This window comes from Lolium perenne, chromosome 1, assembly GCF_019359855.2.
Source record: "Lolium perenne isolate Kyuss_39 chromosome 1, Kyuss_2.0, whole genome shotgun sequence".
NCBI classification, from domain to species: Eukaryota; Viridiplantae; Streptophyta; class Magnoliopsida; order Poales; family Poaceae; genus Lolium; species Lolium perenne.
In genome coordinates, this window is record NC_067244.2 from 73,565,066 (window position 1) to 73,634,503 (window position 69,438).

Consider the following 69,438-nt stretch of genomic DNA (forward strand, 5'->3'; position numbering starts at 1 on the left):
GTTGTACCTATAGGGACAATACCTAGTGCAGCACAAAAAATTTCCAACTTCATAGTAATAGGTTTACCATAGATCTTGAATGAAACTGCCGGGTGAAAGTGCTTATTGTTGAACTTGAAGCTCTCCACAAAGATTTTAGTGAGCGTGTAGTATTGCTCACTCTCATCTCCCACATAGGTGGTTAAACCCGCCTTACCGACAAGGGTCAAGAAATCATCCAACAACCCTGCATTTCTCAAAAAGTCATAACATGGGAAGGATGAAGCATTAGGGGCTCCATTGTCCTCTTCGGGTGCGAAGCTTGGTGCGATGAGGTCCTCATTATAGGATTGCCTGAATCGGGTGGATGACCTCGAGGGCCTCCCCGTGCTTGTTGTCTCCCCTTGGAACACTTCTCCAAAGTTATAATTATCCATCTTCCTTTTCTGAAATTTTTCAACAATCATTATAAAATTTGATTTGGTGTCATATAATTGAGGAAAACTACCATAGGAACTTGCTAGAGTACTAAACATGCATCAAAACGAATTTCTACCACTTAGAACAAGCATGCAAGCTCACTAAACATGTTACCTACAGCAGCAAAATATTCAAGATATACTCCACCAAACAAAATTCTACTTGGATAATCGGAGGAGTCACATACCGGAGAGCAAATGTGCCAAATTTCAGACAGAAATCTGGGCTGAGCAAAGAGATCGAGAAATCTGGAGCTCTTGAGCAAAAACGCGAGTGAGAGGAACCTGGTGCGAGTTTTTTCGGGAGAGAGAAGAGAATGGGAGGAAGAGATGCTGAAATGGGGCAAAGGGGGACCCACACACCAGGGTGGCGCGCCCCCCTTGCTGGCCGCGCCGGCCTGTGGAGTGCCACCCTGGGGTGCCCCACTGGTCATCCCCAGGTGCTCCCAGGTGCCTCGTCGAAAAATAGGACCAACGGTATAATTTTTTTGAAATTTTGAAAACTTTGAAAAATGCACATTTCTGGGTATTAAGTTTATTATTACTGGCGAGGAAATTTTTTGAAATCTCTAATTAACTAAGGAACTTTGCAAAACAAAAGTACTACAGCAAGTAGAACAAGTGGAGGAAGAAAGAGATGTTGTTTACCTCCTCTATGCATATAAAAAGTATTTGTTAACAAGGTTGATCAAGTCTTGCCACCAAATAAATTTTACATAGCATAAGAAGAAATAAACCTCAAATCAATCATGTTACCTTGAATTGTATTGATATGGATCCAATCACAAGAGTTTGATATTCTTCTTTAGGCTCATATATAGGACAATCAATGGTTCCAACTTTGATAGTTCTCACATTAGAAATAGTATTAACTCCACATGCTTTCTCAATCCTCTTGGGAAAATAAACGGTATGCTCCTTGTCATCAATATTGAAAGTAACTTTTCCCTTATTGCAATCAATAACAGCCCCTGCGGTGTTAAGAAAAGGTCTCCCAAGAATAATAGACATATTATCATCTTCAGGCATTTCCAACACAACAAAATCAGTTAATATCAAGCAGTTATTAGTAACTTGAACAGGAACATCCTCACATATACCAACAGGAATAGCATTAGATTTATCAGCCATTTGCAAAGATATATCAGTCGGTATCAACTTATCTAAGTAAAGTCTCTTATAAAGAGAAAAAGGCATAACACTAACACCGGCTCCCAAGTCACATAGAGCAGTTCTAACATAATTATTCTTAATTGAACAAGGAATAGTTGGAATACCTGGGTCGCCAAGCTTCTTTGGAACCTTACCATTAAAAGAGTAATTAGCAAGCATAGTGGAAATCTCCTCATTAGGAATTTTCCTTTTGTTAGACACAATATCTTTCATATACTTTGAATAAGGAGGCAATTTAATAGCATCAGTCAAAGGGATTTGCAAAAATAAAGGTTTCATCCAATCACAAAATTTATTATAGTGTTCTTCTTCCTTTGATTTTAATTTCTTAGCAGGAAAAGGCATTTGCTTTTGAACCCAAGGTTCTCTTTCATTACCATGTTTCTCAGCAATAAAATCTTCTTTAGTGTACTTTTTATTTTTAGCATGCTTTTCAGGTTCTTCTTCAACCTCTTCTTTATCAGGAGTATCATTCTTATCATTATCTTTATCATGTTCATTACCACTTTCAGTTTCAGCATCAGAAATAGAAATACTATTAGGATCATTAACAGGTTCAGAGGATTCTACAACATTCTTATGTTTCTTTTTCTTTTTCTTAGATGGAGCACTAGTTTTAGTTCGTTGAGAATCTTGTTCAACTCTTTTGGGATGCCCCTCAGGATATAGAGGATCCTGGGTAGAAACACCACCTCTAGTTGTTACTTCATAAGCATGTTTTTCTTTAGAATTATTTCCCAACAAGTCATTTTGCACTTTAGTGAGTTGATCAATTTGAGTTTGAACCATATGAAAATGTTTAACAAGCATCTTAACATCATTGGAGGTTCTCTCTACAATACCATGCAATTCACTAATAGCTCGAGAATTTTCCATTAAATGATTCTCTACTCTCATATTAAAATTTTCTTGCTTAACAATATAATTATCAAACTCATCTAAGCATTGTGCAGGAGGTTTCGAATACGGAATATCTTCCCTAGTAAAGCGTTGAAGGGAGTTTACCTCAATCATGGATGAAGGGGGAATTATCTCACATAAATCTTCTATAGGAGGTAAATTCTTCACATCCTCAGGTTTAATACCCTTCTCCTTGAGAGACTTCTTGGCTTCCCTCATATCTTCATCATTTAATTTAATCATACCCCTCTTCTTCAGTATCGGTGTCGGGGTTGGTTCAGGTGTAGACCAATCATCATGATTTCAGCCTATTCTAGCCAATAATTCTTCAGCGTCGTCTGGAGTTCTTTTCCTGAAAACACAACCAGCACAACTATCCAGGTATGCCCTAGACTCAATGGTTAGTCCACTATAAAATATATCAAGTAAATCATGGTTTTCCAAATCATGATCAGGCCGAGCTCTAATAAGAGAGCAAAATCTCGCCCAAGCCTCAGGCAATTTCTCTCCATCTTCCTGGTCAAAATTATAAATTCTCTGCAAAGCAATATGTTGAGCACTAGCAGGAAAGTATTTACGGAAGAAAACATCAAGCAATTCTTTTGGACTTTTAATAGAATCAGGTGGCAAACTATTATACCAAGTTTTAGCGTCATCCTTTAATGAGAATGGAAAGATTTTAGCAACAAAGTAAGTATGCTTCTTAACATCATCAGAAAACAAGCTACTTAGAGTAGATAACTCAATCATGTGTTCAGCAACACTTTCTTTTTCAGTACCACAAAAGGGTGTTTTCTCAACAATAGCTATATGAGATAGATCAAGAGAAAAATCATAATCTTTATCCTTAATGTGTATAGGAGATGTGGCAAATTTAAGACCAGGAGACAGTTTATATCTAACAGCATGTTCTGCAAGCAACTTTTTAATTTTTCTTGCATCAGTAGTAGCATTGCATTTTTCAATAAAATCATCATCAAGCTCCACATAATCTTCATCAGGGTCATCACTAGAATAATCAAGTTCAGGTGAATTAACAGGTGTAGTAGCATTAGGAGTTTCAGTATTTTCAATTTGTCTAGACCTAGCAATCGTAGCATCTAGAAAAGATCCCAATGAACCACTATCATCAAGCACAGCAGAAGCATCATCAATATTATAAGAATTTTCAGATTCAGCAGAAGTACCAGCATGTGAAGCATGTGGCGGTGAAACAAGTTTATCAATCACATATGGTGAATCAAGAGCAGCAGAGGTACTCAGAGTTGTACCTTTTCTTGTAGTGGATGGTAATATGGCAACCTTAGTATCGCGAGGTTTACCCATGATGGAGAATTTGCAGCGAACAATATCAATCCAAGTGAACTTCCAAATAAAGCTATGCTCCCCGGCAACGGCGCCAGAAAACAGTCTTGATGACCCACAAGTATAGGGGATCGCAGCAGTCTTCGCGGGTAGTAAAACCCAATTTATTGATTCGACACAAGGGGAGACAAAGAATACTTGAAAGCCTTAACAACAGAGTTGTCAATTCAGTTGCACCTGGAAACAGACTTGCTCGCAAGAGTTTATCAGTAGTAACAGTTTTATAGCAACGATAGAGATAGTGAAATAACAGCAAAAGAGTAACAAAGACAGCAGTAGTGATTATAGTAAACAGCAGGATTAAAATACTGTAGGCACGGGGACGGATGAACGGGCGTTGCATGGATGAGAGAAACTCATGTAACAATCAAGCAGGGCATTTGCAGATAATAATAAAACGGTGTCTAAGTACAAAGCAATCAATAGGCATGTGTTCCAATTATAGTCGTACGTGCTCGCAATGAGAAACTTGCACAACATCTTTTGTCCTACCAGCCGGTGGCAGCCGGGCCTCAAGGGAATCTACTGGATATTAAGGTACTCCTTTTAATAGAGTACCGGAGCAAAGCATTAACACTCCGTGAACACATGTGATCCTCACATCACTACCATCCCCTCCGGTTGTCCCGATTTCTGTCACTTCGGGGCCATTGGTTCCGGACAGCGACATGTGTATACAACTTGCAGGTAAGACCATAAACAATGAATATCATGATGAAATAATAACATGTTCAGATCTGAGATCATGGCACTCGGGCCCTAGTGACAAGCATTAAGCATAACAAGTTGCAACAATATCATCAAAGTACCAATTACGGACACTAGGCACTATGCCCTAACAATCTTATGACTATTACATGACCAATCTCATCCAATCCCTACCATCCCCTTCAGCCTACAGCGGGGGAATTACTCACACATGGATGGGGGAAACATGGCTGGTCGATGGAGAGGCGTCGGTGGTGATGATGGCGATGATCTCCTCCAATTCCCCGTCCCGGCGGAGTGCCAGAACGGAGCCTTCTGGCTCCTGAGATGGAGTTTCGCGATGTGGCGGTGTTCTGGAGGGTTTCTGGCGACTTCGACTTCCTCCCGTGCGTTTTTAGGTCAAAGGCAATAAGTAGTCCGAAAGAGGGCATCGGGGGCCAGCCGAGGCCGCCACACACTAGGGCCGCGCGGGCCCCTCCTGGGCCGCGCCGGCCTAGTGTGTGGGGCCCTCGTGCCCCCACCTGGCTTGCCCTTCTGGCTCCGCCAATATTCTGGGAAAATAGGACCTTCTGCATAAATTCCGAGGATTTTCCTGAAAGTTGGATTTCTACACAAAAACGAGACACCAGAACAGTTCTGCTGAAAACAGCGTTAGTCCGTGTTAGTTGCATCCAAAATACACAAATTAGAGGCAAAACAATAGCAAAAGTGTTCGGGAAAGTAGATACGTTTTGGACGTATCATGCCACTGCTGAAAAGATCCAGTGACAGAAGCAGCAACCGCAGGAGAACTGGCAGACGAAGTGTCAGCAGAAGGAACGTGAAGCTAGTCTAACTCCCAGAGCCCCGGTGACATAGGCATACCCAATGGGCCTGCCGAAAGTGGTACCCGGGGTTTAATGAAGGCCCACGACCCAAAGAATAAGAAGATTCGGAAGCCCAAGATATTATGAAGGAAAGTTAGAGTTGTAATATAAGTCATCGTTTGTAATCTTGCGGGATGGGTTAGAAACCCTCCCGGACTCTGTAAACTTGTGTATCATGAATCCCTCGGCTCCGCCTCCTATATAAGGAGGAGTCGAGGGACAAAGAAAGGATCGAATCATTGTTTTACAAACCCTAGTTTTTATATCGTCGAGTACTTTTCGGCTGAAACCTTCGAGATCTACTTGCCCTCTACATCCAACGAAACCCTAGTCTACAATCTGTAGGCATTGACAAGTTAATCCCTTGTCAATTGGCGCCGTCTGTGGGATTTAGAGGTTGCAAGGAGCTGATCTCGATGGCACGTCCAGAATCGTCAACTTCGTCGGTAGCAAGCAATGCGATGGATCGAGGTAAACGAAATGTTCTTTCGGCGTTCCTGCGGGAGAACTTCTTGGGTTCCTAGTCTCAGCAAGAGGGATTGAAGCAAATCCCGAAAAAATCCAGGCTATCGTAACAATGAGGAAGCCAACAAAGTTGAAAGAAATACAGCAACTAACTGGGCGAGTCGCAGCTTTAAGCAGATTCGTCGCCAGGCTAGGGGAAAAGGCGCTACCGTTCTACGCCTTAATCAAGCAAGGAGAAAAGTTCCAGTGGAACGAAGAGGCAGACAGGGCTTTCGAGAATCTTAAACGAACAATTTCGACACCACCAATCTTGGTGGCGCCAAAAGAGAAGGAACCTCTCTTGCTATACATTGCGGCTACACCCCAAGTGGTCAGCACAGCGCTAGTTGTCGAAAGAGAAGAAGAAGGAAAACTCCACAGAGTGCAAAGACCGGTATACTTCATCAGTGAAGTTTTATCGCCTTCAAAACAGCGGTACCCGCAGTACCAGAAGCTCGCCTACGGAGTGTTTACAACCGCAAGAAAATTGCGGCACTATTTTTCGGCGCATCCGATAATAGTGGTTAACGAGGCTCCCCTATCCAATATACTAAACAATCCAGAAGCTACAGGCCGTGTCTCCCTTTGGGGAATAGAACTTTCCCCTCGGGACATCACGTACGAAAAAAGAAAGGCAATAAAGTCGCAAATCTTGCTAGATTTCATCGCAGAGTGGATGGAGTTGCAAAATACAGGACCTCCGGATTTATCGAGAACTTGGACCATGAACTTCGATGGATCCAAGAGATTAGAGGGAGCCGGAGCAGGCGTGATTCTCATATCACCTGAAGGCGAAAAATTAAAATACGTCTTACGGATGACATTCCCAAACGTGTCCAATAATGAGGCAGAGTACGAAGCTCTTATACATGGAATGAAGATGGCGAAAGCTTGCGGTGCAACCCGACTGAAAATCTTTGGCGACTCACAGTTGGTGGCCCAACAAGTCATGAATCAATGTGATGCAGTCAACGAGAGTATGATAGCATACAAGGAGATGTATAATGAGCTAGAAAAGCTGTTTGATGGATGCGAGGTAAATCATATCAGCAGATTGAGCAATGATGAAGCCGATGTTCTTGCAAATATCGGGTCGCAATGCCTGGCGATTCCTCCAGGTGTGTTTTGGGAAGAAATAAGCGAGAGATCCACCAAGCCGATAAAATCAAAAAAGAAGGAGAAGGATGCAAAACCTTCGGATGCTGCAAAAGAATCACTAGACGAAGAAGAAGAGGAACAGGAGCTAGTCATGATGGTGCAAATTCCATGGATGCAAGCATACATATCATATATCCTAAGGAAAACAATACCCGACGATCCAGTTGAAGCAAGGCGGATAATTAGACGTTCTAAAGCTTTTACTGTGGTCAAAGGGGAGTTGTATAAGCGAAGTATTTCAGGTGTGCTACAGAGGTGCGTGACACCCGAAGAAGGAAGAGTAATTCTGAAGGAAGTACACGAAGGAGTATGCGGTCATCACGCAAGTAGCCGAGCTATTGCGGCCAAGGTTTTTTGAGCTGGATTTTACTGGTTAACGGCAATTGAGGATGCGAAGGAAATAGTGCGAACCTGTGATGCGTGCCAGAGATTTGCCGCAAAACCTCACTCTCCGGCAGCGGAGTTAATGCCAATACCCTTATCTTGGCCCTTTGCTCAATGGGGTCTCGACATGGTAGGAAAGTTACACAAAGCTTCGCCAGGAGGATACGAGTATATGCTCGTCGCTGTCGACAAATTCACCAAGTGGATAGAAGCGAAGCCGATAAATTCACCAGATGCAGCATCAGCAATAAAATTCATAAAGAGCATTGTTTTTCGGTTTGGGGTACCTCATAGCATCGTCACGGACAATGGCAGTAACTTCACATCCAAGGAATTCAAGGCATATTGTGCAGAAGTAGGTATCAAATTGCATTTCGCGTCAGTTGCGCATCCTCAAACTAATGGTCAAGTCGAGAAAGCCAACGGTATCATCTGCAATGGCATCAAGAAGCATCTGTTAGGGCCACTGGAAAAAGCTCGACACACTTGGCCAGAAGAGTTGCCGAGCGTGTTATGGAGCATCCGAACAACGCCAAATACAGCGACACAGGAGACACCATTTTTTCTGGTCCATGGGGCAGAGGCAGTACTGCCGATAGAAATAGAGCACGACTCCCCGAGAGTCACGGAATACAATGAAGAAACTTCTGGGAGAGCAATGGAAGACGATGTCGACGCACTTGACGAAGCTCGAGACGAAGTACTATCAAGAGTCACTAAATATCAGCAAGACCTCAAAAATTACCACAGTCGACGTTTGCGACCAAGGTCCTTTCAAGTTGGAGACTTAGTTCTGCGACTCAATCAAGATCGTACGGAAAAACTTGAGTCACCATGGCTCGGCCCTTACATCGTCACAGAAGTCATCGAAGGAGGAGCATACAGGATCAAGGATAAGAAGACAGGGGTTCCCGAGAAAAACCCCTGGAACGTAGCGCAGCTAAGGCGTTTCTACGCCTAGTATCAAAATATAGCTCTCCTTGTAAAAATACAATGTACTGAAACGCCCGCGAGTTTTCAGACGCACTCTTTTCCTTTTTCGGGGCACCGAGTGGGGCCGGGAAAGGTTTTTAATGAGGCGGACTCGCGGTGCTGCAATATAATGAAGATAGTGGAATCATATATCTTTTTCGACTGGCTCGGGGGCTTGTACCCAGAAGATACAATATATATATCCGTGATATCAACGAGTACAACTTACAAAATATCTCGCCCTAGTGCAAAAGCACTTCGCAAAAAATAGCAGTGCAAAAATTGATCGACAAAAAAGCTTGGGGGCTAATGCCTGCAAATATAGTACTCAAAATAAATTATTTTGCCTTGGGACAACCTCGCATTATAAAAATCATCGCCAACAAAACGGCCGAGGGCTTGGCAAAGACAAAACAGTAACTTTACAAATATAGCCTATGTTTACAGCGTATGGGATACAAATCCTTTGGGAAGCAAATCTTCAATTATTGCCCAGAATATTATCTATGGTCAATCGTTCATTGTTTACAGGGCGAGCGCTATGTTCAGCATAACTACCCTTCACGAAGAACTCGGCGTCCAGTCGAAGAAGTTCATCCATCATATCCACAGCAACAGGGGTGACAATGTCATCGTACTTGCCGAAGTTCCTTTTCCTCTTCGCCATCTTCGCGAGGCATTTCGGAACAATTTGACCCATGTCTAATTTCGGGCAGCAGATTTTTATCATGATCATGGCAAACCTTGCGCCATCAGCTAATTGGGCTCGCACAAAGCCATGGATCCGAGGAGCATCTCGAAATTTTTCCATCAAAGCAGGAAGGGTCTCTGGCATCTTATTACGAGGGAACATGGACCCATAAACTAAAGACAAAGTCCTCGTACAAAAGTCGAGAAAGTCGCGGACCTGAAGCGCACGATCTTGAAATCGGACGATCTGGCGGGTACGTTCAGGGTGCCCCAAAAGTTAGACCCATGCTCCTGTGCAAGTCTGAGAAGTGCATTGGATCGAGCTTCAACACGCTCATCTTCGGTAGCAGCGTTCACAAAAGAACCTATTTGGAAAGAGTCATCAGGAAAAGAGGAGGCAAGAAAAAGGAAAAAGTGCGATGATGCGTGTAGTTGACACGTCTGTTGGGAACCCCAAGAGGAAGGTGTGATGCGCACAGCGGCAATTTCCCTCAGTAAGAAACCAAGGTTTAATCGAACCAGTAGGAGTCAAGAAGCACGTTGAAGGTTGATGGCGGCGGGATGTAGTGCGGCGCAACACCAGAGATTCCGGTGCCAATGTGGAACCTGCACAACACAACCAAAGTACTTTGCCCCAACGAAACAGTGAGGTTGTCAATCTCACCGGCTTGCTGTAACAAAGGATTAACCGTATTGTGTGGAAGATGATTGTTTGCAGAAAACAGTAAAACAAGTATTGCAGTAGATTGTATGCGATGTAAAGAATAGGACCGGGGTCCACAGTTCACTAGAGGTGTCTCTCCCATAAGATAAAAGCATGTTGGGTGAACAAATTACAGTCGGGCAATTGACAAATAGAGAGGGCATAACAATGCACATACATGTCATGATAAATATAGTGAGATTTAATTGGGCATTACGACAAAGTACATAGACCGCTATCCAGCATGCATCTATGCCTAAAAAGTCCACCTTCAGGTTATCATCCGAACCCCTTCCAGTATTAAGTTGCAAAACAACATACAATTGCATTAAGTATGGTGCGTAATGTAATCAATAACTACATCCTTAGACATAGTATCAATGTTTTATCCCTAGTAGCAACAGCACATCCACAACCTTAGAACTTTCTGTCACTGTCCCAGATTCAATGGAGGCATGAACCCACTATCGAGTATAAATACTCCCTCTTGGAGTTAAGAGCAAAAACTTGGCCAGAGCCTCTACTAATAACGGAGAGCATGCAAGATCATAAACAACACATAGGTAATAACTTGATAATTAACATAACATAGTATTCTCTATCCATCGGATCCCGACAAACACAACATATAGTATTACAGATAGATGATCTTGATCATGTTAGGCAGCTCACAAGATCTAACAATGAAGCACAATGAGGAGAAGACAACCATCTAGCTACTGCTATGGACCCATAGTCCAGGGGTGAACTACTCACTCATCACTCCGGAGACGACCATGGCGGTGAAGAGTCCTCCGGGAGATGAATCTGATGGCGTGTAACTCACACGTTCGTTGGGAACCCCAAGAGGAAGGTATGATGCGCACAGCAGCAAGTTTTCCCTCAGAAAGAAACCAAGGTTTATCGAACCAGGAGGAGCCAAGAAGCACGTTGAAGGTTGATGGCGGCGGGATGTAGTGCGGCGCAACACCAGGGATTCCGGCGCCAACGTGGAACCTGCACAACACAACCAAAGTACTTTGCCCCAACGAAACAGTGAGGTTGTCAATCTCACCGGCTTGCTGTAACAAAGGATTAACCGTATTTGTGGAAGATGATTGTTTGCAGAAAACAGTAAAACAGTATTGCAGTAGATTGTATTTCAGTATAGAGAATTGGACCGGGGTCCACAGTTCACTAGAGGTGTCTCTCCCATAAGACAAACAGCATGTTGGGTGAACAAATTACAGTTGGGCAATTGACAAATAAAGAGGGCATGACCATGCACATACATATCATGATGAGTATAGTGAGATTTAATTGGGCATTACGACAAAGTACATAGACCGCCATCCAGCATGCATCTATGCCTAAAAAGTCCACCTTCAGGTTATCATCCGAACCCCCTCCAGTATTAAGTTGCTAACAACAGACAATTGCATTAAGTATTGCATGTAATGTAACTAGTGACTACATCCTTGAACATAGCACCAATGTTTTATCCCTAGTGGCAACAACACATCCATAACCTTAGAGGTTCTTGTCACCCCTCCAGATTCACGGAGACATGAACCCACTATCGAGCATAAATACTCCCTCTTGGAGTTACTAGCATCAACTTGGCCAGAGCATCTACTAATAACGGAGAGCATGCAAGATCATAAACAACACATAGACATAGCTTTGATAATCAACATAACAAGTATTCTCTATTCATCGGATCCCAACAAACGCAACATATAGAATTACAGATAGATGATCTTGATCATGTTAGGCAGCTCACAAGATCCGACAATGATAGCACAATGGGGAGAAGACAACCATCTAGCTACTGCTATGGACCCATAGTCCAGGGGTAGACTACTCACACATCACACCGGAGGCGACCATGGCGGCGTAGAGTCCTCCGGGAGATGATTCCCCTCTCCGGCAGGGTGCCGGAGGCCATCTCCTGGATCCCCCGAGATGGGATCGGCGTTGGCGGCGTCTCTGGAAGGTTTTCCGTATCGTGGCTCTCGGTACTGGGGGTTTCGTCACGGAGGCTTTAAGTAGGCAGAAGGGTAGGTCAAGAGGCGGCGCGAGGGGCCCAGACCATAGGGCCGCGCGGCCAGGGCAGGGGCCGCGCCGCCCTAGGGTTTGGGCACCCTGTGGCCCCACTTTGTTTCGTCTTCAGACTTCTGGAAGCTTCGTGGAAAAATAGGCCCCTGGGCGTTGATTTCGTCCAATTCCGAGAATATTTCCTTACTAGGATTTCTGAAACCAAAAACAGCAGAAAACAGCAACTGGCACTTCGGCATCTTGTTAATAGGTTAGTTCCAGAAAATGCACGAATATGACATAAAGTGTGCATAAAACATGTAGATAACATCAATAATGTGGCATGGAACATAAGAAATTATCGATACGTCGGAGACGTATCAGCATCCCCAAGCTTAGTTCTGCTCGTCCCGAGCAGGTAAAACGATAACATAGATAATTTCTGGAGTGACATGCCATCATAATCTTGATCATACTATTTGTAAAGCATATGTAGTGAATGCAGCGATCAAAACAATGTATATGACATGAGTAAACAAGTGAATCATAAAGCAAAGACTTTTCATGAATAGTACTTCAAGACAAGCATCAATAAGTCTTGCATAAGAGTTAGCTCATAAAGCAATAAATCAAAGTAAAGGTATTGAAGCAACACAAAGGAAGATTAAGTTTCAGCGGTTGCTTTCAACTTGTAACATGTATATCTCATGGATAATTGTCAGCATAGAGTAATATAATAAGTGCAATATGCATGTATGTAGGAATCAATGCACAGTTCACACAAGTGTTTGCTTCTTGAGGTGGAGAGAAATAGGTGAACTGACTCAACATTGAAAGTAAAAGAATGGTCCTCCATAGAGGAAAAGCATCGATTGCTATATTTGTGCTAGAGCTTTGATTTTGAAAACATGAAACAATTTTGTCAACGGTAGTAATAAAGCATATGTATCATGTAAATTATATCTTACAAGTTGCAAGCCTCATGCATAGTGTACTAATAGTGCCCGCACCTTGTCCTAATTAGCTTGGACTACCGGATCATCACAATGCACATGTTTTTACCAAGTGTCACAAAGGGGTACCTCTATGCCGCCTGTACAAAGGTCTAAGGAGAAAGCTCGCATTGGATTTCTCGCTATTGATTATTCTTCAACTTAGACATCCATACCGGGACAACATAGACAACAGATAATGGACTCCTCTTTTATGCATAAGCATGTAACAACAATTAATAATTTTCTCATTTGAGATTGAGGATATATGTCCAAAACTGAAACTTCCACCATGGATCATGGCTTTAGTTAGCGGCCCAATGTTCTTCTCTAACAATATGCATGCTTAACCATAAGGTGGTAGATCGCTCTTACTTCAGACAAGACGAACATGCATAGTAACTCACATGAAATTCAACAATGAATAGTTGATGGCGTCCCCAGTGAACATGGTTATCGCACAACAAGCAACTTATTAAGAGATAAAGTGCAAAATTACATATTCAATACCACAATAGTTTTTAAGCTATTTGTCCCATGAGCTATATATTGCAAAGGTGAATGATGGAATTTTAAAGGTAGCACTCAAGCAATTTACTTTGGAATGGCGGAAAATACCATGTAGTAGGTAGGTATGGTGGACACAAATGGCATAGTGGTTGGCTCAAGTATTTTGGATGCATGAGAAGTAATCCCTCTCGATACAAGGTTTAGGCTAGCAAGGCTTATTTGAAACAAACACAAGGATGAACCGGTGTAGCAAAACTCACATAAAAGACATATTGAAAACATTATAAGACTCTACACCGTCTTCCTTGTTGTTCAAACTCAATACTAGAAATTATCTAGACCTTAGAGAAACCAAATATGCAAACCAAATTTTAGCATGCTCTATGTATTTCTTCATTAATGGGTGCAAAGCATATGATGCAAGAGCTTAATCATGAGCACAACAATTGCCAAGTATCACATTACCCAAGACATTTATAGCAATTACTACATGTATCATTTTCCAATTCCAACCATATAACAATTTAACGAAGAAGAAACTTCGCCATGAATACTATGAGTAGAAACCAAGGACATACTTGTCCATATGCTACAGCGGAGCGTGTCTCTCTCCCATAAAGTGAATGCTAGGATCCATTTTATTCAAACAAAACAAAAAACAAAAACAAACCGACGCTCCAAGAAAAAGCACATAAGATGTGATGGAATAAAAATATAGTTTCAGGGGAGGAACCTGATAATGTTGTCGATGAAGAAGGGGATGCCTTGGGCATCCCCAAGCTTAGACGCTTGAGTCTTCTTAATATATGCAGGGGTGAACCACCGGGGCATCCCCAAGCTTAGAGCTTTCACTCTCCTTGATCATGTTGCATCATACTCCTCTCTTGATCCTTGAAAACTTCCTCCACACCAAACTCGAAACAACTCATTAGAGGGTTAGTGCACAATAAAAATTAACATATTCAGAGGTGACACAATCATTCTTAACACTTCTGGACATTGCATAATGCTACTGGACATTAGTGGATCAAAGAAATTCATCCAACATAGCAAAAGAGGCAATGCGAAATAAAAGGCAGAATCTGTCAAAACAGAACAGTTCGTATTAACGAATTTTAAAATGGCACCAGACTTGCTCAAATGAAAATGCTCAAATTGAATGAAAGTTGCGTACATATCTGAGGATCATGCACGTAAATTGGCTTAATTTTCTGAGCTACCTACAGGGAGGTGGACCCAGATTCGTGACAGCAAAGAAATCTGGAACTGCGCAGTAATCCAAATCTAGTACTTACTTTTCTATCAACGGCTTAACTTGGCACAACAAAACACAAAACTAAGATAAGGAGAGGTTGCTACAGTAGTAAAAAACTTCCAAGACACAAAATAAAAACAAAGTACTGTAGGTAAAAACATGGGTTGTCTCCCATAAGCGCTTTTCTTTAACGCCTTTCAGCTAGGCGCAGAAAGTGTGCATCAAGTATTATCGGAGGGTGGTGCATCGGCATTCTTACCAGGGGTGTTGCTCTTACCTTTCTTACTCTTATTCCTACTCCTTGGTCTAGGGAATACATGACCGCATCCGGGTGTAGAGGTAAAATTTAAAGTGCCTTTCCCAACATCTATGACTGCTCCCATGAGTTTCATCAGGGATCTTCCAAGCGTGATTTGTCCTGTCCCTACACATTCAATAACGAGATAATCAGTGGATACCGTCCTTCCAAGAAAGGTTGTGAAAACACCTTCAGCTATACCCATAGGAATTACAACAGAGTTATCCGTAAGAGTTATTTCTTCTCCCCCTTCAGTAAGTCCCCAAAGTGTCAAAGATTTATAAATTTTTTCAGGCATGAGGCAAAACTCGGACATAATATCACAACGAGCAGGAAAAGTTTCACCACCAATAGTAACTTTAACAGTAGGCACCCACATTGAAGGTTCAAAGCTTAATGGAACATAATCATAATATTCGCGAATTCGATTATACACTTCTTTTAAACAGGATATATTTGTTTCAATAGTGTCTAATCTATTATGCATGCTAGCATGAGATGGATCAAAATTATTATCGGAGCTAAATGATGTAATCAATTTCCTTATAGCATTAAAAGCTTGATCCCCATCACAATGAAGGAAATCTCCTCCCACTACAGCATCTAAGGCATATCTATAGCGAAGAATAAGCCCGAAATAGAAATTACTAAGAAGCAAACTTAAGGTCATTTTAGGTTCAGTTTTACTATAAGCATCAAAAATTCTAGACCATGCTTCTTTAAAATTCTCTTCACCTCCTTGTTTAAAGGTGAAGATTGATTCTTCAGGTGATAGAGTAACAACTACGGGACTAGACATGATAATAAAGTAAATGCGAGTAACTAATTTTTTTGTGTTTTAGATATAGCAAACAAGATAGCAAATAAAGTAAAACTAGCAACTAATTTTTTTGTATTTTGATTTAGTGCAGCAAACAAAGTAGTAAATAAAACTAAGCAAGACAAAAACAAAGTAAAGAGATTGAGAAGTGGAGACTCCCCTTGCAGCGTGTCTTGATCTCCCCGGCAACGGCGCCAGAAAAAGAGCTTGATGGCGTGTAACTCACACGTTCGTTGGGAACCCCAAGAGGAAGGTATGATGCGCACAGCAGCAAGTTTTCCCTCAGAAAGAAACCAAGGTTTATCGAACCAGGAGGAGCCAAGAAGCACGTTGAAGGTTGATGGCGGCGGGATGTAGTGCGGCGCAACACCAGGGATTCCGGCGCCAACGTGGAACCTGCACAACACAACCAAAGTACTTTGCCCCAACGAAACAGTGAGGTTGTCAATCTCACCGGCTTGCTGTAACAAAGGATTAACCGTATTGTGTGGAAGATGATTGTTTGCAGAAAACAGTAAAACAGTATTGCAGTAGATTGTATTTCAGTATAGAGAATTGGACCGGGGTCCACAGTTCACTAGAGGTGTCTCTCCCATAAGACAAACAGCATGTTGGGTGAACAAATTACAGTTGGGCAATTGACAAATAAAGAGGGCATGAGCATGCACATACATATCATGATGAGTATAGTGAGATTTAATTGGGCATTATGACAAAGTACATAGACCGCCATCCAGCATGCATCTATGCCTAAAAAGTCCACCTTCAGGTTATCATCCGAACCCCCTCCAGTATTAAGTTGCTAACAACAGACAATTGCATTAAGTATTGCGCGTAATGTAACTAGTGACTACATCCTTGAACATAGCACCAATGTTTTATCCCTAGTGGCAACAGCACATCCATAACCTTAGAGGTTCTTGTCACCCCTCCAGATTCACGGAGACATGAACCCACTATCGAGCATAAATACTCCCTCTTGGAGTTACTAGCATCAACTTGGCCAGAGCATCTACTAATAACGGAGAGCATGCAAGATCATAAACAACACATAGACATAGCTTTGATAATCAACATAACAAGTATTCTCTATTCATCGGATCCCAACAAACGCAACATATAGAATTACAGATAGATGATCTTGATCATGTTAGGCAGCTCACAAGATCCGACAATGATAGCACAATGGGGAGAAGACAACCATCTAGCTACTGCTATGGACCCATAGTCCAGGGGTAGACTACTCACACATCACACCGGAGGCGACCATGGCGGCGTAGAGTCCTCCGGGAGATGATTCCCCTCTCCGGCAGGGTGCCGGAGGTGATCTCCTGGATCCCCCGAGATGGGATCGGCGTTGGCGGCGTCTCTGGAAGGTTTTCCGTATCGTGGCTCTCGGTACTGGGGGTTTCGTCACGGAGGCTTTAAGTAGGCGGAAGGGTAGGTCAAGAGGCGGCACGAGGGGCCCAGACCATAGGGCTGCGCGGCCAGGGCAAGGGCCGCGCCGCCCTTGGGTTTGGGCATCCTGTGGCCCCACTTCTTTTTGTCTTCGGACTTCTGGAAGCTTCGTGGAAAAATAGGCCCCTGGGCGTTGATTTCGTCCAATTCCGAGAATATTTCCTTACTAGGATTTCTGAAACCAAAAACAGCAGAAAACAAAGAATCGGCACTTCGGCATCTTGTTAATAGGTTAGTTCCAGAAAATGCACGAATATGACATAAAGTGTGCATAAAACATGTAGATAACATCAATAATGTGGCATGGAACATAAGAAATTATCGATACGTCGGAGACGTATCAAATCCCCTCTCCGGCAGGGTGCCGGAGGAGATCTCCAGAATCCCCCGAGATGGGATTGGCGGCGGCGGCGTCTCAGTAAGGTTTTCCGTATCGTGGCTCTCGGTACTGGGGGTTTCGCGATGGAGGCTATTTGTAGGCGGAAGGGCAGGTCAGGGGGCCACACAAGGGGCCCACACTATAGGTCGGCGCGGCCAAGGCCTGGGCTGCGCCGCCCTATGGTTTGGCCACCTCGTGGCCCCACTTCGTCTCCTCTTCGGTCTTCTGGAAGCTTCGTGGCAAATTAGCACCTTGATGACGCGTAAAGCACATGCTCGTTGGGAACCCCAAGTGGATGGTGTGATGCGTACAGCAGCAAGTTTCCCTCAGTAAGAAACCAAGGTTTATCGAACCAGTAGGAGTCAAGAAGCACGTTGAAGGTTGATGGCGGCGGGATGTAGTGCGGCGCAACACCAGGGATTCCGGCGCCAACGTGGAACCTGCACAACACAACCAAAGTACTTTGCCCCAACGAAACAGTGAGGTTGTCAATCTCACCGGCTTGCTGTAACAAAGGATTAACCGTATTGTGTGGAAGATGATTGTTTGCGAGAAACAAGAGAACAAGTATTGCAGTAGATTGTATTTCAGTAAAGAGAATTGGACCGGGGTCCACAGTTCACTAGAGGTGTCTCTCCCATAAGACAAACAGCATGTTGGGTGAACAAATTACAGTTGGGCAATTGACAAATAAAGAGAGCATGACCATGCACATACATATCATGATGAGTATAGTGAGATTTAATTGGGCATTACGACAAAGTACATAGACCGCCATCCAACTGCATCTATGCCTAAAAAGTCCACCTTCAGGTTATCATCCGAACCCCCTCCAGTATTAAGTTGCTAACAACAGACAATTGCATTAAGTATTGCGCGTAATGTAACTAGTGACTACATCCTTGAACATAGCACCAATGTTTTATCCCTAGTGGCAACAGCACATCCATAACCTTAGAGGTTCTTGTCACCCCTCCAGATTCACGGAGACATGAACCCACTATCGAGCATAAATACCCCCTCTTGGAGTTACTAGCATCAACTTGGCCAGAGCATCTACTAATAACGGAGAGCATGCAAGATCATAAACAACACATAGATATAACTTTGATAATCAACATAACAAGTATTCTCTATTCATCGGATCCCAACAAACGCAACATATAGAATTACAGATAGATGATCTTGATCATGTTAGGCAGCTCACAAGATCCGACAATGATAGCACAATGGGGAGAAGACAACCATCTAGCTACTGCTATGGACCCATAGTCCAGGGGTAGACTACTCACACATCACACCGGAGGCGACCATGGCGGCGTAGAGTCCTCCAGGAGATGATTCCCCTCTCCGGCAGGGTGCCGGAGGCGATCTCCTGGATCCCCCGAGATGGGATCGGCGTTGGCGGCGTCTCTGGAAGGTTTTCCGTATCATGGCTCTCGGTACTAGGGGTTTCGTCACGGAGGCTTTAAGTAGGCGGAAGGGCAAGTCAGGAGGGGGCACAGGGGGTCCCAAACCACAGGCCGGCGCGGCCAGGGGTGGGGCCGCGCCGCCCTAGGGTTTGGCCACCCCGTGGCCCCACTTCGTTTCGTCTTCGGACTTCTGGAAGCTTCGTGGAAAAATAGGCCCCTGGGCTTTGATTTCGTCCAATTCCGAGAATATTTCCTTACTAGGATTTCTGAAACCAAAAACAGCAGAAACAAAGAATCGGCACTTCGGCATCTTGTTAATAGGTTAGTTCCAAAAAATGCACGAATATGACATAAAGTGTGCATAAAACATGTAGATAACATCAATAATGTGGCATGGAACATAAGAAATTATCGATACGTCGGAGACGTATCAGCATCCCCAAGCTTAGTTCTGCTCGTCCCGAGCAGGTAAAACGATAACACAGATAATTTCTGGAGTGACATGCCATCATAATCTTGATCATACTATTTGTAAAGCATATGTAGTGAATGCAGCGATCAAAACAATGTATATGACATGAGTAAACAAGTGAATCATAAAGCAAAGACTTTTCATGAATAGCACTTCAAGACAAGCATCAATTAGTCTTGCATAAGAGTTAACTCATAAAGCAATAATTCAGAGTAAAGGCATTGAAGCAACACAAAAGAAGATTAAGTTTCAGCGGTTGCTTTCAACTTGTAACATGTATATCTCATGGATATTGTCAACATAGAGTAATATAATAAGTGCAATAAGCAAGTATGTAGGAATCAATGCACAGTTCACACAAGTGTTTGCTTCTTGAGGTGGAGAGAAATAGGTGAACTGACTCAACATTGAAAGTAAAAAATGGTCCTCCATAGAGGAAAAGCATCGATTGCTATATTTGTGCTAGAGCTTTGATTTTGAAAACATGAAACAATTTTGTCAACGGTAGTAATAAAGCATATGCATCATGTAAATTATATCTTATAAGTTGCAAGCCTCATGCATAGTGTACTAATAGTGCCCGCACCTTGTCCTAATTAGCTTGGACTACCGGATCATCACAATGCACATGTTTTTACCAAGTGTCACAAAGGGGTACCTCTATGCCGCCTGTACAAAGGTCTAAGGAGAAAGCTCGCATTGGATTTCTCGCTATTGATTATTCTTCAACTTAGACATCCATACCGGGACAACATAGACAACAGATAATGGACTCCTCTTTTATGCATAAGCATGTAACAACAATTAATAATTTTCTCATTTGAGATTGAGGATATATGTCCAAAACTGAAACTTCCACCATGGATCATGGCTTTAGTTAGCGGCCCAATGTTCTTCTCTAACATTATGCATGCTTAACCATAAGGTGGTAGATCTCTCATACTTCAGACAAGACGAACATGCATAGCAACTCACATGAAATTCAACAATGAATAGTTGATGGCGTCCCCAGTAAACATGGTTATCGCACAACAATCAACTTAATAAGAGATAAAGTGCATAATTACATATTCAATACCACAATAGTTTTTAAGCTATTTGTCCCATGAGCTATATATTGCAAAGGTGAATGATGGAATTTTAAAGGTAGCACTCAAGCAATTTACTTTGGAATGGCGGAAAATACCATGTAGTAGGTAGGTATGGTGGACACAAATGGCATAGTGGTTGGCTCAAGTATTTTGGATGCATGAGAAGTATTCCCTCTCGATACAAGGTTTAGGCTAGCAAGGCTTATTTGAAACAAACACAAGGATGAACCGGTGCAGCAAAACTCACATAAAAGACATATTGAAAACATTATAAGACTCTACACCGTCTTCCTTGTTGTTCAAACTCAATACTAGAAATTATCTAGACCTTAGAGAAACCAAATATGCAAACCAAATTTTAGCATGCTCTATGTATTTCCTCATTAATGGGTGCAAAGCATATGATGCAAGAGCTTAATCATGAGCACAACAATTGCCAAGTATCACATTACCCAAGACATTTATAGCAATTACTACATGTATCATTTTCCAATTCCAACCATATAACAATTTAACGAAGGAGAAACTTCGCCATGAATACTATGAGTAGAAACCAAGGACATACTTGTCCATATGCTACAGCGGAGCGTGTCTCTCTCCCATAAAGTGAATGCTAGGATCCATTTTATTCAAACAAAACAAAAACAAAAACAAACCGACGCTCCAAGAAAAAGCACATAAGATGTGATGGAATAAAAATATAGTTTCAGGGGAGGAACCTGATAATGTTGTCGATGAAGAAGGGGATGCCTTGGGCATCCCCAAGCTTAGACGCTTGAGTCTTCTTGATATATGCAGGGGTGAACCACCGGGGCATCCCCAAGCTTAGAGCTTTCACTCTCCTTGATCATATTGCATCATACTCCTCTCTTGATCCTTGAGAACTTCCTCCACACCAAACTCGAAACAACTCATTAGAGGGTTAGTGCACAATAAAAATTAACATATTCAGAGGTGACACAATCATTCTTAACACTTCTGGACATTGCATAATGCTACTGGACATTAGTGGATCAAAGAAATTCATCCAACATAGCGAAAGAGGCAATGCGAAATAAAAGGCAGAATCTGTCAAAACAGAACAGTTCGTATTGACGAATTTTAAAATGGCACCAGACTTGCTCAAATGAAAATGCTCAAATTGAATGAAAGTTGCGTACATATCTGAGGATCATGCACATAAATTGGCTTAATTTTCTGAGCTACCTACAGGGAGGTGAACCCAGATTCGTGACAGCAAAGAAATCTGGAACTGCGCAGTAATCCAAATCTAGTACTTACTTTTCTATCAACGGCTTTACTTGGCACAACAAAACACAAAACTAAGATAAGGAGAGGTTGCTACAGTAGTAAACAACTTCCAAGACACAAAATAAAAACAAAGTACTGTAGGTAAAAACATGGGTTGTCTCCCATAAGCGCTTTTCTTTAACGCCTTTCAGCTAGGCGCAGAAAGTGTGCATCAAGTATTATCAAAGGATAGTGCATCGTTATTATGAGCTTCCCCATCCGCAGTGGTACTAAGGGCTTTGTCAATTTTAGGCCTATAATAATACTTCTTCAGTTTAGGCACTTTAGAGACATACATAAACTTTTGCTCCTTACCCACATAAGTTTTCTCCTTATATTTAAGAGAAGAAAATGTTGAACCCAAGGTTCCCATAGCCTTTTCAAGTTCATCAATCCTATCGATTTGATCATCATGGACAACACAAGTTCCTAGGACACTAATTCTTTCATCAATTCCTCCTAAGGATTTATCAAGTTCATCAGTTTTATCAAGTAACATTTCCAATTTAGCTTCAATACTTGGAAAATTTTTCTCTATGGTTTCCATTTTTTTCATAACATCTTCAAGAGAGATTTCAGTTTTAACTTTATCAACAGGGGGTATTCCAAATAAACTCTCAATAATGCAACTAGCTTCTAATGCAGGAGTACTTAAGAAGTCACCTTTTGCGAGACTATCAAGAACATATCTATTCCAGCTAGAGATACCAACATAAAAATTCCTGAGTAAAATAATGGTGGAGTGTTTCTTAGTGCATCTATTATGGGCATCACTAATTCTATACCAAGCATCTCTCAAACATTCTCCCCCTCGTTGCTTAAACGTACGAACTTCAACTTCGGGATTACTCATTTTAGTAATAGTAAATAAAGCAAACTAGATAAAGTAAATGCAAGTAAACTAATTTTTTTGTGTTTTTGATATAGCAAACAAGATAGCAAATAAAGTAAAACTAGCAACTAATTTTTTTGTATTTTGATTTAGTGCAGCAAACAAAGTAGTAAATAAAACTAAGCAAGACAAAAACAAAGTAAAGAGATTGAGAAGTGGAGACTCCCCTTGCAGCGTGTCTTGATCTCCCCGGCAACGGCGCCAGAAATTTAGCTTGATGACACGTAAAGCACACGCTCGTTGGGAACCCCAAGTGGAAGGTGTGATGCGTACAGCAGCAAGTTTCCCTCAGTAAGAAACCAAGGTTTATCAAACCAGTAGGAGTCAAGAAGCACGTTGAAGGTTGATGGCGGCGGGATGTAGTGCGGCGCAACACCAGGGATTCCGGCGCCAACGTGGAACCTGCACAACACAACCAAAGTACTTTGCCCCAACGAAACAGTGAGGTTGTCAATCTCATCGGCTTGCTGTAACAAAGGATTAACCGTATTGTGTGGAAGATGATTGTTTGCAGAAAACAGTAGAACAAGTATTGCAGTAGATTGTATTTCAGTAAAGAGAATTGGACCGGGGTCCACAGTTCACTAGAGGTGTCTCTCCCATAAGACAAACAGCATGTTGGGTGAACAAATTAAAGTTGGGCAATTGACAAATAAAGAGAGCATGACCATGCACATACATATCATGATGAGTATAGTGAGATTTAATTTGGCATTACGACAAAGTACATAGACCGCCATCCAACTGCATCTATGCCTAAAAAGTCCACCTTCAGGTTATCATCCGAACCCCCTCCAGTATTAAGTTGCTAACAACAGACAATTGCATTAAGTATTGCGCGTAATGTAACTAGTGACTACATCCTTGAACATAGCACCAATGTTTTATCCCTAGTGGCAACAGCACATCCATAACCTTAGAGGTTCTTGTCATCCCTCCAGATTCACGGAGACATGAACCCACTATCGAGCATAAATAGCCCCTCTTGGAGTTACTAGCATCAACTTGGCCAGAGCATCTACTAATAACGGAGAGCATGCAAGATCATAAACAACACATAGATATAACTTTGATAATCAACATAACAAGTATTCTCTATTCATCGGATCCCAACAAACGCAACATATAGAATTACAGATAGATGATCTTGATCATGTTAGGCAGCTCACAAGATCCGACAATGATAGCACAATGGGGAGAAGACAACCATCTAGCTACTGCTATGGACCCATAGTCCAGGGGTAGACTACTCACACATCACACCAGAGGCGACCATGGCGGCGTAGAGTCCTCCGGGAGATGATTCCCCTCTCCGGCAGGGTGCCGGAGGTGATCTCCTGGATCCCCCGAGATGGGATCGGCGTTGGCGGCGTCTCTGGAAGGTTTTCCGTATCGTGGCTCTCAGACCGGGGTTTCGTCACGGAGGCTTTAAGTAGGCGGAAGGGCAAGTCAGGAGGGGGCACAGGGGGCCCAAACCACAGGCCGGCGCGGCCAGGGGTGGGGCCGCGCCGCCCTAGGGTTTGGCCACCCCGTGGCCCCACTTCGTTTCGTCTTCGGACTTCTGGAAGCTTCGTGGAAAAATAGGCCCCTGGGCTTTGATTTCGTCCAATTCCGAGAATATTTCCTTACTAGGATTTCTGAAACCAAGAACAGCATAAAACAGCAACTGGCACTTCGGCATCTTGTTAATAGGTTAGTTCCAGAAAATGCACGAATATGACATAAAGTGTGCATAAAACATGTAGATAACATCAATAATGTGGCATGGAACATAAGAAATTATCGATACGTCGGAGACGTATCACACCTTGGGCGTTGATTTCGTCCAATTCCGAGAATATTTCTTTACTAGGATTTCTGAAACCAAAAACAGCAGAAAACAGCAACTGGCACTTCGGCATCTTGTTAATAGGTTAGTTCCAGAAAATGCACGAATATGACATAAAGTGTGCATAAAACATGTAGATATCATCAATAATGTGGCATGGAACACAAGAAATTATCGATACGTCGGAGACGTATCAGCATCCCCAAGCTTAGTTCTGCTCGTCCCGAGCAGGTAAAACGATAACAAAGATAATTTCTGGAGTGACATGCCATCATAACCTTGATCATACTATTTGTAAACATATGTAATGAATGCAGCGATCAAAACAATGGTAATGACATGAGTAAACAAGTGAATCATAAAGCAAAGACTTTTCATGAATAGTACTTCAAGACAAGCATCAATAAGTTTTGCATAAGAGTTAACTCATAAAGCAATAAATCAAAGTAAAGGCGTTGAAGCAACACAAAGGAAGATTAAGTTTCAGCGGTTGCTTTCAACTTGTAACATGTATATCTCATGGATAATTGTCAACATAGAGTAATATAATAAGTGCAATATGCAAGTATGTAGGAATCAATGCACAGTTCACACAAGTGTTTGCTTCTTGAGGTAGAGAGAGATAGGTGAACTAACTCAACATAAAAGTAAAAAGAATGGTCCTTCAAAGAGGAAAGCATCGATTGCTATATTTATGCTAGAGCTTTTATTTTGAAAACATGAAACAATTTTGTCAATGGTAGTAATAAAGCATATGAGTTATGTAAATTATATCTTACAAGTTGCAAGCCTCATGCATAGTATACTAATAGTGCCCGCACCTTGTCCTAATTAGCTTGGACTACCGGATCATCGCAATACACATGTTTTAACCAAGTGTCACAATGGGGTACCTCCATGCTGCCTGTACAAAGGTCTAAGGAGAAAGCTCGCATTTTGGATTTCTCGCTTTTGATTATTCTCAACTTAGACATCCATACCGGGACAACATGGACAACAGATAATGGACTCCTCTTTAATGCATAAGCATGTGGCAACAATTATTATTCTCATATGAGATTGAGGATATATGTCCAAAACTGAAACTTCCACCATGAATCATGGCTTTAGTTAGCGGCCCATTGTTCTTCTCTAACAATATGTATGCTCCAACCATTAAGGTGGTAGATCTCTCTTACTTCAGACAAGACGGACATGCATAGCAACTCACATGATATTCAACAAAGAATAGTTGATGGCGTCCCCAGAAACATGGTTATCGCACAACAAGCAACTTAATAAGAGATAAAGTGCATAAGTACATATTCAATACCACAATAGTTTTTAAGCTATTTGTCCCATGAGCTATATATTGTAAAGGTGAATGATGGAATTTTAAAGGTAGCACTCAAGCAATTTACTTTGGAATGGCGGAGAAATACCATGTAGTAGGTAGGTATGGTGGACACAAATGGCATAGTGGTTGGCTCAAGTATTTTGGATGCATGAGAAGTAATCCCTCTCGATACAAGGTTTAGGCTAGCAAGGCTATTTGAAACAAACACAAGGATGAAGCGGTGCAGCAAAACTCACATAAAAGACATATTGTAAACATTATAAGAATCTACACCATCTTCCTTGTTGTTCAAAACTCAGTACTAGAAATTATCTAGACTTTAGAGAAACCAAATATGCAACCCAAATTAGCAAGCTCTAGGTGTTTCTTCATTAATGGGTGCAAAGTATATGATGCAAGAGCTTGATCATGAGCACAACAATTTCCAAGTATCAAATTATTCAAGACATTTTAGAATTACTACATGTAGCATTTTCCAATTCCAACCATATAACAATTTAACGAAGAAGAAACTTCGCCATGAATACTATGAGTAAAGCCTAAGGACATACTTGTCCATATGCAACAGCGGAGCGTGTCTCTCTCCCATACAGTGAATGCTAGGATCCATTTATTCAAACAAAACAAAAAACAAAAACAAACCGACGCTCCAAGCAAAGCACATAAGATGTGACGGAATAAAAATATAGTTTCAGGGGAGGAACCTGATAATGTTGTCGATGAAGAAGGGGATGCCTTGGGCATCCCCAAGCTTAGACGCTTGAGTCTTCTTAGAATATGCAGGGGTGAACCACCGGGGCATCCCCAAGCTTAGAGCTTTCACTCTCCTTGATCATATTGCATCATACTCCTCTCTTGATCCTTGAAAACTTCCTCCACACCAAACTCGAAACAACTCATTAGAGGGTTAGTGGACAATAAAAATTAACATGTTCAGAGGTGACACAATCATTCTTAACACTTCTGGACATTGCATAAAGCTACTGCACATTAATGGATCAAAGAAATTCATCCAACATAGCAAAAGAGGCAATGCGAAATAAAAGGCAGAATCTGTCAAAACAGAACAGTCCGTAAAGATGGATTTTATTGAGGCACCAGACTTGCTCAAATGAAAATGCCCAAATTGAATGAAAGTTGCGTACATATCTGAGGATCACGCACGTAAATTCGCTTAATTTTCTGAGCTACCTACAGAGAGGCAGGTCGAAATTCGTGACAGCAAAGAAATCTGTTTCTGCGCAGTAATCCAAATCTAGTATTCACTTTACTATCAAAGACTTTACTTGGCACAACAAAATACAAAACTAAGATAAGGAGAGGTTGCTACAGTAGTAAACAACTTCCAAGACTCAAATATAAAACAAAAATACTGTAGTAAAAACATGGGTTGTCTCCCATAAGCGCTTTTCTTTAACGCCTTTCAGCTAGGCGCAGAAAGTGTGTATCAAGTATTATCGAGAGACGAAGCATCGACATTACCTTGGGTTTTACCCTTACCTTTCTTGTCCTTTTTCTTACTCTTTGGCTTAGGGAATATATGGCTACCCCCGGGTGTAGAGGTGAATTTTAGGGTGCCTTCTCTCATGTCTATGACTGCTCCCAATAGTTTCAGCAGGGATCTTCCGAGTGTGATTTGTCCTGTTCCTGCGCATTCAATGACAAGATAATCAATGGATATTGTTCTCCCAAGAATGGTTGTATGCACACCCGCAGCTATCCCTTTAGGAATTATAACAGAGTTATCAATAAGAGTTATTCCTTCTCCCCCTTGTTTAAAAGTAAAAACTAATTCCTCAGGTGAAGAAGTAGCAGGTACAGAGCTAGACATGATAACAAAAGTAAACTAAATGCAAGTAACTAATTTTTGTGTGTTTTTGATATAGAGTGCAAGACAGTAAATAAAGTAAAGCTAACAACTAATTTTTTTTGTGTTTTGATATAATGCAACAAACAAAGTAGTAAATAAAATAAAGCAAGACAAAAACAAAGTAAAGAGATTGGGAAGTGGAGACTCCCCTTGCAGCGTGTCTTGATCTCCCCGGCAATGGCGCCAGAAATTTGCTGTTGCCGTGGGAGTTGGCAATTTCCGTGGTGTAGCTTTTCTTCAGTTCCCCGGCAACGGCGCCAGAAATTTGCTTGATGCGTGTAGTTGACACGTCCGTTGGGAACCCCAAGAGGAAGGTGTGATGCGCACAGCGGCAAGTTTCCCTCAGTAAGAAACCAAGGTTTAATCGAACCAGTAGGGGTCAAGAAGCACGTTGAAGGTTGATGGCGGCGGGATGTAGTGCGGCGCAACACCAGAGATTCCGGCGCCAACGTGGAACCTGCACAACACAACCAAAGTACTTTGCCCCAACGAAACAGTGAGGTTGTCAATCTCACCGGCTTGCTGTAACAAAGGATTAACCGTATTGTGTGGAAGATGATTGTTTGCAGAAAACAGTAAAACAAGTATTGCAGTAGATTGTATGCGATGTAAAGAATAGGACCGGGGTCCACAGTTCACTAGAGGTGTCTCTCCCATAAGATAAAAGCATGTTGGGTGAACAAATTACAGTCGGGCAATTGACAAATAGAGAGGGCATAACAATGCACATACATGTCATGATAAATATAGTGAGATTTAATTGGGCATTACGACAATGTACATAGACCGCTATCCAGCATGCATCTATGCCTAAAAAGTCCACCTTCAGGTTATCATCCGAACCCCTTCCAGTATTCAGTTGCAAAACAACAGACAATTGCATTAAGTATAGTGCGTAATGTAATCAATAACTACATCCTTAGACATAGCATCAATGTTTTATCCCTAGTAGCAACAGCACATCCACAACCTTAGAACTTTCTCACCGTCCTGCATTCAATGGAGGCATGAACCCACTATCGAGCATAAATACTCCCTCTTGGAGTTAAGAGCAAAAACTTGGCCAGAGCCTCTACTAATAACGGAGAGCATGCAAGATCATAAACAACACATAGGTAATAACTTGATAATTAACATAACATAGTATTCTCTATCCATCGGATCCCGACAAACACAACATATAGTATTACAGATAGATGATCTTGATCATGTTAGGCAGCTCACAAGATCCAACAATGAAGCACAATGAGGAGAAGACAACCATCTAGCTACTGCTATGGACCCATAGTTCAGGGGTGAACTACTCACTCATCACTCCGGAGACGACCATGGCGGTGAAGAGTCCTCCGGGAGATGAATCCCCTCTCCGGCAGGGTGCCGGAGGAGATCTCCAGAATCCCCCGAGATGGGATTGGCGGCGGCTGCGTCTCAGTAAGGTTTTCCGTATCGTGGCTATCGGTACTGGGGGTTTCGCGAAGGAGGCTATTTGTAGGCGGAAGGGCAGGTCAGGGGGCCACACGAGGGGCCCACACTATAGGTCGGCGCGGCCAAGGCCTGGGCTGCGCCGCCCTATGGTTTGGCCACCTCGTGGCCCCACTTCATCTCCTCTTCGGTCTTCTGGAAGCTTCATGGCAAAATAGGACCCTGGGCGTTGATTTCATCCAATTCCGAGAATGTTTCTTTACTAGGATTTCTGAAACAAAAAACAGCAGAAAACAGCAACTGGCACTTCGGCATCTTGTTAATAGGTTAGTTCCAGAAAATGCACGAATATGACATAAAGTGTGCATAAAACATGTAGATATCATCAATAATGTGGCATGGAACACAAGAAATTATCGATACGTCGGAGACGTATCATGCGACTAAGTTCAGGAAGCACACCTGCCATATCCAAGCTAGCATCAGTCAGCAGTTGCAGCATGAAATTTTCTCGAGTAGAAGCTGTTGCAGCCTCAGCAACTGTAGTTTCCTTTTCAGCTATGGCATCTTGAGCTTGTTGAAGTGCAATTTGTTCCCTCTCAGAAGATTTTCGAGATTGTTCCATTAGTACAAGTGATTGCTTCTTCGTGGACTGGAGCTCTCGGCGAAGTTCCTCTAAATCTGATGCCGAACCTTTACTCGACAACCTCTCAATAACTTCGACAGCACGAGGTGTTTTCTTCGAGTAAGAGAAGGCAGGTAAAACAGCGGAAGGACGAGGAGTTGTGGAATAGTTGTCAAAAATCAACTGAAAATAAAGATTTTTCGACATCAATCATCCAGCAAACATAGATTTCCATTAAACTTCGAAGTATGTACATTGCTATTACAGAAGAAAGGTCACTACTGGACTACAGAAGTAGTTGTCGCCAAAACTACTAGGGCGACAGCATCAAAAGACAGAACTAAAAAATAGAAAGGACAGGGTGGTCTACTTGACCTCCGGCTTAGACGTGCTTGGAGCAGGTGCTGGTTCGACACCAAGGAAGGAACGGATTGGTCTTGCGGGAGGTTTGGCAGCTCTAATTAGAGATTGCCATTTCTTCGTCTCCATCTCCCCTATGTCACCAACCTTGGCCCAGTCGACGTTTTGCTGACTATTAGCGATCAGTGCAATGGTGCCCTCAACGCCAATCTTCAGACCCTCTTGGCGAAGCTTCAGTCCAAGATCTTCCGGCCCATTGAAGGCTTTGGCGAGATCAACAAAAGTAATGGGGACCTCTTTCTTCGGGAAGAAGTAGGGAAAAAGCTTCGACAGACCTGCCTCAGCATTTTCAATGCCGTCGCGTGCTTCATCCCCATGAATCTCAAGAAGGGTCAGCGCATCAAGAAGCTCGTCGCCCTCAGGACCCTCAACTTCGTATTCCTGATGAGTTCTCCCTAAAAACAAGCAAAGAGTAGCTTATAAATAAAGAACGCGGGGAACATGTGAAGTAACCCGAGGAAATACACAAGGATTCTGGCACTTACTAACAAAACGTCGACTCTGCGACTCGAAGCGAGAGAGGATCTCTGCTTCTCGAGTTGATTGCTGAGATATATTCTCGCTCAGGGAGGTCTCTGCGTCATGAAGCCTCTTTCGAAGATCTTCAATGGCGGCAGCCTCTTTTTCAGATTTCTTGCGGGATCTTTCGCTCTGCTCTAACTTAGCAGCAAGAGCGTTAGCACGCTTATTGGATTCCGCAAGTTGTCCTGACAAAATACGCGACAATTGGATGTTATGACAAAAATAGTGGAGCGAATGCAACAAAGAAGATGGATGAAGATAGTACCTTCCAGTTTCGTGCTATGATCACGATACCCGACAAATTGGGTACCAAGACGGATAAATTCCTTCATTAAAGGCTGAAAAGAGGACCAAAAGGAAAATAAGTCAATATAGCTAGTCTGGAGTCGACAGCATAGCGTAAGAAACAAAGCAGAGATAAAAACACTGAAAGGCTTGGCACGTGAGCAAAAAAGATAAGATTAAAACACTTACATCATCTAATGAAGGTGTCGAAGAGTCACCAGGGAACATGATGGTTTCCTTGGATGGCTCGACCCTTGCCCTCTTTGGCGAAGAGGCACGGGGGCTCGCAGGTGGAGTCAAATGCTCGACGTTTTGTTGAGGAGGCAAAGTTTCCTCCCCATTGATGCGTGTAGTTGACACGTCCGTTGGGAACCCCAAGAGGAAGGTGTGATGCGCACAGCGGCAAGTTTCCCTCAGTAAGAAACCAAGGTTTAATCGAACCAGTAGGAGTCAAGAAGCACGTTGAAGGTTGATGGCGGCGGGATGTAGTGCGGCGCAACACCAGAGATTCCGGCGCCAACGTAGAACCTGCACAACACAACCAAAGTACTTTGCCCCAACGAAACAGTGAGGTTGTCAATCTCACCGGCTTGCTGTAACAAAGGATTAACCGTATTGTGTGGAAGATGATTGTTTGCAGAAAACAGTAAAACAAGTATTGCAGTAGATTGTATGCGATGTAAAGAATAGGACCGGGGTCCACAGTTCACTAGAGGTGTCTCTCCTATAAGATAAAAGCATGTTGGGTGAACAAATTACAGTCGGGCAATTGACAAATAGAGAGGGCATAACAATGCACATACATGTCTTGATAAATATAGTGAGATTTAATTGGGCATTACGACAAAGTACATAGACCGCTATCCAGCATGCATCTATGCCTAAAAAGTCCACCTTCAGGTTATCATCCGAACCCCTTCCAGTATTAAGTTGCAAAACAACAGACAATTGCATTAAGTATGGTGTGTAATGTAATCAATAACTACATCCTTAGACATAGCATCAATGTTTTATCCCTAGTGGCAACAGCACATCCACAACCTTAGAACTTTCTGTCACTGTCCCAGATTCAATGGAGGCATGAACCCACTATCGAGCATAAATACTCCCTCTTGGAGTTAAGAGCAAAAACTTGGCCAGAGCCTCTACTAATAACGGAGAGCATGCAAGATCATAAACAACACATAGGTAATAACTTGATAATTAACATAACATAGTATTCTCTATCCATCGGATCCCGACAAACACAACATATAGTATTACAGATAGATGATCTTGATCATGTTAGGCAGCTCACAAGATCCAACAATGAAGCACAATGAGGAGAAGACAACCATCTAGCTACTGCTATGGACCCATAATCCAGGGGTGAACTACTCACTCATCACTCCGGAGGCGACCATGGCGGTGAAGAGTCCTCCGGGAGATGAATCCCCTCTCCGGCAGGGTGCCGGAGGAGATCTCAGAATCCCCGAGATGGGATTGGCGGCGGCGGCGTCTCGGTAAGGTTTTCCGTATCGTGGCTCTCGATGCGGGGGTTTCGCGACGAAGGCTATTTGTAGGCGGAAGGGCATGTCGGGGGCCACACGAGGGGCCCACACTATAGGTCGGCGCGGCCAAGGCACAGGCCGCGCCGCCTATGGTTTGGCCACCTCGTGGCCCCACTTCGTCTCCTCTTCGGTCTTACGGAAGCTTCGTGGCAAAATAGGACCCCGGGCGTTGATTTCGTCCAATTCCGAGAATATTTCTTTACTAGGATTTCTGAAACCAAAAACAGCAGAAAACAAAGAATCGGCACTTCGGCATCTTGTTAATAGGTTAGTTCCAGAAAATGCATGAATATGACATAAAGTGTGCGTAAAACATGTAGATATCATCAATAATGTGGCATGGAACACAAGAAATTATCGATACGTCGGAGACGTATCAGCATCCCCAAGCTTAGTTCTGCTCGTCCCGAGCAGGTAAAACGATAACAAAGATAATTTCTGGAGTGACATGCCATCATAACCTTGATCATACTATTTGTAAACATATGTAATGAATGCAGCGATCAAAACAATGGTAATGACAGGAGTAAACAAGTGAATCATAAAGCAAAGACTTTTCATGAATAGTACTTCAAGACAAGCATCAATAAGTCTTGCATAAGAGTTAGCTCATAAAGCAATAAATCAAAGTAAAGGTATTGAAGCAACACAAAGGAAGATTAAGTTTCAGCGGTTGCTTTCAACTTGTAACATGTATATCTCATGGATAATTGTCAGCATAGAGTAATATAATAAGTGCAATATGCAAGTATGTAGGAATCAATGCACAGTTCACACAAGTGTTTGCTTCTTGAGGTGGAGAGAGATAGGTGAACTGACTCAACATAAAAGTAAAAAGAATGGTCCTTCAAAGAGGAAAGCATCGATTGCTATATTTGTGCTAGAGCTTTTATTTTGAAAACATGAAACAATTTTGTCAACGGTAGTAATAAAGCATATGAGTTATGTAAATTATATCTTACAAGTTGCAAGCCTCGTGCATAGTATACTAATAGTGCCCGCACCTTGTCCTAATTAGCTTGGACTACCGGATCATCGCAATACACATGTTTTAACCAAGTGTCACAATGGGGTACCTCCATGCCGCCTGTACAAAGGTCTAAGGAGAAAGCTCGCATTTTGGATTTCTCGCTTTTGATTATTCTCAACTTAGACATCCATACCGGGACAACATGGACAACAGATAATGGACTCCTCTTTAATGCATAAGCATGTGGCAACAATTATTATTCTCATATGAGATTGAGGATATATGCCCAAAACTGAAACTTCCACCATGAATCATGGCTTTAGTTAGCGGCCCAATGTTCTTCTCTAACAATATGTATGCTCCAACCATTAAGGTGGTAGAACTCTCTTACTTCAGACAAGACGGACATGCATAGCAACTCACATGATATTCAACAAAGAATAGTTGATGGCGTCCCCAGAAACATGGTTATCGCACAACAAGCAACTTAATAAGAGATAAAGTGCATAAGTACATATTCAATACCACAATAGTTTTTAAGCTATTTGTCCCATGAGCTATATATTGCAAAGGTGAATGATGGAATTTTAAAGGTAGCACTCAAGCAATTTACTTTGGAATGGCGGAGAAATACCATGTAGTAGGTAGGTATGGTGGACACAAATGGCATAGTGGTTGGCTCAAGTATTTTGGATGCATGAGAAGTATTCCCTCTCGATACAAGGTTTAGGCTAGCAAGGCTATTTGAAACAAACACAAGGATGAAGCGGTGCAGCAAAACTCACATAAAAGACATATTGTAAACATTATAAGAATCTACACCGTCTTCCTTGTTGTTCAAAACTCAATACTAGAAATTATCTAGACTTTAGAGAAACCAAATATGCAAACCAAATTAGCAAGCTCTAGGTGTTTCTTCATTAATGGGTGCAAAGTATATGATGCAAGAGCTTAATCATGAGCACAACAATTGCCAAGTATCAATTTATTCAAGACATTTTAGAATTACTACATGTAGCATTTTCCAATTCCAACCATATAACAATTTAACGAAGAAGAAACATCGCCATGAATACTATGAGTAAAGCCTAAGGACATACTTGTCCATATGCTACAGCGGAGCGTGTCTCTCTCCCACACAAAGAATGCTAGGATCCATTTTATTCAAACAAAAACAAAAACAAAAACAAACCGACGCTCCAAGCAAAGCACATAAGATGTGACGGAATAAAAATATAGTTTCAGGGGAGGAACCTGATAATGTTGTCGATGAAGAAGGGGATGCCTTGGGCATCCCCAAGCTTAGACGCTTGAGTCTTCTTAGAATATGCAGGGGTGAACCACCGGGGCATCCCCAAGCTTAGAGCTTTCACTCTCCTTGATCATAGTGCATCATACTCCTCTCTTGATCCTTGAAAACTTCCTCCACACCAAACTCGAAACAACTCATTAGAGGGTTAGTGGACAATAAAAATTAACATGTTCAGAGGTGACACAATCATTCTTAACACTTCTGGACATTGCATAAAGCTACTGGACATTAATGGATCAAAGAAATTCATCCAACATAGCAAAAGAGGCAATGCGAAATAAAAGGCAGAATCTGTCAAAACAGAACAGTCCGTAAAGATGGATTTTATTGAGGCACCAGACTTGCTCAGATGAAAATGCCCAAATTGAATGAAAGTTGCATACATATCTGAGGATGACGCACGTAAATTGGCTTAATTTTCTGAGCTACCTACAGGGAGGCAGGTCGAAATTCGTGACAGCAAAGAAATCTGAAACTGCGCAGTAATCCAAATCTAGTATGAACTTTTACTATCAAAGACTTTACTTGGCACAACAAAACACAAAACTAAGATAAGGAGAGGTTGCTACAGTAGTAAACAACTTCCAAGACTCAAATATAAAATAAAAATACTGTAGTAAAAACATGGGTTGTCTCCCATAAGCGCTTTTCTTTAACGCCTTTCAGCTAGGCGCAGAAAGTGTATATCAAGTATTATCGAGAGACGAAGCATCAACATCCTTGCCAGGGGTGTTGGGAGTTATCTCAACAATGCATGTTATCTTATCTATGTAAGTTTCAGAGGCTCCCTTTTCATTACTCTTAGGCTTGCTATTCTCATTAAACAAATTTTCAGGAACAATCCAATCATAGTTATTTTCTAACGCTTCATTCATTGCTAGGAGCTTACATGGTATTGGTGCTTTGATCTCCCCACCATCATTAATGTTATTAGTGTACTTTATTCTATCAATGTCCATCTTTTCAAGGGTACTAGCAAAGTTGGTGCAAGAACCAAGCATCTTATATTTGATAAAGACTTTTCTAGCCTCTCTTGCTACACCACCAAATTCTTTAAGAAGGGTTTCTAAAACAAAATCTTTCTTTTCCCCTTCTTCCATATCACCAAGTGTGAGAAACATGTGTTGGATTATAGGATTAAGATTAACAAATTTAGTTTCCAACATGTGAACTAAAGAAGCAGCAGCAATTTCATAAGTAGGAGCGAGTTCTACCAAGTGTCTATCTTGAAAATCTTCAGTAGTACTAACATGAGTGAAAAAATCTTCTATATTATCTCTTCCAATGATAGACCCAAGTCCTACTGGTATGTCTTTTAGAGTGTATTTAGGGGGAAACATGATGAAATAAACAAAAGGTAAATAAAGTAAATGCAAGTAACTAATTTTTTGTGTTTTTGATATAGAGAGCAAGACAGTAAATAAAGTAAAGCTAGCAACTAATTTTTTTTGTGTTTTGATATAATGCAGCAAACAAAGTAGTAAATAAAATAAAGCAAGACAAAAACAAAGTAAAGAGATTGGGAAGTGGAGACTCCCCTTGCAGCGTGTCTTGAGCTCCCCGGCAACGGCGCCAGAAATTTGCTGTTGCCGTGGGAGTTGGCAATTTTCGTGGTGTAGCTTTTCTTCAGTTCCCCGGCAACGGCGCCAGAAATTTGCTTGATGCGTGTAGTTGACACGTCCGTTGGGAACCCCAAGAGGAAGGTGTGATGCGCACAGCGGCAAGTTTCCCTCAGTAAGAAACTAAGGTTTAATCGAACCAGTAGGAGTCAAGAAGCACGTTGAAGGTTGATGGCGGCGGGATGTAGTGCGGCGCAACACCAGAAATTCCGGCGCCAACGTGGAACCTGCACAACACAACCAAAGTACTTTGCCCCAATGAAACAGTGAGGTTGTCAATCTCACCGGCTTGCTGTAACAAAGGATTAACCGTATTGTGTGGAAGATGATTGTTTGCAGAAAACAGTAAAACAAGTATTGCAGTAGATTGTATGCGATGTAAAGAATAGGACCGGGGTCCACAGTTCACTAGAGGTGTCTCTCCCATAAGATAAAAGCATGTTGGGTGAACAAATTACAGTCAGGCAATTGACAAATAGAGAGGGCATAACAATGCACATACATGTCATGATAAATATAGTGAGATTTAATTGGGCATTACGACAAAGTACATAGACCGCTATCCAGCATGCATCTATGCCTAAAAAGTCCACCTTCAGGTTATCATCCGAACCCCTTCTAGTATTAAGTTGCAAAACAACAAACAATTGCATTAAGTATGGTGCGTAATGTAATCAATAACTACATCCTTAGACATAGCATCAATGTTTTATCCCTAGTGGCAATAGCACATCCACAACCTTAGAACTTTCTGTCACTGTCCCAGATTCAATGGAGGCATGAACCCACTATCGAGCATAAATACTCCCTCTTGGAGTTAAGAGCAAAAACTTGGCCAGAGCCTCTACTAATAACGGAGAGCATGCAAGATCATAAACAACACATAGGTAATAACTTGATAATTAACATAACATAGTATTCTCTATCCATCGGATCCCGACAAACACAACATATAGTATTACAGATAGATGATCTTGATCATGTTAGGCAGCTCACAAGATCCAACAATGAAGCACAATGAGGAGAAGACAACCATCTAGCTACTGCTATGGACCCATAGTCCAGGGGTGAACTACTCACTCATCACTCCGAAGGCGACCATGGCGGTGAAGAGTCCTCCGGGAGATGAATCCCCTCTCCGGCAGGGTGCCGGAGGAGATCTCCAGAATCCCCCGAGATGGGATTGGCGGCGGCGGCGTCTCAGTAAGGTTTTCCGTATCGTGGCTCTCGGTACTGGGGGTTTCGCGACGAAGGCTATTTGTAGGCGGAAGGGCAGGTCAGGGGGCCACACGAGGGGCCCACACTATAGGTCGGCGCGGCCAAGGCCTGGGCCGCGCCGCCCTATGGTTTGGCCACCTCGTGGCCCCACTTCGTCTCCTCTTCGGTCTTCTGGAAGCTTCGTGGCAAAATAGGACCCTGGGCGTTGATTTCGTCCAATTCCGAGAATATTTCTTTACTAGGATTTCTGAAACCAAAAACAGCAGAAAACAGCAACTGGCACTTCGGCATCTTATTAATAGGTTAGTTCCAGAAAATGCACGGATATGACATAAAGTGTGCATAAAACATGTAGATATCATCAATAATGTGGCATGGAACACAAGAAATTATCGATACGTCGGAGACGTATCACCCATCACGCTGAGTTTCAGACACAACTAATGTACGCGACGTACTCGTTCGAGCAGCCGCGTCAGTAGGGTTTTCCTCTTCCTCGTCATCACTACAATAAAAATGGCGGGAGTATAAGAAGCAAGATAGACAAGAAACGTCAAAACAAAAAGTAAAGAGTAAGAAGTAACTTACGAGCTGACGAGGGCATCAGTATATGGATTGAAAGCTGCCTTCTTATCTGAAGGCTCAGCTTCTTCGGCTTTGGATGTGCCGGAATCTTTGACTTCATCCCTTTTCCTCTTCATCCTTGGAGAAGCATGAGGAAGAGAGTGTGTCGAGGCAGTTGCTTCTGACTCAGCGGAAGCCGCGGATTTGTGAGAACCCGCAACTTCAGTGGCAGGGCGCGAGCTGCCTTGGTTATCATCGTCGACAACAGCACGATCTTCAACTTCTCCACCCTCAGGAAGAGGAGGAAGGGAAGCAAGGACGGGGTGGTCCTGAGAAAAAGAAAGAATGTCGACAAAAAGGCATTAATAAAATAGTAGTCGACAAAAAATAAAAATTCGAGGAGGCAATATAGCAATTAAAAAGAAGAATTACCTCGGGAAGGGGATTGGCGCTACTATATGGCGCGATACGGCAAGAAGATGGAACTGAATCCTTCTTGTTGAGCGATGAGATTTTGCGGATAAGCTTTTCAAAATCCTTCAAAGGAAGATCTTTCGAGAGCCTGTCAACATCTTTTTCGCCAGCGTACTTCCAGAAGGGGTTTTTGCGCGCCTGAAGAGGCTGCACTCTAGTCCTAAGGAAATAGGCGGTAATCTCAATACCCGACAATTCCTTGCCGTGGGTGTTCTGTAGCTCATGGATGCGAGTCATTAGCGCTTCTGTCACCAACTTCTCAGCATCGGTAGCTTCAGCATCCCAAGAACGGCGGCGAAGGATTTTGGCTTCTCCGTCAAAAGGGGCAATGTTTTCCTCCACTGGATTGGAGCTTTCTTCGTGGATGTACAGCCACTTCTTCCGCCAACCTTGGACGGAGTCGGGAAATTTGACGTCGAAATATTCGACATCAGAACGAACACAGATAACAACGCCGCCAATATTGTAGGCGACGTTGTGGGAGCCATTACGGCGGATACAGAAGATGCGCTTCCACAGAGCCCAATTGGGTTGGACCCCGAGGAAGCATTCACACAGCGTGATAAAAATAGAGATGTGGAGAACGGAATTGGGCGTCAGATGATGCAACTGAAGCCCATAGACAAAAAGGAGACCACGAAGAAATTCGTGGATTGGGGGAGAAAGTCCTTGGATGAGATGATCAACGAAACTAACCCGGTAGTCGATTGGAGGTTTTGGGTAGCTTTCCTCCTTGGGGAACTGGAGAGAGTCCTCCTTCTTGTTGAATCCCATCTTCCTAAGCAAGTTGATGTCTTGGGCAGAGATCTTGGATCTCTCCCACTCGGCGCTTCCCAGATCTGTTGACATCATCTTCGACTCTGGCGTGCTATGCCTAGTCAAACGGACGCGCGGTGGCATCAACGGACTTAGAGGCGAAGAATGTGAGAGTGTTTGAGCGCTTGAAGCAACGGGAGCAATGGAGGAGTTGCAGAGGAGGAGCAGAGATGCAGCGCGAGCGAAAGTGCTGAAGGAAGAAGACGATGGCCTTATGTAGTGGTGCGGCGAGTCGATGCAACCGTTGGATGGAAAAATTATGATACAGATAGCCAACACGTGGACAAGGGGTAAAAATGGATTTTTACTGAGAAGTGAACGGACAGACGATACAGTATAAATGCCAGAAAAAGCGGAGTACGTGTGTCCCCCACTTGCACGACGTGTCAATTGGATAGGAAAATGGGACCCACAAGGCAGAGAGAGAAGCGGTTCTCGCATGTTCCCGATTCAGTAATCATGGCTATCGTAAGCAATGATGTCACCCTGTTAAAAGAAAGTTTCGACAAAGAAGTTCGACAAAAATTTCGACAGGAAAAGATCGTTGATTATTTCGGGAGCCTTTGAACAAATACAAGTTTTTGCCCAAATGCTCGGGGGCTACTTTGGAAAAAATGAAAAGTTCGAGAAAGACAAAATAGAAATGATATGAGCCTCTGATCAAACATAAAATATTTGCTCATAGCCTCGGGGGCTACTCCCATCAAGAGCGCTGTTCGCGCACCCGAGAGATTTAAAAGTTTCGGGAGAAAAAGAAAATATAGCGGCATAAAATGTGGAGCCTACACCCAAGCACAAGTTCTTGGCTGTAGCCTCGGGGGCTACTCCCATCGGGAACGCTGTTCGCGTGCCCGATGAAATTATAAAAAAGAAAGATAGAAGGACAAGAGAGTATATTTCGAGTTAAAATAACTCTACATATACTCCCATCGGGAAAGCAATATAAGTCATCCGCTGACTCAATAAAATGTGCTATTCCAACAGCCGAATAAGCACTCGACAATATATTCTCAGAGCGCCAAAGTCGCGAATAAATCTCTGAATGCCGCAAAATTTGCGAAGGAAAGACCCCAGATCCGTTCTGTGCGGTGTGGCGCCGTCTCTGATGTCGGTTTGCTACTTTTTTCCGTATCAACAGATACGAAGAAAAATCCTAACGGACGCGTTAGGTACCCGATAAATATGACTGGGACTCGACAGAATGGTAAGACCTTAAGCGGCACCTGTCGAAGTTTACACCAGTATCCCGAGATCATGTCCAGGGACGTGATCTTGAAGTAGGTTTTTGCGGATTGCCACTAGAGCAGTTAACTAGTACCTGATCCGTCAGATGAACTAGCCCCACCTACCATTATCCCTGTACAATATAGAAATTTGTATACAAAGATATGTGTGAAAATTCGGAGTTGTTGAATGAATATAAAGGTGGAGATTTTCCATGACTCTGCGATTCAAGCAAAATCTCGGGGGCTACTGACATAGGCATACCCAATGGGCCTACCGAAAGTGGTACCCGGGGTTTAATGAAGGCCCACGACCCGAAGAATAAGAAGATTCGGAAGCCCAAGATATTATTAAGAAAAGTTAGAGTTGTAATATAAGTCATCGTTTGTAATCTTGTGGGATGGGTTAGAAACCCTCCCGGACTCTGTAAACTTGTGTATCATGAATCCCTCGGCTCCGCCTCCTATATAAGGGGGAGTCGAGGGACAAAGAAAGGATCGAATCATTGTTTTACAAACCCTAGTTTTTATATCGTCGAGTACTTTTCGGCTGAAACCTTCGAGATCTACTTGCCCTCTACATCCAACGAAACCCTAGTCTACAATCCGTAGGCATTGACAAGTTAATCCCTTGTCACCCGGGGACTCAAGGCTGCGAGGGCCAGCTCCAACCAGGGCTTGTGTACGGCGGTCCTGAACAGCACAAGAATCAGCGTCAAGAATGACGTGACAACCAGAATCAATAAGCTGACTAGCAGAAAACAGGTTCATCTTAAGACTAGGAACGTGAGAAACATCACGAACAGAGAAAGAGGTAGTAGAAAGGGTGCCTCGACTGGAAACAGGAAGAGAGGTACCATCAGCCGTGATAACACGAACAGGAGAAACAAGAGAGCGAAAAGCATAAAGAATAGAAGACGCAGAGGTCATATGAAAAGAAGCTCCAGAATCCAGATACCACGGGGGTGACGTACCTGACTGTGTGGAAGGTGGTGGTCGCGCGGTGCCAGAAGAGCCAAGCACAGAACCAGCAGTACCCGTCGAGGAAGAGCCTGTACCAGCGAGCAGACCACGAAGACCACGGATAATGTCCTGATCAGATAGCGCAACAGCAGAAGATCCTAAAGAACCAGCCTGACGACGAGTATGTTGCGGCGGACGTAAGCTCGGATCCCTGTGCCAGCAAGTAGAGACAGTGTGGCCAGTCCTGCCACAGTAGGTGCAAGGAAGTGATGTCGAACCACGAGGCTGCTGGGGCTGACGCTGGCCCTGGAATGGAGGAGTAGGGAGTATCGGCTGTGACGGAGACCGCAACGAAGCCGGCGGCATAGGAGGTCCACGAGCAGACGGCACAGGAGGGCCACGAGCAGCAAGAACAGAGGGAACCTCAAGAAGACCAGCACCACGAAGACGAGTCTCCTCAGCACGAAGCTCAGCAAGTACCTCAGAGAGCGGAACATGACCACGGGCAAGCAGCTGGGCACGGTGCTTCTCAAACTCCTTACGGAGCCGTGACAAGAACTCAAAAACGTGCTGAAACTCCAGATCCACGCGCACAGTCAGACAGCAGGGACAGGTGGCACACACCGCTGTACGGAGAGAATCAAGCTGGCGCCAAATAGCAGCACTCTGAGTGTAGAACTCATCAATAGTTGAATCACCCTGCTGAAGGGCATGCTCCTGGCGGACCACGGACAGGTAGAGAGCATCCCCAGACGGCTGATAGCGCTGACGAAGAAAAGCACACTGAGCAGCAGTGGTGGGAAGACCCATAAACTCAGCAGCATACTGAGGCAGAACACTGGAGGTGAGAATAGCAGCAGCACGAGCATCCTCATCTATCCACTGAGTGTACTCGGTCAGATCCAGCCGGTAAGTCGCAACGGCAGTAGAGTGGTCTTGGACCTTCCGGTCATAATCAGCCAGAGCAGTGTCATCAGCACTCTTGGCTGCATCCTTATCCGCCTGAGTAGCATCAGGGGCAAGGGCAACAGGTGGCGGTCCAACAGGCACCGTAGGAGCAACAGAGCGCGGCGGACAGGAGACCTCGCCAGAAAGCACACCCCAAAGACGAAGACCGCGCATATGGACGCGCATGAAGGCAGCGAAATCAGGGTAATTCACGCCATCAAAGGTCACCGGGCAGCGAGGGATCGCAACATAGCCCGAGGAAGACATAGCTCTTTTTTTCGCTTTTTTTTATTACCTCAGATTGAAGTCAACGAGCAGGGAGATCGAAGCAGGCGACGCGGACGAGCAGAGCGCAGCGCGTGGGAGAGCAGGCAGGGCGGGCGGGGAATTTAGAATAAATTGTGAAAGCCAGGATTTGAACTCGAGACCTGGGGCTCTCATACCATGTTAACAGACGGGCGACGGACGGGGATGAACAAGCAACGTCGGCCGGGGAACTAGAGGACCAATTTTTTTTGCTCTGATACCATGTTAAGTCAATATACTTGTTGTATTACCAGGGGGCCAAAGGCCACAATATATAGTACATATACAGGTGCACATATGCAGAAAGCCCTCTAACATGCATATGGGGAAACTACAATATACAGATATATACATCTAACAATTATTACACATTTGTTAAAGATGTTACTGCATCCCGTACTTGGAAAAACAGTCATTATATTTTTAAAAATCTCCTAATGGTATGACCACTTGTGAACACATATATGTTGCAGAAAGATAAAAGTTCGTATACAGCTAGCAATACAAAAGTGCACATACTTACAATAATATTGCACTACTTTGCTTTAGGATTTTCTGTGTTCCATGGATGAGTTCCATGCGGAATAACAAACGGACTGTATTGAGTAATTTTAAATAACCGTACGACACTAACATGTAACCCAAGATAGCAGAACAATAGCAAACATAAGATAATACCCAATAGTTACTGTTGTAACTTATGACGAACGAGATACCACACAAAAACAGAATCACATCACTAGTGAACACACTTCAGTCTGGGACCATGGCACCAAGGGCGGCGGCCCCGGATGGCGGTGACGACGTCGATCTGGTGCAGGTGGCGGGCGTCCGGTTCCGCTGACCGTGGCACCGCGGTGGTGGTCTTCTCTCTCGCCGGAGGAGATCGGCTAGTTGTGTGGCTAGCCGTGGCGGATCTCGCGATCCGTCGCCTAGCTCCCGATGGCGAGGCGCAGCTGCCGGTGAAAGCCGGCCCAGACTTCGGTCATGGCGGATGATGGGGGTGTTGTTCGTCGTTACCTTGTTGAAGGCATTGTCTCTGCAGTCTGCGTTCTTCGCCTGGGCTGCTCCAAGGGAAACCCTAGACCCGGGTCTCCCGGATTGGACGATGGCGGTGCGCAACGCCGTTCTCCCTGTTGCGGGCATCGTTTTTGGAGCAGACAACGGATGGCGGTGGTGCTGAGGTGGAGCGGTGTGCTTTTGCTGTGTCGGCGTTGTCGAGTAGCCGCGGCATGGTGCAGTGTCGTCTCGGGACGGATGCAGTGTGATGGACGTGCGCAGGATGGTGGAGTCGTCTGGCGTCGTGGCGGCATCGATGGCAGGCCTGGCATGTTCAATGCGATGATCTCTCTTGAAGATGGAGTCGAGGAAGACGGTGGTAGCAACTTCTACGGCGTGTGCGTTGGCGTACGCTGAGAGTCTGCTTGACTGGATGTGCTTCTCATCTGCTATTGGGCGGCCTAGAAAGGCATTTAGTTTTTTGGATGATGTGAGTTGGTGAATTTTCACCCCCTTCATTCCTCTTTAGGTTTAGCGAGGTGGCTTCGAGTTTGATCTTTTGTATTGCTCTTGTAAGGTGTTGTGAATAATCTAATAAAAAAAAGTCATGTGCATCCCTTGGATGCAGAAGCTGGAGTGATATTTCCCCCATTTCGAAGAAAAAAAAATCGCTAGTGAACATGTGAAGTATGAGAGTGGAAACCAATATATCCACTGACTTTAAATTTCCAATGAAATATATAAACACACTTTAGTGCCTCAAGTTTAAAACAAATAAGACAGATTTATGTTGTTATTTTAGAAAGAGGTACATATCAAACCACTTATGATCATTATTACAAAAGAAACATGTTCATTGGCATCAATTGTAGCACAAACACAAAAATATAGTTGATCACTACAACAAAGTTAAACCTGCTTCAGAACCAAACACTTAGTAAGATATGGTTACCTAAGCCACGGCAGCACCTAGGTACCCTCGTCTTCTGTTTGGGTCATCTCGAGGCCCTTGAGCGTGATGCAGCCACAGTGGCTATCAGTGTCAGGAAGCAGATCTAGCCATCTAGGGTTGTAGATGAGGGGTAGAAATACAACTGGAAGCTCATGCGAGTACTCGAAAACTCGGCTCGACTCAGCTCGAACTTGGACTAAGAACCGAGTTCACAAAAACAAAATCACATCACTGGTGAACATGTGAAGTAGAGAGCGCAAACTGATATATCATCTGACTTAAGATTCCCCCCGAAATAGACAAACACACTTCAATGCCTCAAGTTTAAAACAAATAAGACGGGTTTACGTTGTTATTTAGAAAGAGGTACATATCAAACCACTTATGACCATGTATTACCAAAAAAAAAAGTTCACTGGCATCAACTGTTGTACAAACCTAGATATATAGTTTACTGCGACAAGGTTGAACCGGGAAAGACTGGATACTACTTCGATGCTGAATCGGTGAAGGTGTGGATGTACTGCCGTTTCGATCTTTCCATGAGCTGAATGATCATGTAAACGAGATGCTCTAAGATGTCGTCCCTTTTGTCAATATACTGGGGCAAGGGGTTTCATTTGCCAAAAATTCCGATTCCTTTTGTGTTCATTGTCCCGAAGCCCACAGTATCAAACACAAAATTATGGAGTAAGTTCACAGTTGAGTAGGTCATTTATCTCTAATTCTCTTGTGCGGATATGTTATGATCATATATCTTTCACCCTTCAGTATTAAGCATTTAAGCACCGTCGCAGTGCTCGGCGCTTTTTGCCCTGTTCCAAAAAAAAAAAGCATTAAGCGCCGTCAACTAATTTGGTCGACTTTGTGGCACCCTGTCACACTGGCTGCGTATATGAGCCAATTTCTACGAACTACTCTTAAGAGAACACTCTCAGACGGTGACGCTGAAGTAGTATTGTATTATTCCGCGTAGTCGCAGAAGCCATTGTTGCACTTCTTGTAGCACTGGTTGGAGCAGCTGCCGCAGTTCTTCTTGTCGGAAAGCTGATCCACGCAGTGGCCGCCACAGCATGTCCGGCCGTGCTTGCACGCCTTGTTGCAGCCGCCGCAGTGCTCGGCGCTGGCGACGGTGTCCACGCACTGGCCGCCGCAGCACGTCGTCCCGGCGCTCCCCGGCACGAGGCATGCTTCGGCTGACTTCTTGGAGCAGTCGTAAGTTGGAAGAGGAGGGTGGACAGTGCCACCAACGAGCAGGAAACGGCTCCTCTTTGCCGGAGTCGCTGGGCTTGCGCTGACGACGGTGGCGGTGGCCAGCACGGTGATGAGAAGGATGGCAGCGTTCGCCATTGTTGGGAGAAGGAAAAGTAAAGCAAGTGTTTGGCTTATTGGCTCTTGAGTCTTGGGGTCCTGCCTCTTAGTTAAGGAGCTCGATCGAGGATGTATTTGTGTGGAGTGAATGATGTCTCTGAAGCATCGCGCTTATATAGAAGAGATCATGTGAAGGAAGTCAGCGGGCCGGGTTATTAGTTAGCTATGCTCTCGGCAAGTTGAATTTTGATTTTGCTTTTACAGAAGAGGTTGACTTTTGATGGAAAAGAGACTTCAACACGACGCCAACAAAACACTTTTTGTCGCGCACATATGTACGCAAGGTTTTCAGCTAGTACAGCGTATGTAGAGAGTGTATATTTACGATTATCTTAAGTTAAACATTATTAAGTTTGATCAACTTTCTACTCCTAGATAAAATAGTACTACTCCCAGTTCCCAGCAATGTTCAGAACCGATAATGGCTGCAATACTGCAGGATTTCGGCATATAATTAGTGCAAAGATTCAGTGAACCAGATGATAGCCGTCGTGCGCCAGGACTTTAAATAAGGTAAACACTTTAAATAAGGTTAGTACTAGTACACTCCTACTACATCTGTATGTAATGCAGTAATGTTAAAGAAAAAAACAGTAGTAGAAAAAGAGACTTCCGTCCAGCCCCATTAGTTGCGAAAATATAGGAACCGCGACTAATGGAGTCTTTAGTCGCGGTTCGGGAGGCGAACCGCGACCAAAGGCCTGGGCCCAGGGCGCTCGGTGGCCAGCTGGTGGGCGGTAGGAGCTTTAGTCGCGGTTGGTCTGGTCAACCGCGACTAAAGGTGCCCGAAGGCCTTTAGTCGCGGTTGGCCAGGCCAACCGCGACTAAAGCCCCACCCCTATATATACCGTTCAGCCCACTGCACTTAGTCATTTGGTGCCACTTCTCTTCACAAACTTCACAAGGGGGTGTTAGGTTTGCTTTTGGCTCCTCTTATGCACACAAAGTGTTTGATGAAATGCCCCAAGAGCATGAAACAAACATGATATGAAGTGTCGGAGCCACACTTGAGCTTCCTCATTTATTTTTTCCTCCTCGATCGCGGTTAGCAACTTGAACTTTCATATGTGTCATTGATAAAATATGCATGTGTGTAGTTCATTGTTTAATTTCTATTGTTTGTAGCTAGTTAATTTAACAAATGCATGATGGTTAATTATATATTTTATATTATAATAATGCAGATGAATCAGCAATGGATGTACGGTAACCGACTCTCCGGCGAGTTCACTACGGGTTTGAAAGATTTCCTCGTAGTGGCTAATGCGAACAAGCAGAAGGGTTTTGTTATCTGTCCATGTGTTGACTGTAAGAATCAGAAGGGTTACTCTTCCTCAAGAGAAGTTCACCTGCACCTGCTTCGGCACGGTTTCATCCCAAGCTATAATTGTTGGACCAAGCATGGAGAAAGAGGGGTTATAATGGAAGAAGATGAAGAAGGGGATGATTTCATCGATGAAAACTATCTTGATCATTTCGGTGATACTTTCATGGAGGATGCTGAAGGTGAAGGGGAAGGTGAAGAAGAGGCACGTGATGAGCCCGTTGATGATCTTGGTCGGACCATTGCTGATGCACGGAGACGCTGCGAAACTGAAAAGGAGAGGGAGAATTTGGATCGCATGTTAGAGGATCACAAAAAGTCGCTGTACCCCGGATGTGATAATGGTCTGAAAAAGCTGGGCTGCACACTGGATTTGCTGAAATGGAAGGCACAGGAAGGTGTAGCTGACTCAGGATTTGAAAACTTGCTGAAAATGTTGAAGAATATGTTTCCAAAGAATAACGAGTTGCCCGCCAGTACGTACGAAGCAAAGAAGGTTGTCTGCCCTCTAGGTTTAGAGGTTCTGAAGATACATGCATGCATCAACGACTGCATCCTCTACCGCGGTGAATACGAGAATTTTAATGAATGTCCGGTATGCACTGCATTGCGTTATAAGATCAGAGGCGATGACCCTGGTGACGATGTTGAGGGCGAGAAACCCAGGAAGAGGGTTCCCGCCAAGGTGATGTGGTATGCTCCTATAATACCACAGTTGAAACGTCTGTTCAGGAACAAAGAGCATGCCAAGTTGTTACGATGGCACAAAGAGGACCGTAAGTCGGACGGGGAGTTGAGACACCCCGTAGATTGTAACATCCCAAGTTTCAACAATAATAAAATCAAGAGAGAGTTTCGATTACTCAAAATTTGCAACAAACAAAAACTTTTTATATGCATATAGTGCCACATATAGTTTCATGCTTTGGAGTGATTTTCTTTTGTGCAATTGCCATGATGAGTGTTAGTATGATTATCAATTGCTATTTGAACTCTAACAAAGATGATCAAACCCTAGTTTGAGAAGAAATGAAGAAAATGGGAAAAACTCATATTTCACTTACATACACAATATGCCAAATTGCAAATCTTCACCCTAGGCCATAATTGCTTGCCCTCTTGCTTGTAAAATACTTTAATATGATAAACTAACACAATTGCATCCTTGGATCAAGAATCAAACACAAGGAAATCAAAAATTCTTCATACATATGATAATGGTCATATGGCCCAAAAATACTTTCTTCACTACTTTACCCCTCTGGTTCTCTCAACTCTTAAACTAAACTTGGTCAACCAAAGCTATGTCATCCAAGACCATGTCACAGTCAACAACTTTCATGTTGACCACCATGGCTAAAGTTGACCAGGTTGACCAGTAGAAAATGGACAAGTGGTGACTTTGAATCAATATGAAGATGATGCCAAATTTGAAATATTGCAAATCAATTCCAAAATGAACACCACCACCACCAATCTTTCACTTTAATTATATATTTGAGATGTACCAAAAAGATTTCCAAAATTTGACCAAAATCTTCATGCGGGCATTGTGTCGAACAGTTGGCAGGCAAAGTTCCAGAATAGTGTTACATGCTATTATCCAGTGGTTCCTTGCCTAAACCCCTTTAAAATGGTGATCATTAGACCCTCCTGCATCCTCTGCATCAAGCTTGGTACGTGCCACCGTTGTTTAGTGTGGAGAAAAGAGGAGAGAAGCACTACACCGAGCCATGCCGGCCACCTTTGGCATCTCTCTCTCTGGCCTCCCTCTCAACTCTTCTCCTTGTCCTGGAGCATCTCTGTAGCTCAAGGACACCAACGGTACACAGCCCCAGCTCGCCAAGCCATGGCATTGGCCGGAACTAGCACGCCCAAAACCGGCCAGTACATGCCAGCCGGCGTGGTGATCACGCTCTGGACGCGCCAGGACGTCGTGCGCTCGAGCACCCTACTCCACCCCCTGCATCTCTACGCCTGGAACGAGCACCGCCTCTGCGCCCTCTAGCCACTAGACATGATCGAGTGACTGCGGATGCCTCGTCACCGTCGTCCTCGCCGGAGAAGTACCGCGGGTACTGCCGCACTCATCGCACGCGCTCGAGCCATCCTCTCACCCTTTCTCTGCGCTAGCTAGTTCTGGAGCATCGCTAGAATGCCTCCTACAAGATGCTGTCCTCGCCTTGCCCTTTCGCTCGCCACAGGAGCAGCGCCATGGCCGTTCCTTCTCAGCACCCCGCGGCCACCCCTCGACCCTATAAATAGAGGCGATCGGCTTCTCCTCTCTGCACACCATCCACTCCCCTCTCCTCACTGAGCCTCCTCCACCAGTCAATTTCACCACCCACCGCCGGAGCTGCTCGAATTGCGAGCTCAAGACCGCCGGAGCTCGCGGAAGCTCTGCTTCGATTGGAGCCTCCCCGAGCGCCGCCGCTGCACCAGGCCGTTCCTCGTCGACAACCACTTCTCCGCGCATACTGCCAGAGACCTGCAACGGCCTGGTAGGCTCCCCGACCCCCTAGGCTCGCCGCCAGTGTGCTCGCCTCTCGCCGGAGACGATGACGCTCACACGCCGTCGATCTCCTTTCTAATCCAACGGCCCCCTTTGCTCGTACCGCTTCGCTGTGTTAAAACACACTGACAGGTGGCCCCCACCTCGTCAGGGCAGCCCACTCGCACCCGTGGCTTGTTGGGCTGCACAGTAAAACTAAATACCGTTTCGGCCCGTTAAGGTGTCCCGCCCAAGCCCACGATTCAAATTTAGGTTTAAACTTATTTCAATTTGTGCTGCAGATGGTTTAGTAAAATTTGAATAGTTTGAAATCTGCCAAACCAAAATTAACAAACTTTATACCGTTGGAAAGCCCATGAAATTATCTAACCAATGCCACTGGTCCCACCTCCAAATTCAGAGTAGATTTAAATTGATAAAAAGAAAAGATAGGGACTTTTGTACATTCAAACTTTATTTAAAATTTAACCAGAATAGATTTTGAATTGATTCCAATCCTAATAAATCACAAATGATGTCCTCTAATTGATTATGCAATAATATAGACATGTTATTTGTATGATCATGGACTAGATCAAATAAAATAGCTATGTAGTCAATTCTAGAACAATTAAATTTGGAATTCAAATTCAACAACTAATATGAGAGCTACCTCTCATTTAAATCTTGATCCTAAGTAATATAACCAGGGGGAATGACTTAGGCTAATGAACCCTTGATAAGTATTACTTAGAGATTTTAATTTATTTAAATATTAAGTTTTAAAACTATGTGAAGTGTAGCACTTCAATTAAATTATACTCGCATATAATAGATATGAAATGTTGACCTTGGGTCAACCTATATTTCATACTTTATTATTATATGAAGAGATTAAATCTTAATATGAGGTAATAAGAAGAAATTAATTTCTCTAAGGAGCTACATACCAAAGCTAAGAAATAGTAATAATAAGAGGAAATCATTTTTTTCTTTAAATAAGAACTCATCCAATAATCCACCATGCCATGTTTGATTGATGATAGGATTAGTGTATGAACCTTTTTAAGTGTTTCTAGTATAGTATGTGAGCTTGGTTTAGTATTTATACCTCGTATTCGTATATAGACACTAGTAACGAGGAATACCAAGAGGAGGAGGCCTACTCTCAGGAAGAAGAAGAGAACTTCGATAACTACTCAGCTCAAGGCAAGCTAACCCTTGCTAAACACAAGTGCTTAGCTCTACAAGAGCAAAGGCACCATCACACTTTACTTTTATGTATTACCTATCCCATGTTTTTACTTACTTTTACTTTTGCTTATTTATTTCAAAGTACTTTTGATTTATGATTCACTTGGTCTAAAGTAGAACAATACTTGAAGTTAGATTAGCACAACTCAAGGCTAGATAGCACCCCTCATATAGTTGCTAGTGCTAATCAATTAAAATTGACTACTCTATATGGGAACATGGTGAAGTGAAATGACTTTGAAAGAAAGTAAAGTGGAGGTGGATTTGAACAAGAGAAGATGGTGATTTTTGATAAAATTGATGATTGGGTTGGAATGCGATACCCTTCCAATTATACAAGTACCCCCACAATACCTGATTATGGGTAGGGCTTAACTAGAAACTTGTGTATTTTAGTATGGGTTCCCTCTAAACAAGCATCATAGGGGTTACGCCGAGGCTGCCTCCGTTAAGTGTGGAATGATGTTAATATGAGGTGAATGTACGGCCCAAGCCCTGTGCAGTTCCCGGGTTGACTGCGGTTTTCACCGGGAGGCCAAGCTCATGGGGAGAGGTGCTCATACTAGCATATATAAGTGAAAGGTTATGGTTGATGATCTGCGTACTGTGTTACGATGATTCGGGGTTATCCTCGACGGATGTAATCAAAAGTTGTGGCACAAGAGTACAACCTCTGCAGAGTGTTAAACCTATTCGAATAGCCGTGTCCACGGTTACGGACGATTGGAAAGGCCATACTATCTCCGTTATCATAAGTTTTGATCTTAAATAGGAATGATGAATTGAGAGGTGATATTGAGGTGAATCAATATGAGTTGTGGGAATGACACTAATGTTCCCACTTGAGTTAGTCTAGCACATGATAAGGCTTTACTAAATGTTTACTAAACTAAAACTTGGCTTTATGCAAATAAACCTAGAGCTTAGCACCCCCTTATTACCCTAAATGAATAATTATTGTAGAGTTAGTTTGCGAGTACTTTAAAAGTACTCATGGCTTTGCCCTGGCTATTCAAATGCCAGACTATGAAGGAGAGCACCAGTATCAGGATGACGGACAACAGGATGTCTACGATAACTAGGATCATCTTCTGACGTCAAGCGTTGCCTATGGAATAGATAGTCCACTACTACTACGCTTCCGCTACTTATTTTTGATGTTGAACAATCTATTTGTGTAATATTGGATCAGGTGATCCCTTGTTGTAAGACCATTATGTGTTGTAATAAATGATGACTCTGAACTGCTTACTATTATGTCTCACAAAAACAATCTTCCTGGGATTGCGATGTATGATGTAATAGGGCATCCGGACTTAAAAATCCGGGTGTTGACAAGTTGGTATCAGACCATTGTTTGACCTTAGGAGACCCTAGTTAGAATGGACGTTTGATAAACTTAGTTCCAATATAATGAATTGAATAGTTATGAAAAATACAATCATACCCTTACCTTTGATCTTTTCAAACTAGCCAATTCATGTTCTTATTTATAAGCTACTTAAAATTTTGAACACTTGCACTTCTCTAACTTGCTCATAAATCCTTCTACAGATGGAGCCTATCATCCCACTGGAGCCCTTCATCCAGACTCAAGTGTACGATCTGGCAAACGGGGGAGATCTCATCTTTGAGAGGGATCTGTTTGCCCTCTCAGAGTTCCTCGGACGCTCGCCTCCCGTGTTCTACGGGGGCCAGATCGCTGATCAGACCGGAGGCCAACTCCAATGGATCATCATGGCTAGCCTCCCTGGGAAGCCGGAGTCACCCATGTTCCGCCAGATTCAGTTCTCTCTCCGAGAGAACAACTGGGTGGATGGACTCGCCCGCGCTATACAGGAGGCTCTCGCTCGTCTGTGCGGGCAAAACTCGGTGGCTATTGAAGGAGGGCGCTTTGCACACTTTGCGAGGCACTCCTCTCTTGGGCTGCCCATCAGCCTGCCGTTCCACCCCGTGCTAAGGCACCACGTGGATCATCTCGACTTCATGTTGTTCGAGACTCGTGCTGAGCTGGACAACTCCCGCTCCGTCGCCAACCACACCCACCACCAGCTGAATCAGTATGCGGAGACCATCAAGGTCATCACAAAGGAGCGTAGAACTCTCCGCCAGCTGGTCGCGAAGAGGGACTCCACCATCCACCGCCTCAAGGCCAAGCTCGTCGTCCTGAAGGAGACCATCGCCACTCAGGCGGAGCAGCTCCAGATACTAGAAGGAGAGGGCGAGGGAGAAGACATCCAAGGGGATGGCTACTCCTATGTCAGCAACGACAATGACTACGAGGAGGAGGAAGAGGGAGACCTGGACTTCCACCAGCACCTGCCTGTCGGGATGGACACCACCTTCCCGCTCCGCATCGATGGATAGTAGTTCCGTCTGAGCACTTGCGTCTCATGATATGTATCGGTCCTTTGTACCCGCCCCATGTATCGTAGATTGTTGAAAGGGTTCTTCAAACCCTCCGGATTGTTGACTTGTAATATTTGCTACCTCCATGACTATGTTTGTGTGTGTAATATTATTATTATTTTATGAATCAAGTTTAAGTTGTGTGAATTTTATCCCAAAATGAGCCATAGAAATTTCCCTCTCGTCTCATTATCCATATCCCTGTTCAGATGGCACCTCCAACTCGCAACATGACTCAGGAGGCGATGATGCAGATGCTGCAACAGATATTGGCTGATAGAGAAGTTGAGAGAGCTGAACGGCAAGCCAACCTAGCTGTACTTCAACAGCTTGCACAGAACAATCAGGGCCACGAAAACCATGACCACCCTGGGTCAAAGCTGAAAAACTTCCAGAACACCAACCCACCAGTGTTTAGCAAGACGGAGGAACCCCTTGATGCCGACGATTGGCTCCAGACTATGGAGAACAATCTTGAAGTGGCCGGAGTGGAAGAAAATGACAAGGTGCTATTTGCCACCCACTATCTGGCTGGACCTGCACGTGCCTGGTGGACAAGTGCTCGCGCATTAAATGTGGGGCAAATGATGACTTGGGAGGACTTCAAACTCAAGTTTAGCAAGTATCATGTGCCCCCGGGCTTGATCAAAAAGATGAGGGATGAGTTCAGGGAACTGAAGCAAGGCAGAATGACCGTGGTGGAATACCGCGACAAGTTCCTCACCTTGTCCAGGTATGCCCCGGATGAGACGGACACTGTCGAGAAGAGGAAGGAGAGGTTTCTGAATGGACTGCATGATGAGATGCAGACTGTGCTGATCAATATCCCCTTTGCTGACTTAGAAGCCCTCGTTGACTCCGCCATTCAAATGGAGGGGAAGATACACCAAGCCAATGAGAACCGCAAGTGCCGCATGATGAACCAGAGTGGGCCTAGCAATAACCACAAGTATCGCCCCAGCTCAAGTGGAGGGTTCGCCCCCAGAAACAACAAGCCCCCGATGCAGAACCCACGTCCGAGTTATCAGAACCGGAGTGGAGGAAACCCCAGGCCAGGAGGCCACAACAACTACAACAACAACAACCACAACAACAACTTCAACCGCGCTCCACCTCGCGCCCCCAACAACAACTCCAACACCGCTCCAAGGACTGGGAGCAATGCTGTTCCCATCACCCCCAAGGACAAATCCACCTACAACTGCTACGAGTGCGGAGTGGCGGGGCACTTCTCCTATGAGTGCCCCAAGAAGCTCGCCAAGACTGCCGCCAACACCTCAGGCCCTGCTCAGCAGCAGCATCGTGTCACCACCAACAAGAAGTTCACCCCCAACAACCCGAACAACCGCAACGGCCGCCTCTACCACATGAATGCAGAAGAAGCTCAGGAAGCCCCAGACGTTGTGCTGGGTATGTTCTCTGTTAACTCAATACCTGCAAGAGTGCTGTTTGATTCTGGAGCATCGCATTCGTTTATTACCGAAGATTTTGCATGCACTAGTAAGATTCAACCCATCAGTTTGAAGCATGTCATGATAGTTCAAATACCCGGATCAACAACTAAAGCTAGGAAGATTTGCAAAGATGTGCCTATCAGAATTCATGAAATAGAATTTTATGCAAATTTGATTGTTCTGGGAGCTAAAGGTTTGGAAGTAGTCCTAGGAATGGACTGGATGGCGAAACATCATGGACTGATTGATTGTGCCAAGAAGGCCATCACCATGACTAGTAGCACCGGAATAATAGTCGAACACATATCTGAAAAGATGCCCAGAAAGTTCACCTGCAACCAAAGCCTAGCCAAACCCACCTTGGATCAGATCAGGGTCGTTTGTCGATATCCTGATGTGTTTCCGGATGATCTACCCGGTATGCCCCCAGATCGGGATATCGAGTTTATCATCGAGTTAATCCCCGGAACCGGACCTATAGCCCAGAGAGCCTATAGCATGAACCCGGCAGAGTTAGTGGAACTGAAGAAGCAACTGGATGATATGCTATTCAAAGGTCTGATTCAACCAAGTGCGTCACCTTGGAGATTGCCAGTTTTGTTTGTGGATAAGAAGGACGGTGCCACTCGTTTGGTTATGGACTACCGTAAGCTTAACGATGTCACCATTAAGAACAAGTATCCGTTGCCCAAGATAGAAGATCTGTTTGACCAGCTGACCGGAGCCCAAGTATTCTCGAAGATTGATCTGCGGACAGGATACCATCAGCTGAAGATTCGTGCCACCGATATCCCCAAAACTGCCTTTACCACCAGATATGGATTGTACGAGTACAATGTCATGTCATTTGGATTGACCAATGCCCCCGCTTACTTCATGAATCTCATGAATAAGATCTTTATGAACTTCCTGGACAAGTTTGTCGTTGTCTTCATCGACGACATCCTCATCTACTCCAAGTCCGAAGAAGAACATGAGCAACATCTAGAAGTGGTTCTAGATACCCTTCGGGAGCATCAGTTTTATGCCAAGTTCAGCAAGTGTGAGTTCTGGTTGAAAGAAGTAGGATTCTTGGGTCATATCTTGTCAGCCGGAGGAATTGCCGTTGACCCCGCAAAAATCAAGACTGTTGAAGAATGGAAAGCCCCAACCACTCAGACCGAAGTTCGTGCATTTCTCGGATTGGCGGGATATTACCGCCGATTCGTTGAAGGATTCTCGAGCATAGTAAGACCGATGACCCAATTGTTGAAGAAGGACCAGAAGTTCGAATGTACTGACAAGTGTGAAGAGAGCTTTCAACAGCTCAAGCTAAGATTGACAACAGCCCCAATACTGGTTATGCCGGACATTACCAAGCCATTTGATGTGTACTGTGACGCCTCCAAGATTGGTCTTGGATGTGTGCTGATGCAAGAAGGTAAAGTGATATCTTACCTGTCAAGACAGCTGAAGCAGCATGAACAGAACTATCCAACCCATGACTTAGAGCTAGCAGTCGTGGTTTTAGCACTGAAAGTATGGCGTCATTACCTCATGGGTAATCGATGCGAGGTTTACTCGGATCACAAGAGCCTGAAGTATATCTTCACGCAGAAGGAGCTGAATATGAAACAGCGCAGATGGATAGAGTTAATCAAGGATTACGACATGGAAATCCACTATCACCCCGGCAAGGCCAATGTGGTAGCGGATGCTCTGAGCAGACTGCCGTGTCAGTTGAACTCCATGATAGCAATTGAACAACCCAGCCTGTTTGAAGAGTTTGAACAGTTTAGGCTTGAACTGGTTAGCGAAGGATACCTCGCCAGCATTGAACTCCAACACACCCTGATTAGTCAGATCAAGGAAGCTCAGAAAGGAAATGCTAGCATTGAAGGGATCAAGAACCAAATAGCCGCCGGAAAGGCACCGGGATTCACCGTAGATGAAGAAGGAGTGCTATGGTATAACAAGCGCCTTTGCGTGCCGTCAGACTCAGAGTTGAAGCAAGTTATTCTGAAAGAAGCTCACGACACCCTATACTCCATTCACCCCGGAGGAACCAAGATGTACCAAGATTTGAAGGAACAATTTTGGTGGCATGGAATGAAGAGAGAAATTGGAAGCTACATCGCCAAGTGTGACATCTATCAAAGAGTCAAAGCAGAACATCAACGCCCCGTAGGACTGTTGCAACCCCTACAGATTCCCGAATGGAAGTGGGATTCCGTAGGAATGGACTTCATCACCGGACTGCCCAAATCTAGTAAAGGGAATGATTCCATCTGGGTAGTGGTCGACAGACTAACCAAAGTCGCCCACTTCATCCCCGTCAAGACCACCTATCAAGGACCGAGACTTGCAGAGTTATACATCTCAAGGATAGTCAGCCTGCACGGAACCCCGAAGTCAATAGTATCCGACAGAGGATCCCAATTCACCTCCAGATTCTGGCAGAAAGTACATGAAGGACTCGGAACTCGTCTGAATTTCAGCACAGCCTATCACCCGCAGACGGATGGACAGACGAAACGAGTCAACCAGATACTAGAAGATATGTTGAGAGCATGTGTGTTAGAGTATGGATCCAAGTGGGAAGACTGTTTGCCGTACGCAGAATTCTCGTACAATAACAGCTATCAAGCCAGTTTGCAAATGGCCCCCTTTGAAGCACTGTACGGAAGGAAGTGCCGTACCCCTCTGAACTGGTCAGAAGTCGGAGAGAGTCAAGTCTTTGGACCAGATATTCTCCGCGAAGCTGAAGAGAAGGTTCACAAGATCCGCGAGTACCTCAAGACCGCTCAATCAAGACAGAAGAGCTACGCCGACAAGAGACGCCGAGAGATGACCTTCGAGATCGGAGATTTCGTATATCTCAAAGTATCCCCCCTTAAAGGAATGCAGAGATTCCAGCTTAGAGGAAAGCTTGCACCCCGATATGTCGGACCTTTCAAAGTCCTGAGTCACCGAGGAGAAGTGTCCTATCAACTGGAGTTACCGGAAGAAATGTCAGCGGTGCACAATGTGTTTCACATCTCGTTACTCCGGAAATGCTTAGAAATACCTGAGAAGACCGAGGTTTTCAAGAACATCGACCATTGAGCTGTGGATATCAACTCAGATCTGACAGACCGCGAAGTACCTATTCGCATCCTGGAAGAAGCCTTCAGAACCACCCGTACCCGGAGTATCAAATTCCTGAAGATCCAATGGAGTAACCACACCGAAGAAGAAGCCACTTGGGAGAGAGAAGACTTCATGAAGACTGAGTACCCAGATCTCTTTAGTACCTAGTTTTCTTTAAGATCTCGGGACGAGATCTTTTGTAAGGGGGAAGGGTTTGTAACATCCCAAGTTTCAACAATAATAAAATCAAGAGAGAGTTTCGATTACTCAAAATTTGCAACAAACAAAAACTTTTTATATGCATATAGTGCCACATATAGTTTCATGCTTTGGAGTGATTTTCTTTTGTGCAATTGCCATGATGAGTGTTAGTATGATTATCAATTGCTATTTGAACTCTAACAAAGATGATCAAACCCTAGTTTGAGAAGAAATGAAGAAAATGGGAAAAACTCATATTTCACTTACATACACAATATGCCAAATTGCAAATCTTCACCCTAGGCCATAATTGCTTGCCCTCTTGCTTGTAAAATACTTTAATATGATAAACTAACACAATTGCATCCTTGGATCAAGAATCAAACACAAGGAAATCAAAAATTCTTCATACATATGATAATGGTCATATGGCCCAAAAATACTTTCTTCACTACTTTACCCCTCTGGTTCTCTCAACTCTTAAACTAAACTTGGTCAACCAAAGCTATGTCATCCAAGACCATGTCACAGTCAACAACTTTCATGTTGACCACCATGGCTAAAGTTGACCAGGTTGACCAGTAGAAAATGGACAAGTGGTGACTTTGAATCAATATGAAGATGATGCCAAATTTGAAATATTGCAAATCAATTCCAAAATGAACACCACCACCACCAATCTTTCACTTTAATTATATATTTGAGATGTACCAAAAAGATTTCCAAAATTTGACCAAAATCTTCATGCGGGCATTGTGTCGAGCAGGTTAGCGAGGTGCAAAGTTCCAGAATAGTGTTACATGCTATTATCCAGTGGTTCCTTGCCTAAACCCCTTTAAAATGGTGATCATTAGACCCTCCTGCATCCTCTGCATCAAGCTTGGTACGTGCCACCGTTGTTTAGTGTGGAGAAAAGAGGAGAGAAGCACTACACCGAGCCATGCCGGCCACCTTTGGCATCTCTCTCTCTGGCCCTCCTCTCAACTCTTCTCCTTGTCCTGGAGCATCTCTGTAGCTCAAGGACACCAACGGTACACAGCCCCAGCTCGCCAAGCCACGGCATTGGCCGGAACTAGCACGCCCAAAACCAGCCAGTACATGCCAGCCGGCGTGGTGATCACGCTCTGGACGCGCCAGGACGTCGTGCGCTCGAGCACCCTACTCCACCCCCTGCATCTCTACGCCTGGAACGAGCACCGCCTCTGCGCCCTCTAGCCACTAGACATGATCAAGTGACTGCGGATGCCTCGTCACCGTCGTCCTCGCCGGAGAAGTACCACGGGTACTGCCGCACTCATCGCACGCGCCCGAGCCATCCTCTCACCCTTTCTCTGCGCTAGCTAGTTCTGGAGCATCGCTAGAACGCCTCCTACAAGATGCTGTCCTCGCCTTGCCCTTTCGCTCGCCACAGGAGCCGCGCCATGGCCGTTCCTTCTCAGCACCCCGCGGCCACCCCTCGACCCTATAAATAGAGGCGATCGGCTTCTCCTCTCTGCACACCATCCACTCCCCTCTCCTCACTGAGCCTCCTCCACCAGTCAATTTCACCACCCACCGCCGGAGCTGCTCGAATTGCGAGCTCAAGACCGCCGGAGCTCGCGGAAGCTCTGCTTCGATTGGAGCCTCCCCGAGCGCCGCCGCTGCACCAGGCCGTTCCTCGTCGACAACCACTTCTCCGCGCATACTGCCAGAGACCTGCAACGGCCTGGTAGGCTCCCCGACCCCCTAGGCTCACCGCCAGTGTGCTCGCCTCTCGCCGGAGACGACGACGCTCACACGCCGTCGATCTCCTTTCTAATCCAACGGCCCCCTTTGCTCGTACCGCTTCGCTGTGTTAAAACACACTGACAGGTGGCCCCCACCTCGTCAGGGCAGCCCACGCACCCGTGGCTTGTTGGGCTGCGCAGTAAAACTAAATACCGTTTCGGCCCGTTAAGGTTTCCCGCCCAAGCCCACGATTCAAATTTAGGTTTAAACTTATTTCAATTTGTGCTGCAGATGGTTTAGTAAAATTTGAATAGTTTGAAATCTGCCAACCCAAAATTAGCAAACTTTATACCGTTAGAAAGCCCATGAAATTATCTAACCAATGCCACTGGTCCCACCTCCAAATTCAGAGTAGATTTAAATTGATAAAAAGAAAAGACAGGGACTTTTGTACATTCAAACTTTATTTAAAATTTAACCAGAATAGATTTTGAATTGATTCCAATCCTAATAAATCACAAATGATGTCCTCTAATTGATTATATAATAATATAGACATGTTATTTGTATGATCATGTGCTAGATCAAATAAAATAGCTATGTAGTCAATTCTAGAACAATTAAATTTGGAATTCAAACTCAACAACTAATATGAGAGCTACCTCTCATTTAAATCTTGATCCTAAGTAATATAACCAGGGGGAATGACTTAGGCTAATGAACCCTTGATAAGTATTACTTAGAGATTTTAATTTATTTAAATATTAAGTTTTAAAACTATGTGAAGTGTAGCACTTCAATTAAATTATACTCACATATAATAGATATGAAATGTTGACCTTGGGTCAACCTATATTTCATACCTTATTATTATATGAAGAGATTAAATCTTAATATGAGGTAATAAGAAGAAATTAATTTCTCTAAGGAGCTACATACCAAAGCTAAGAAATAGTAATAATAAGAGGAAATCATTTTTTTCTTTAAATAAGAACTCATCCAATAATCCACCATGCCATGTTTGATTGATGATAGGATTAGTGTATGAACCTTTTTAAGTGTTTCTAGTATAGTATGTGAGCTTGGTTTAGTATTTATACCTTGTATTCGTATATAGACGCTAGTAACGAGGAATACCAAGAGGAGGAGGCCTACTCTCAGGAAGAAGAAGAGAACTTCGATAACTACTCAGCTCAAGGCAAGCTAACCCTTGCTAAACACAAGTGCTTAGCTCTACAAGAGCAAAGGCACCATCACACTTTACTTTTATGTATTACCTATCCCATGTTTTTACTTACTTTTACTTTTGCTTATTTATTTCAAAGTACTTTTGATTTATGATTCACTTGGTCTAAAGTAGAACAATACTTGAAGTTAGATTAGCACAACTCAAGGCTAGATAGCACCCCTCATATAGTTGCTAGTGCTAATCAATTAAAATTGACTACTCTAGATGGGAACATGGTGAAGTGAAATGACTTTGAAAGAAAGTAAAGTGGAGGTGGATTTGAACAAGAGAAGATGGTGATTTTTGATAAAATTGATGATTGGGTTGGAATGCGATACCCTTCCAATTATACAAGTACCCCCACAATACCTGATTATGGGTAGGGCTTAACTAGAAACTTGTGTATTTTAGTATGGGTTCCCTCTAAACAAGCATCATAGGGGTTACGCCGAGGCTGCCTCCGTTAAGTGTGGAATGATGTTAATATGAGGTGAATGTACGGCCCAAGCCTGTGCGGTTCCGGGTTGACTGCGGTTTTCACCGGGAGGCCAAGCTCATGGGGAGAGGTGCTCATACTAGCATATATAAGTGAAAGGTTATGGTTGATGATCCGCGTACTGTGTTACGATGATTCGGGGTTATCCTCGACGGATGTAATCAAAAGTTGTGGCACAAGAGTACAACCTCTGCAGAGTGTTAAACCTATTCGAATAGCCGTGTCCACGGTTACGGACGATTGGAAAGGCCATACTATCTCCGTTATCATAAGTTTTGATCTTAAAAAGGAATGATGAATTGAGAGGTGATATTGAGGTGAATCAATATGAGTTGTGGGAATGACACTAATGTTCCCACTTGAGTTAGTCTAGCACATGATAAGGCTTTACTAAATGTTTACTAAACTAAAACTTGGCTTTATGCAAATAAACCTAGAGCTTAGCACCCCCTTATTACCCTAAATGAATAATTATTGTAGATTTAGTTTGCGAGTACTTTAAAAGTACTCATGGCTTTGCCCTGGCTATTCAAATGCTAGACTATGAAGGAGAGCACCAGTATCAGGATGACGGACAACAGGACGTCTACGATAACTAGGATCATCTTCTGACGTCAAGCGTTGCCTGTGGAATAGATAGTCCACTACTACTACGCTTCCGCTACTTATTTGTGATGTTGAACAATCTATTTGTGTAATATTGGATCAGGTGATCCCTTGTTGTAAGACCATTATGTGTTGTAATAAATGATGACTCTGAACTGCTTACTATTATGTCTCGCAAAAACAATCTTCCTGGGATTGCGATGTATGATGTAATAGGGCATCCGGACTTAAAAATCCGGGTGTTGACACAGATGGAACGCAATGGAGAAAGATCGACGGAGAGTTCAAAGATTTTGCAGCTGACGCAAGGAACATAAGATTTGGTCTAAGTACAGATGGCATGAATCCTTTTGGTGAGCAGAGCTCCAGCCATAGCACCTGGCCCGTGACTCTATGCATCTACAACCTTCCTCCTTGGTTGTGCATGAAGCGGAAGTTCATTATGATGCCAGAGCTCATCCAAGGTCCGAAGCAACCTGGCAACGACATCGATGTGTACCTAAGGCCAGTAGTTGATGAACTTTTACAGTTGTGGGGCAGACCTGGTGTCCGTGTGTGGGATGAGCACAAAGAAGAGGTATTTGACCTACGAGCATTGCTTTTTGTAACCATCAACGATTGGCCTGCTCTTAGTAACCTTTCGGGACTGTCAAATAAGGGATACAATGCATGCACGCACTGCTTACATGAGACTGAAAGTGTACATTTGCCAAATTGTAAGAAGAACGTGTACCTTGGGCATCGTCGATTTCTTCCAAAAATTCATCCAGTAAGAAAGAAAGGCAAGCATTACAATGGCAAGGCAGATCACCGGCCGAAGCCTGCGGAACGCACTGGTGCTGAGGTATTTGATATGGTCAAGGATTTGAAAGTCATCTTTGGAAAGGGTCCTGGCAGACAATCAGTTCCGAAGGGAGCTGATGGGCACGCACCCATGTGGAAGAAGAAATCTATATTCTGGGAGCTAGAATATTGGAAAGTCCTAGATGTCCGCTCTGCAATCGACGTGATGCATGTTACGAAGAATATTTGCGTGAACCTCCTAAGCTTCTTGGGCGTGTCTGGGAAGACAAATGATACAAAGGAAGCACGGCAGGACCATCAACGTTTCAAAGACCCTGATGACCGGCATCCGGAATGGTTTCAAGGTCGTGCCAGCTACGCTCTGACCAAAGAAGAGAAGGTCATCTTTTTAGAATGCCTGAGCAGTACGAAGGTCCCGTCTGGATTCTCGTCCAATATAAAGGGAATAATAAACATGGCGGAGAAAAAGTTCCAAAACCTGAAGTCTCACGACTGCCACGTGATTATGACGCAATTGCTTCCGATTGCTTTGAGGGGGCTCCTGCCGGAAAATGTTCGAGTAGCCATTGTGAAGCTATGTGCATTCCTCAATGCAATCTCTCAGAAGGTAATCAATCCAGAAGTTCTACCACGGTTACAGAACGATGTGGTCCAATGTCTTGTCAGTTTCGAGTTGGTGTTCCCGCCATCCTTCTTCAATATTATGACGCACCTCCTGGTTCACCTAGTCGAAGAGATTTCCATTCTCGGTCCTGTATTTCTACACAATATGTTCCCCTTCGAGAGGTTCATGGGAGTATTAAAGAAATATGTTTGTAACCGTGCTAGGCCAGAAGGAAGCATCGCCAAGGGCTATGGAAATGAGGAGGTAATTGAGTTTTGTGTTGACTTTGTTCCTGACCTTAAGCCGATTGGTCTTCCTCGATCGCGGCACGAGGGGAGACTAAGTGGAAAAGGCACGATCGGAAGGAAATCAACGATATGTATGGACGGCCATTCTATGACTGAAGCACACCACACAGTTCTGACCAATTCTAGCTTGGTGGCTCCGTACTTTGAGAAACACAAGAATATTTTACGCTCGGACAACCCGGGGAAGCCTGAATCCTGGATTAGGAAGGCCCACATGGAGACTTTCGGCAGTTGGTTGAGAAAACATTTAATGAATGACATTGATGTTGTAGATCAGCTGTACATGTTGGCCAAGACACCATCTTCGACTATAACGACTTACTAAGGGTACGAGATAAATGGGAATACATTTTACACGATCGCCCAAGATAAAAAGAGCACCAACCAAAACAGTGGTGTCCGCTTTGATGCAGCAACCGAGAATGGGCAAAAGGTCACATATTATGGTTACATAGAGGAGATATGGGAACTTGACTATGGACCCTCCTTTAAGGTCCCTTTGTTCCGGTGCAAATGGTTCAAGCTAACAGGAGGTGGGGTAAAGGTGGACCAGCAATACGGAATGACAACGGTGGATTTCAACAATCTTGGTTACCTTGACGAACCATTCGTCCTAGCGAAAGATGTCGCTCAGGTTTTCTATGTGAAGGACATGAGTAGCAAACCGAGGAAACGGAAAGATAAGAAAACGATCAGTACATCATGCGATGATCCAAAGCGCCACATTGTTCTTTCAGGGAAAAGAAACATCGTGGGAGTGGAGGACAAGACAGACATGTGAGAAGATTATAATATGTTTGCTGAAATTCCGCCCTTCAAAGTGAACACCGACCCAAGCATTAAGTTAAATGATGAGGATGCTCCATGGATACGGCACAATCGTAAGCAAGCAGGGACACAAGGGAAGAAATGATGTGTAATAATTTATTGTACCAAACTTTATTGAATGGATCATGTGAATTATATTACCCGTGATGTGCTTGGTGTCCATTTTCGAATGATTCGATTGATTCGAGATACCACTGATGATACATGAAATTTGGAGTGATTTAGTCATACTCCTGCCTAGGCGTATAATATCCATACTCGTAGTCTTCATAGCCGCCGCCGTTGTACTGGTAGTCGTCGCCTTCTAAGTTGCCGCCGCCGTCGTCGCTGTCGTTGGGCGGCGCTCGTGGCTCGAACTGAGGGTAGCGCAGGCGGGGGATATCGCCGGCCGTGATGTAGTCCATGACGCTATGCAGAGTCCGGCCGTACCACCATAGCCGACGGCCGGCCTCGTGGAAGTTCCCAGGAGGCAGACCGTCCTCCTCATACCTGGCGAGCGCCCTCTCACGCCGATTGATGAAGAAGGCATCCCAAGTATGCTGGTTATCGGGATGCCAGCGGGGATTCATCCGCTGCTCTGGCGTGAGGTCGAGGTAGTAGTGGTTCGTGATGGCCGCCGGCGCGCGCACCACGAGGGACGGGAGAGACCGGCACGCCGCCGGCGCTTAGGCTCCAGCCGGCGGGAACGCGGTAGCCCGGTGGGCAAGGGTAGTTCGAGGCGCAAAGCTCCTGCACCTGCTGGTAGGTTAGAGTGGGTGCGGTGGAAGCCATGAGAGAGTGATGAGAGATTGTAGAGATGTGATAATGCTGGCCAAGCCGGGCTACATATATGTAGTGAGAAATGGCGGGAAAAATGGGAGCGGGAAGACAGGAGGCGGGAAGAAAGTGGCGGGAAGAAAGAGGCGGGAAGAAAGTGGCGGGGAGAAAGTGGCGGGAAGAAAGAGGCGGGAAGACAGGGAAGAAATGGCGGGAAGAAGAGGAATCCAGAGCTGGTCATCTAATCTTTAGTCCCGGCTGGTGGGTGCAACCGGGACTAAAGGTGGTTTTGTATCATCTAATAAAACTGTCGGTGGGATAAGGACGTCTGGGTAAGCTTTAGTCCCGGCTGGTGGGTGCAACCGGGACTAAAGGTGGTTTTTGTGTCATCTATGAAAACTATCGGTGGGATAAGGATGTTTCGGTAAGCTTTAGTCCCGGCTGGAGGGTGCAACCGTGACTAAAGCTGTCGGCAGGATAAGAACGCGTGGGTGGACGCACTGCTCGATGAGATAAAGCATGTAGCGCACGACGCCCTGTCGGAGGAACAAGCCAAAGCCGAAGCGGCGCCGTGCCTATAAAAGGAGCATCGATACGCCTTGGCAAGCAGACCAACAAGCCAACCTAGCAGGTAGGGAGAGTTTCATCCCCATGGATGAAGTAAAGGGTTGGAAAATCTCCCGTGGCGCAGCTTCTCGAAGATGTCGTCGGTGCACACGCCCTACGACATCTTCGGAAGTTGCTCCTCGGGAAAATTTTCCTGCAAGCCCGTAAAAGACTTCATCTCCTCTAACAGTGTTGGGTAAAGGGTTGGAAAATCTCCCGTGGCGCAACTTCTCGAAGATGTCGTCGGTGCACACGCCCTACGACATCTTCGGAAGACAGAGGCGGGAAGAGGGGCCGACAGAAAGATAGAGGCGGGAAAAGGGGCCAGGGCCGGCGGAAAGACAGAGACGGCCGGGAAGAACTGGTGGGAAGAGGAAGGCGGAAAGATTTTGAAATGAATTAGTTTTATTTTTCTGAATTTTTGATATATTATTTGTATTTTTAAGATTTTTAAATGAATTAGTTTTATTTTTATTTATTTTTTGATATATTATTTGTATTTTTAAGATTTTTAAATGAATTAGTTTTATTTTTCTGAATTTTTTGATATATTATTTGTATTTTTCAGATTTTGAAATGAATTAGTTTTATTTTTCTGAATTTTTTGATATATTATTTGTATTTTTAAGATTTTTAAATGAATTAGTTTTATTTTTCTTTATTTTTTGATATATTATTTGTATTTTTAAGATTTTTAAATGAATTAGTTTTATTTTTCTGATTTTTTTGATATATTATTTGTATTTTTCAGATTTTGAAATGAATTAGTTTTATTTTTCTGAATTTTTTGATATATTATTTGTATTTTTCAGATTTTAGAATCAAAAGAATTTGGAAAATCACCTTTAGTCGCGGTTGGCCTCGCGCCAACCGCGACTAAAGGGTCCTGCGGTGCGGGAACGAAATTTCCCCAAAAAAAACCCTTTAGTCGCGGTTGGTCTGGCCAACCGCGACTAACGGTACCCCTTTAGTCGCGGTTGGTCTCAGTCGCGGTTGGTGAGCCCACCCGCGACTAAAGGTCTTTTTTTATAAATAGGCGCGCGCCCGCCTCGGCGGTTTCACTTCATCTTCTTCGCAGACGCAGAGACGCCCGCCCGCGCCGATCGACTTCGCAGACGACGCCGTCGCTGCCGCGCCGGCGACGAACCGCCCGCCCGCGGTCGCCGCCATCTTCTCCCCGCCGACGAACCGCCGAAGCTCCTCCGCCGCCGCCGTAAGTCGCCGAGCTCCCACGTACGGCCCGGCCGCCGGCGTGCGCAGAACGAGACGCCGCCGCCGTCGCGTGCACAACCCGAGAGACGCCGCCGCCGGCCGGCCCCGCGTATATCGCCGCGCGCACCCGATGGCCCGTACGAGAGCCCGGCCGGCGCCCCTTCGATCGCCGGGGCCGCCGCGCCGGCGTGCCGCCCCGCGCGCCAGTACACAGAGGAGGGGCATGCCAGCGCCCCTCTCTCTTTTTTTTTACAAAAACAAAAAATTTAACTTAAAATTTTTTAACTTAGAAGTTTTAATTTAAAAAAAATTGTAACTAAAATTGTAATAAAAATTAACTAAATTTTTTTAACTTAGAAGTTTTAATTTAAAAAAATTGTAACTAAAATTGTAATAAAAATTAACTAAATTTTTTTAACTTAGAAGTTTTTTTTGTTCTAGCTTGTTAATTTTAACTACTTAACAAAAATTAACCCGTCCACGACTCCCCGCACAGTCGTCGCGCATTCGTGAACCGTACACAAGCAAAAACAACGCACTCAACAACGTCCTCCTCCGTGTCCCTTTTCATGACGCCGTCGTCTGCCGCCCCGTCTCGCGCTCTTCCGCGACGACACCCTCTCCCACCCCTTCCTCGCCCCCTCCTACGTAGTACCCTCGCTCCGCCTCCTCCTACTCCGCTTTCGACCCCCGGCGTTGGGGTTGTCGTCCCTATATATACCGGCGCGGAAGGCCGCGCCGATCACCCAGTCCGCATATACACATCTAATACGCGTCCCCCCTTTCGCCACCGCCACCGCCCTCTCTCCTTTTGCCACCGCCCTTTCGCCACCGCCACCGACCCCCATCTTCACTTAATTAATTTGTTTTTACTACATGTTTTCAGGACTGACATATGGCGGACGATAGAGCTGACCCGATTATGGCCAACTATGATCCGGAAGCTGAAGAACATATAATGGGCCTCATAAATGGCGATATTCTTTATGTGCCGACCGAACAAGATGAAGAAGAGGATATCTCTTCTTATCTGAACCTTGACGGTCAAGATGAAGACCGTCAGCAAGATGATGACGAAGAAACCTCGATAAACGACGATCTTCAGTTGGAAGTAGCAACCACCTCCGGCGCCGAGGTATATATATACATTGAGCCGCTGGTGATACAAACTTACTGATTTGAATAAATATGTGTGTACTAACGCGCACGACTCTCTTTCTTATTTTAGCCCTCGGCCGGATCGTCGAAACAATCGAGTACGTCGTCAAAGCGTGGCGCAACCAAGACGCTGAAACAAGGAGAAACATATACCATCGAGGTTGTGGCTGGGACTGGGGATATTCAGCCACCGGGGACCAATCTATGTGGATACTATGTTTGGGAGATGATCCGGAAATACACCTCTGAGCGGGTTCCGTGTGAGAACAATATCAAGAGGAATAACCTCCGGAAGATGCTTAGTCCAGAAGCTCGCTTCCGACCACTTCAAGAGGAACTAGCTGGATGGTTCGCGAGGGAAGTCGTCCATCCTAAAGGAGAACACTATGTAGAGGACGTAGAACTTCATATGCACAAAATTATGTGTGGAAACTTGTTCAAAATTGTATATGGTCATCCGATATTGAATATATATTGTATATTCCTCTTGAATTCTCTTTGGTTCTAATTTCAAATTTGTTTGAA

General features: G+C 44.1%; 1 protein-coding gene across 1 annotated transcript; it reads right to left on the bottom strand.

Moving 5' to 3' along the window:
* Positions 1 to 45,951: 45,951 nt before the first annotated feature.
* On the bottom strand, positions 45,952 to 46,338 carry LOC127332180 (uncharacterized). Its single transcript, XM_051358449.1, has one exon. The coding sequence runs from the start codon at positions 46,336 to 46,338 to the stop codon at positions 45,952 to 45,954; it is 387 nt and encodes a 128-aa protein (XP_051214409.1).
* Between the last annotated feature and the right edge of the window lie 23,100 nt (positions 46,339 to 69,438).

Coding starts and splice junctions, on each gene's coding strand:
- LOC127332180 (XM_051358449.1), bottom strand. CDS start 46,338: ATGGCGAACGCTGCCATCCTTCTCATCACCGTGCTGGCCACCGCCACC.